This window comes from Juglans regia, chromosome 10 (assembly GCF_001411555.2).
Source record: "Juglans regia cultivar Chandler chromosome 10, Walnut 2.0, whole genome shotgun sequence".
In the NCBI taxonomy this organism is placed as follows: Eukaryota; Viridiplantae; Streptophyta; class Magnoliopsida; order Fagales; family Juglandaceae; genus Juglans; species Juglans regia.
The window spans coordinates 2,264,016-2,324,963 of NC_049910.1; the positions used below are offsets into that span (position 1 = coordinate 2,264,016).

A 60,948-nucleotide genomic window follows, 5' to 3' on the forward strand; every position below is an offset into this window, starting at 1 on the left:
TTCGCCAGCCACCGTCGACCTCCATGGTGTGCCGGTTGTGATGTTTCAAAGGGTGGGGTTGGAGGATGGAGAGATCGCGATTGACGTGGTTCCTCATCCGTGTGAGGTCGATTCCTCGCTGGCTCTTGAAGTGGGGTGGGGGAGTGAACAGATGGTGCCGTGTGTGGAGGTAGTAGCTCCAGTTGCTGTGCAGGTGCAGGTTGTCTCGCTTGTTTTTGGTTGTGCGAGTATGGAGGATCCGGTAGTGGTGGGGAGCTCGGAACACTCACTGTCGCTTGATGTGGGGCTAGGGAGTGTACAGATTGAGCCTTGTGTGGAGGTAGTAGATCAAGATGCTGTGCCGGTGCAGGTTGTTTCGCAAGGTTTTGGGTCTTCGAGTATGGAGGATCCGGTAGAGGCAGGGGAAGACTTTTTCTCTGGAAATGAGGGGGGTTCGGAACTGTCTTTGCTTCCAAAGGACAATGTAGGTGAGGAGGGGGCAGCTACTCCACTTTGTACTCTTCCTCCTAGTAATCATGGGAGTTGCTCGTCTAATTGGATTTTTAAGAAGGTAGAGGAGCTTCAAGATATTTTTGGGGTTTCTTTTGGAGGCTTTGAAGAGCAATTTATGGCGCTGGTTGTGGCTATTGAAGCTAGCCGTTCGAAATCCGCCACAAAACAGGATAGGGAACTCAAACGTTTAACGTGTTCCATCAATTATAACGTGAATGAAGGAAGTAGTGGAAGGGATAGAACGAAAGGGAGGGACAAGTTAAGTTTCTTATGAAGCCCAAGATTTTATCTTGGAACATACGGGGACTTAATGATAGTAATAAACGTCTTCGTATCAAAACTTTGTTGAGAATGTGGAAGGGTGATGTGGTATGCCTACAAGAAACAAAGCTGAGTTTAATAGATAGAAATATTGTGCATAGTTTATGGGGATGTTCGCACGTGGGTTGGTCTTATTTGGCATCACTGGGAGCCTCAGGTGGTGTTCTATTAATGTGGGATAAAATAGTGGTTGAGGCGATTGAGGAGTGTGTTGGCGAGTTCTCTGTTTCGACTTTATTCAAAAATGTGTGCGATGGATGGGAATGGGCTTTTGTAGGGTGTTATGGTCCAAACAGGGACTGTGATAGGCGAAGATTGTGGGAGGAATTGGCGGGTATACACTCATTATGGGATGTGCCGTGGTGTATGGGAGGTGATTTCAACATTACCCGTTTTCCTAGTGAACGTTCAGGGCATTGTCAACATTCCAGGGCCATGGAGGAATTTTCTGAGTTCATTTTTGATCTGGATCTTATGGACCTGCCCTTGGTGGGGGGGAATACACATGGTCTAACGGCTGGGCTTGGTCGAAGTTGGATAGATTCCTTGTCTCTCCGTCATGGGAAGCTCACTATCCAGAAGTAAGTCAAAAAAGATTAGCCCGAGTCAGTTCAGACCATTTTCCCATTATTCTTGATTGTGGGGGCATATATAGGGGTCGACGGTATTTCAAGTTTGAGAACATGTGGCTAACATCGAATGGGTTTGTAGACATGGTGCGTGCTTGGTGGATATCGTATCAGTTTAGTGGCACGCCAAGTTTCATTTTAGCAGCCAAGCTTAAGGCTCTAAAACAAGATCTGAAAAAATGGAATTTGGAAGTTTTTGGGCACACAGACAATCAGAAGTCTTCTTTGTTGGAGGAATTGCAGGAGTTAGAGGGTAGAGAATTATCGGGAGATGCATCGGAGGAGGTATTAGTGAGGAAGGGCATGGTGGTGGCAGAGTTGGAGAGGGTTTTATTGTCAGAAGAGATATCATGGAGTCAAAAATCTAGGGCTCTTTGGTTGAAAGAAGGTGATAGGTGTACAAAGTTCTTTCACAAAGTGGCTAATTCACATCGCCAAAACAATAACATTGAGGCGCTTACTTCTGGTACTCAGGTGTTATCATCTTCCTCAGAATTAGAAAATCATATTGTACAGTATTATGAGAATTTACTTACCGAAACGGCAAATTGGAGGCCGAAGCTCGATGCTTTGCATTTTGAGACTTTTGATCCGCAATATGTGAGTGTTATGGAGAGACCGTTTGATGATGAAGAGATCTTCAAAGTCATCACTGGTATGGCTAAGGATAAAGCACCAGAACCGGATGGTTTCTCAATGGGTTTCTTCCAAACTTGTTGGGATGTTGTGAAAGGGGATGTTATGCAGGTATTCAGTGAATTCCATACTTATCAGAAGTTTGAAAAATCTCTTAATGCGACCTTTATTGCCCTCATTCCTAAGAAACACGGGGCTTCTCTCATTGAGGACTTTCGTCCAATAAGTTTGGTTAGTAGTGTTTACAAGATTATTTCAAAGGTGCTTGCTAATCGGCTTAGTCCAGTGCTGGAAAATATTATATCCAAGCCACAGAATGCTTTTATTCGTGGTAGACATATTCTTGATTCGGTGCTCATAGCAAATGAGAGCCTAGATGCTAGATTGCAAGAGGGAAGTTCAGGTATTCTATGCAAGCTGGATATGGAGAAGGCTTATGATCATGTGAATTGAGATTTTCTCTTATACCTGCTTGAGAGGTGTGGATTTGGAAATAGGTGGATTTCATGGATGAGGTACTGTATTTCAACTGCCCGATTCTCAGTTTTAGTTAATGGCGCTGATGCTGGTTTTTTTGATAGCTCGAGGGGTTTGAGACAGGGAGATCCGTTATCCCCTCTATTATTTGTCATCGTTATGGAGGCGTTGAGTAGGATGGTACAGGCGACTGTTGATGGGGGATTTTTATCTGGTTTTAAGGTGGGAAATGGCTTCGGTGGCCCTTTTATTATCTCACATCTTCTTTTTGCAGATGACACTCTAGTATTTTGTGAAGCGGAAAGAAGTCAAGTTCAAACTCTAAGAGCATTGCTACTTTGCTTCGAAGCAGTGTCAGGGCTTAAGGTGAACCTTAGCAAATCTGAGATGGTACCGGTGGGGGAGGTTCATAATATAAGTAGTCTTGCCAGTCTTTTGGATTGCAAGGTGTCCTCTTTTCCTATGAAATATTTGGGCCTTCCGCTAGGAGCATCGTTTAAGAATAGAGCTATTTGGGATGGGGTGGTGGAAAAGATAGAAAAAAGGCTGGCGGGTTGGAAAATGGTGTATTTATCAAAAGGAGGGCGTCTTACTCTTATTAAGAGCACACTTTCTAACATACCTACATATTTTTTATCTCTTTTTCCTATGCCTGCAGGGGTGGCAAATAAGATTGAGAAAATCTTTAGGGCATTCTTATGGGGAGGATTAGGGGAGGAGAAGAAATTCCACCTAGTTAGTTGGAAGACGGTTTGTGCCCCAATTGTGCATGGTGGTTTGGGTGTTTGCAACTTGCGAACCTTTAATAAAGCACTATTAGGGAAATGGCTTTGGAGATATCATAGGGAGGGGGGAGCATTGTGGAAGGAAACTGTAGACGCAAGATATGGTGTTGCATGGGGTGGGTGGATTTCAAACGAAGTGAGGGGGGGTATGGAAGTATATAAGGAAGGGGTGGAAATGTTTTTAAACAACATATTCGCTTTGAAGTCGGTGAGGGTAACCGAATCCGTTTTTGGCAGGATGTGTGGTGTGGAGATCAGACTTTGGAAATGGTTTTTCCGGCTTTATATCGTATTGCAGCTAATAGGGAGGTTGCAGTGGCTGATGTGCAGTTATTTTCTCATGGTTCACATCAGTGGAACATTATATTTTATAGGGATTTTCATGATTGGGAATTAGACATGGTTACTGAAATTTTCAGCTTATTACATTCCTCGGGAACTTCTAGGGTTCAACATGATAGTATGAAGTGGAGGCCTAAGGATCATAAGTTATGTACTGTTAAGGCGTATTACAACCTTTTGATCACGTATGACCTTACTCCATTCCCTTGGAAGAACATCTGGAGATCTCGTGTGCCTTCCAAAGTTGCTTTCTTTGTTTAGAACGCCGCATTAGGGAAGATCTTGACTATCGACAACTTGAGGAAAAGAGGATGTGTGGTGATGGATTGGTGTTACATGTGCAAAAAGAATGGAGAATCGGTTGATCATCTCTTACTACATTGTGAGGTAACAAGGGTGTTGTGGGATGAGATCTTTCGGAGGGTTGATGTCGCTTGGGTAATGCCTTCGAGGGTGGTTGAATTGATGGGCTGTTGGAGGAATTTGCAGGGTTGTCGTCAAGTGGCAGCAGTATGGAAGATGATTCCGCTGTGTATCATGTGGTGCACTTGGATGGAAAGGAATGCGCGATGTTTTGAAGACAAGGAATGTACAGTGGTGGAGCTGAAGAATTTCTTTTTTAATACTTTATTGCTTTGGTTTTCTGCTATTGTTTTAGTTGGGGACAACATTCATGACTTCTTGTCTTTAGTTCATCGCTCTTAGAATGTATTTTTTAGGAGTTCTGTGGTATACTACCTGTGTACATGGCTTTGGCCTTTTTCATTAATAAAATTTATCTCTTACATATCAAAAAAAAAAAAAAAAATCTTTTTTAAGTGTGATACTATTCAGTCATGTTGTTATTCACCAGGTAGATTGGGGTGAGTCCAGCATGATTGTGGCAGAGCGTATATTACTTAAGCATGCACTTGAGGATCCTTTCAATGATCGCTTTCTGTTTCTCTCAGACAGGTGATGATTGATCACAATATTGGTTTGTAGTATTTACTATTTACTGTGCATATTTTCATATTTGAGTTGCATCGAACAGATTATTAAGATTTTTCATTATGTTTGCATGTTTAATTGGTTAATAGATGTTGGTTCAGTTAATGGACCAAAATCTTTTGTTAGTTATTTTAAAGTAGTAGATGGCTATGGTTGTGCTTTTTCCATCTAACAGCAGCTCAGTTGATCTCATCTCAGCTGCATACCTCTATACAACTTCAGCTACACATATGACTATATCATGTCCACACCAAGTAGTTTTGTAGACAGGTGAGCGGTCTAGTCCTTTAAACAGATATATCTATCTCTATGTTTATCCACATGCATACAGATAATGAATTCCATCTCCTCTTATATTTTGGGTTTGGGCGTGTCATTCGCCAAAGCTTCTATGAAGGGTGATCCAAGCTTCTTACAAATTATGCTTAAATTCATTCTCAAATCTTTGAAAATTCTGCATTGACCATAGTTGCTAATATATTTCTGACAATTAAATGCTGGAAGCAGTTTTGCTGATACAAAAGAGGGCCGCTATAATCCAAAAATGGATCCCGTTATTCCAGTTCTTAACTGGAGGAAAGGATCTCAGGTAAGATCAGTTTATGGAATATTGCTTCTTGAAATTCAATAAAAAGCTAGAAACAGAATCAAATATATTGCTTGAAATTTTCAAGGAGATAAGCTGTCTTGTCTCACTTCTGTCTTTGCTTTGTCCTCTTGCAGTGGGTTGTTCTGACTAGAAAGCATGCAGAGGTTGTTGTGGAGGACAATACTGTGTTTCCCATGTTTCAACAGCATTGCAAGGCAAGTTATCTTCTTACTATCATTTGTAACTACGTAAATGTGAGGAGAGTTGCCTTATAAGCTTAATAAATTGGAGCTTGTGTAAGCTTACACAACTTCATGACTTTATCATAAACTGTCATCTTACTATTGGTATTGTCAAAAGATGGTGACTCTTTATAATCTGAAAAAATGGCATAATGTACATATTTCCTTTTTTAAAATGAGGTTATGTTAAATCAACTACATTGGTATTTGGACATGCTGTTTACTGGGAAGACCTGCCCTCAATGAAAACTATGTGGCTATTGATTTAGTTTCCCTTAGTGTACGAGGTATATGGCTGTGTACTCTTTTTAGCTTTTACTGTTTGAGACACAAAAATATGAAGTTTTTTCCACTATGTTATGAAGTTCTATATTTTTAAGCTTTCCTTTGTCCATCATATTACCAGCCAGATCTGGACAAAGGAAAACTTCAGTATTTCTAGGTATGGATGGCAGGCAGATCTATGTTGTTCATATTATGCAAGTAAACTGAAACTGTTTGAGGGAGAGGGGCGCTATTATGTGGCTCTTCCAGTTCCTTTCCTAGATAGCTTTGGATATTATAAATTTAAAATTTTTATTTATTTTTTTGGTCAGTAAATTTAAACCTTAAAAAAGATTTTTCCTTTATCAACGTTTTGTAGTTTTACATGTTCCTTTTTATTTTTTTTTATCAATAATGCAGAGAAGGTCACTACCTGAGTTTTGGCGGGATCGGCCTCTTGTAAGTTATTTTTATTTTAGCAGTTATCTTTTCCAACATCATTTGGTGATTGACTCATTTTTCCAAGACTGTATAATGGACTTTGCCTGCTTTCCAAAAGAAGCAATTTGGTACCTAAATATTACAATGTATAAAATCTATATATTTTTTTTATAAGTAAGAGATAAACTTTATTGATATGAATGAATAGGCATGTACCAAGTACACAGGAAGTATACAAAAGAACACCTAAATACATTCTAAGAGCGATGAACTAAGGACAAGAAATCATGAATGTCATCCCCGTTTAATACAATAGTGGAAAACCAAAGCAATAAAGTATGTAGAAAAAATTGTTTAAAAAATTATACATTTATACAATGTATAAAATCTATATGCCAGCATGCTGACCAAAAAATTATTTTCAAAATTGATATTGAGGTCAAATATATTTTATCAGTAACTTCTATTAATTGTTTGCAATAGATGAATTTTAGTAGTTCTTTCCATGTGCAGCCTGCTGATGCATCCAAGGAGCATAATTGTATACCAGATGAACATTATGTTCAGACATTACTGGCTGTAAGATAAATTCTGAGCCTAACCTATCTTGATTGCTTTAGACTCATTTAAATTAAGAGGGCTAATGAACTTTCAGATTATAAAATATGACGTTGGCAACCACTTTGGACATATATTTGCTCTCTGTTTCTCTGTTACGTAGACGCAGAAATATGTTCTCGATAAAACTAAAACAGGGAATCAAATGCTGAGCTGATACTTTGTTTCATAAATATTTTTTTTATATGTAACTTTGTTTCATAAATATTTATGTCATGATGATTGGATGTGCAAGTATTTTCAATTGATCAAAATTAAATGTGGCATTTAAAATCAGATAAGACGCTGAAATAGAACCAGTGGTAGTAGGCCCACTTTGTGTCTTATAATGTGGTTCTTATTGTCCGTTTCTTCTGCTGCAATCACTAAAGGTTTTATGAAATATTTTCTGGTTCTTAAACCATCTATCTGCACTCCATTTCTATCAGTGCACGGGAATTCGATTTAAAGAAAATGGAGTATGGAGTTTGGGGGGCTAAAAAGGGATTGTCAACATGATAACACATCTTACAGTTCCTTTATCTATTGAATTTCAGCAAGAAGGCCTTGAAGGAGAAGTCACACGAAGATCACTGACATACAGTTCATGGGATCTCTCATCCTCCAAAGACCATGAACGTCGTGGATGGCATCCAGTGACTTACAAGTTTTCAGATGCTACTCCCATGCTTATCCAATCTATAAAGGTATTCCCTGGCTTTGCAAGCCATCCTTTAATAAGTCTCATATTCTAGTAGATTTCATTCCTTGTACCTATCTCAAGGCTGTGTTTTGTATTAGATAAGCACAGCTTAGGGAAAATCTTAGTCGTTGTGAAAACTTACTTTACCAAGGGCTTTGTGGTCCAATATTAAACTTAATTGATTGAAAATACCATGGTTCTCCAAGATTGAGAAAAATAAGTAAATTCTCTTCAGATGTTTTTTTCACCTTATAGAATGCAAGTATAATTTTTATGTAAATCATCATGTGTCTATACTTCATACTTCTGTGCTAGGGGGACAAGAAAAAGACTGGCCTGTTTACTGTTTTCATCAATGAGAAATTAAGTTTATGTGGAACATTAGATCTCATTATATCTGCTATATTCCCTGTACGAGTCAAATTCAATATTACCTTGAGAGACTATTAAAAAAAACATATAGAAGGGGCATAGTAACAAAGTTGATGACTTATACAGGACACAGATAATATCTATTATGAGACTGAATACCGAAGAGAGTGGTGCAGTAGCAAGGGGAAACCATCCCCATGCTTTCTTTTTGCGAGAAAATTCACTCGGCCTGCTGCACTCCGGCTTCTTAATATGGTAGGTTTCATATCTTCATATGCACTATTAAGATGAATTGTTGGCAAATAAATCAGATTCAGTTGCCTTGATAGTTTTTAACTTCCATTCTTTTTCTTGCAAACGTGGTTGACGTTTTCCCATGAACAGTCTCTGCTGGGAGCTTTCAATGAAGCAACAAGGAAATCTAATCTATGGTGAAGTAGATATCCGTTGTAAGTTTTAATGTAGCTAAAATCAGTAGTCTTAACCCATAATGAATAGAGTTATGTAATCTGCATCGAAAAATAGAGGGATTTGTAAATTGTAGAGGCAAATGATAAATAAAATAAATAAATAAAGGAAAAAAGAAGAGCAAAACCATTTAAATGTGGCGTGTGTAATATGTTTTTAGCTATATAAATCAAACGAAAAGGGAAAGACCATTGTACTTTCTAGTTCAAATCTCTCAACAGCTTCATCAGACAGTCGGATAGGAAAGATCTTGCACAATAACGACCTTATCCCGATCTCTTAGGTGCATCATTTCCTTGCCCAAAGTAAGAAGGCTAAGCGCATGGCTAAACATAGGGATTGCATTTTGAGTTGCGGGGGAGGTCGAAACTGGCAATGGGTTTTGTCGTTGATATGCATTGGGTCAAACCGAAAGTTGTATGAACATTAATATGGGTTTTTTGGCGAACTTTATTCAAATGCTAAAGTTGGGCTATGTCAATCTTGTGAAACCTGTATCACTGCGCCCACCCGAATACGATAATATAAGGATTGGAAATGCTGCGTTTGGGGTGTTGAAATGATTTTAAATGATTTGAATTGATAGGTAAATAGTAGTGTTTTGTAGAACTTATTGAAATGTATTTGAATGTATAAAATAAGTTAAAATATGTGTTTAAATGTATGGAGGAGCACTCTCAATGTATTCTTTATCTTATTCTTTAAAATACATACCAAAACTCATTTTTTCTATTTTATATAATGACTTTTATAATATGTCATATATCAGCTTATCTATTTTTTCTTTATATCATTTAAATATTTTTTTTATTTTTTTTAATATTTCATTTCTGCCAATAAATTTACAATATTCATATATTTTTTTATATTTGCAATTTGTTTTTATATGCAATGTAAAATAATTCAGTCCTATATACTTAAAACAAAAATATATAAGTCAAATAAAATAAATAAAATAAAAATATGAGAAAATTGGCTTAAAAATATTTCTAATATATTTTTTAGAAGAAAATGAAATATATGTGTTTTAAATGATGAACAATAAAAAGAATTTACTTACATGATAAAAATCAAAGTAAAAGAAAATGAGGGAGTAAATGAAATATCAATAATAATAAAAAAAATTTACAAGATGAACAATACTTGTTACATGTAACGAGTTATTAAAGCTAATTATATTTTACAATTCCTTTTACATAATCGAATATAACTCTTTTTTAGAACAATTTTTCAAATAATTTACATTTTTTTATATAATACTAAAGTCATTGAGAGTGCTCTATTGAGATATGTTTAATTTTTTATGAAAAGTTGAAAAACTAAGAGAGTGACTGAGTTTATCACTTATTAATTTGAAATAAATTGAGAAAGGGTTTGACACAACATACTAAAACAAAAAAATGGAAACGAATTCTGCCTGGATTTGATTGTCGTGGTGCTTCTTACTCTGAAAACAAAATAAATTCATTGTTCTTTACTTAAGCTTTATATCTGGTTTTACTATTGAGAATATTTCAAATATTTTCAGAATAATTTACTATTATTTATTATTTTTTTATTTTTTTATTTTTTTTTTACTATTATTCAATTTTTTTTATTACTATTCATAGAGTACATAAAAATACCTTACTACCCAAACGGTCGACCAGCTATTTTAACTTATAAAAAATCTACTCAACCTCCTACTATTCATACAATTTCCACACTCCACATTATTTTTAATTTTTATTATTTTTTTCTTTTATTAAATATTTATTATATAAATAATGAATAAAAAATTTAAAATAATTTAAAAAGAATAAACTCAAAAAAAAATTTAAAAAAAATATTAAAAATTTAAAAAATTTAAAAATGTGTGGAGTGTGGAGTGTGATGGAGGTTGTGTAGCAAATCTCACTTACTTATCTATGGAATGCATGCATCTATTGTAACAACCTGGACCGGGCACGTCCTAACTCCATTACATTTCTGCATAATTTTTTATTATTTAATCTTCTAGCTCCTATTATAAATCGGGAGAGAATCTAACTCGAAAAATTCTATTATTAAGTCTCATATATCACACATCATCATTTTTATAATTTTTTAAAATTTTTTTTATCAAATGTATGTTATATAGATGATGAGTAAAAGAATTCAATTATTTTAAAAAGAATAAAATTATAAAAAAATTATAAAAATAAAAAAATTATAATATATAATATTAAACTTATGAATAGCAATACTCAACTCCTACGTATGATCCAGACTCCAAAGAAAATTAGACATGCCTAACACGACAGCATTACAGGTACGGTACCCGCACAATCGTATTCCAATTTCCTCCTACCTTAAAGTTGGGTTATAATTAATTGAGTGGTGTTACTATGTGGTTCCACTCCTTTTGCTGGATGTGCTATTTAATAATTTTTTAATATATTTAAATATTTTTAAAAAATAAAAAAATATTAACATACTTAAAATCACTTTCTTAATTATTAAATAAAAAAAAAAATTTTGACCAGCGATTGGAGCGGTCAAAAGTGGAGGGCAGAGTAGCTTTATTCTAATTAAAATACTACTTTGGACGCTCTACAACCACAAGCGCGCGTCATTCAACAATCTAGCAATCACACGTCGATTTTTCCCCACACGTGTGGTCGCTTCGTGAACCCCACCTTAAATTACCATCATGTACTAGTTGAGCAAACAAACGGTTGTTTCCTTACACTTTCCATTTTTTCGGTACAACGCCGAGTCTCCACGTGGCAATACTGTACTCACCCACGTACCACCTAATCTTTTTTTAGTGGTGAACACTATGAGGCGATGGATGATGGTCTCATTTGCTTGCAAGGGCGATGGTCGGCACGCCACCGCACAGAGTGGACGAATTCTTTATACAACTTCGGCACAGTGAACCCGACTTGGCGCTGCGTTAGTGGCTGGAGTTGAACTAGAAAGCCCACAACCATATGGCCCATATGAGCCTAAAGAAAAAGGCCCACACACTTTTGAATAAGAACATTGTCCCTATATAAAATAAAAAAAATAAAAAACAAACAAACAAAGCTCCAAATTGCTTTGACATCGGAAACTATTATAGGAAGAATTAGTCTACATACAATTCTTAAATAGAGATTATTTATATAAATTTATACAGTTATATTTTAAAAAAATTTAAAATTATAATAATATTTTTTTAAAAATTATGTTTTTCTATTCATTAATGAAACAGCAAATAGAATTTCCGTTATATGTATTGTGTCAAACTCTTGTTAAACAACGTAGACAGCTCTTCTGGAGTTAAACAATGTAGACAGCTCTTCTAAGCCATTGTGGGTGAACGACACGTGTCAACTTTCGGGTCTTTCTTTCTCAAGAAATTTAGACGTGTCAAATGATCAACTTTTGCTAAAAATAAGTACTATACCAACTGCAACTTCTTTGGACTTGCACCTTTCTTGGGTGTTTTTCTTCCTTGCTCCATCGGGCTACGTGTTCAGTTGGATCAGGCATAATGACTAGCCAATTGATAAATTCGAATCGCATATATTCAAAATTGGATACCTTCTCTTTAGATTTAGATTTGAAAGTAACCTCAATTCATTCTATCTTATTATTATAATTCACTATAAAAAAAAAAATTTATGATCAATTTATTACGACTAAAAGACTTTTTACAACCAATTTTAATTGTAAATAATCATTTCGTTAGAATTAATTGATCGCAAATAAACAATTTTTTATAGTAATATTTTATCAAATTTTCATACAAAATATAATAAACAATTCATCTTTTTAAAATCTCAAAATAATATTAATATTAAAAATAATATTCTAATAATATTTTATTCAACTCATATTTGAATCTAAACGGGACCTAAGTCTTCTTGCAAGCGAGTTCACGTACCAAACAGCGTATCGATGCTAACATGTAAGGCATCCGTTTAATAAAACGGTATGAATTGAGACGAAAGTAATTTTCGTGAGACAGAGAATTACCTTCTTCTTCTCTCAAAATTTTTCTTTTTTTATTTTTCTCTTAACTAAAAAAAATCATGTCAGCGTCGGTATGTAATTTTGATGTACCAAACCGCTTATAGCTAGTAAGACTCAACAAAGTATAAGTTATTCTTTAAGATTCCACTGTAAAACTGTCCCAAGTCGAAAGAGGCAAAAAGAAAACTGAAAAGATATAAGATGATTAATCACTTCCCCCAAACGATTTCATTTTGATTGGTGCGGCCAGGCAAAGTTAGGGAGAAAATTAATCATGGGATTCCATATATATCAACCGAAATGGCATGTGTGTCAAAATAAAAATAAAAATAAAAATCACAACTAGACCAATACTTGTCGTTTTTGCATAATTTTGACAAAATTACAAGCTAAGTTTTAAATTAAGAAGTACTAGGGTCATGTATAAGTTTGAAATGATAGACAAATTAAACATATATATATATAGGCATAACAATATATATTATTCATATATATATGAAGATTCATGGTTTATATCCATGCAATATATAAATATATATATATATATATATATATTTATGAGCATAATACTTTTAAACTCAGTTTCACCATCCAATTCGACACGATTTCCGTTACTGACCCAAAAAACTCTCACAGTACAATATTGTACGTTCAATTAGCTAGTTAGTTGAAAACTTGAAACTGGTTGGTGTCAGGCAATGAATAATGAATTACAAGTTTTAGAACAGAACACAACTTGGCTTATCACTGACCTTCCTCCAGGTAAAGAAGTTGTTGCTTGTAAATATGTGTACAAAATCAAATATAATTATGATGGCACAATTGAGAGGTTAAAAGCCAGGGTTGTAGCAAAGGATTTTACACAGCAGAAAGGGATTGACTACATAGAGACATTTTCTCCAGTTGCAAAGTTTGTAACAGTTTGGGTTTTACTCTCCCTGGCAGCAGTACATGGCTGGCTTCTTCACCAATTTGACGTCAACAACGCTTTCCTACATGGGGATTTATCTGAAGAAATTTACATGCACAAACCACCTGGTTATACAAAAGGAGGTCCTCACCAAGTTTGCAAACTACTCAAGAGTATCTATGGCCTTAAGCAGGCCTCTAGACAATGGTACTCTAAATTCTCTACATCTCTCATTGAATTTGGTTTTGAACAATCAAAAGCCGACTACAGTCTTTTCACCAAACTTGATGGAGATTTTGTTCTTGCTTTACTAGTCTATGTAGATGATATCATCGTAGCTAATAACTCTTAAATTTCCATTGATTCTTTTAAATCTTTTCTGAACCACAAGTTCAAGATTAAAGATCTTGGTTTTTTACGCTACTTTCTTGGCTTGAAAGTTGCTAGATCTTCCCAATGTATTCATTTATGCCAACGAAAGTATGCTTTGGACATTTTAGCTGATTCGGGTACCCTTGGCAGCATGCCTATTAAATTGCCTTTAGAGCAGAATTTCAAAATCAGCAAGGATTTTGGTGCACTTCTTTCAGATCCTAGTATTTATAGTCGACTCATTGGTCGTTTGTTATACCTTACTCTCATAAGACCTGACATTTGCTATGTTGACCAACTTTTAAGCCAATTTATGGATTGACCGACTGACACACACTTAGCCACTGCCCATAAAGTTCTCAGGTATATCAAATATGCCCCTGTACAAGGTCTCCTCCTTTCCTCCATATCACAATTGCAGCTAAAGGTTTATTGTGATTCTGATTGGGCATCTTGTCCCGATACCCGTCGATCTGTTATTGGCTACTGTATTTTCCTTGGCCACTCACTTGTCTCTTGCAAATCTAAGAAACAATCCGTGGTATCTTGTTCCTCAGTTGAAGCTGAGTATCGATCAATGGCAGCCACCTGTTTAGAGCTCACATGGCTGCGATATCTCCTTAATGATCTACAAATCTCACACCCTCAAGCTGCCTTTCTCTATTGTGACAATCAAGCAACCATCTACATCGCTGCTAATCATGTTTTCCATGAGCGCACCAAACATATTGAACTTGATTGTCACTTGATCCGAGACAAAATCCAAGATGGCAGCATTACCACAGCCCATGTTGCCTCTCAGTCACAACTAGCCGACATATTTACAAAAGCTTTGCCCTCTTACCTCCTCTAGTCTCATTTATCCAAGATGTGAATAGTTAACCTCTATTCTCCATCTTGCGGAAGGCTATTACAAAATAAAGATGCAGCCAATTTACAAACTACAAGTCGTATACCACCTGCTGCAACTACAAGTCGCACAACACCACTTCCACATGCAACACGGCATGATGAAAAAGGATGATTTCTTTATTTTGTCTTTATCTGCATTACTCATTATTTTATTCTTTTTGTATTGTTCAATTTATTATCTGGCAGCTATATTTAGTAAGAGAAATCTGTTAGTTTGTTAGAGATGACAGTTTGTTTATAGCAGGGCGCCCTTCCCACTACATTGTACCCACGTCTTCTTAATAAATCTGAGTGTGAAATATTCATCTTCCCCATGCATTGTACTCATTGATTCTCTAGTTATTCTTCCCAGTTTTTATCTTCACTTACAGTCGTACGCACGCATGCGTGTGTTTTTCTCTACTCAGTGGTGTAATTTTTGCTTAGTTGCTGGAGATGGTGTGCGAGAATTACGGTGGAAGAGTGGAGCTAGCAAAAGCATATTACACGGCATTGACGGCTTCGGTGAGGAAGCACTTCAACGGAAATGGTGTACTCGCTAGCATGGAGCACTGCAACGATTTCATGTTCCTCGGAATCGAGGCCATCTCTCTCGGCCGTGTTGGTATGTCACTGCTGCACTAATATTGTTTTTCATTTTTTTTAATAATTTTCTCTTGGAAATTAATTAATTTAGCCTTTTTATTTCATTATTTAACCTTAGTAATTTTCAAAAATGTTCTCGAATAATGTTAATTAACGTGTTACATTTGCTATACAGGGGACGATTTCTGGTGCACTGATCCATCTGGTGATCCAAATGGCACATTTTGGCTGCAGGGGTGTCACATGGTGCACTGTGCCTACAATAGCTTATGGATGGGCAACTTCATCCACCCAGATTGGGATATGTTCCAATGAATCCAATCTACTCAACCCATGTGCTGCTTTCCATGCTGCAGCGCGGGCTATTTCTGGAGGTCCTATTTATATAAGCGACACTGTTGGAAAGCACAACTTTGAGCTGCTCAAGACCCTTGTTCTGCCTGATGGCTCCATTTTGCGCTGCGAACACTATGCACTTCCAAGCCGAGACTGCCTCTTCGAGGACCCTCTGCATGATGGAAAGACCATGCTCAAAATCTGGAACTTGAACAAGGTGGCCGGACATCGAGACGTTGAATATATATATATATATATGCATGTGTTTTGTTTCGTTCCAGGTTGATATCTCCATATTCTTACTCTCTTTGTTTTACTTTTTTTTTTCCCTACAGTACACTGGAGTTCTTGGGGCATTCAACTGCCAAGGAGGTGGATGGTGTCGTGAAACCAGGCGCAACCAATGTGCTTCCCAATATTCCCATGTTGTCACCTCTCTAGCTAACCCAAAAGATATTGAGTGGAAGAGTGGAAAGAAACCAATTTCCATTGAAGGGGTACAAGTTTTTGCCCTGTATTATCACCAGGCCAAGAAGCTAGTCCTCTCCAAGCCATCGGAGAACGTGGAGATATCGTTGGAACCATTCAATTTCGAGCTCATTACTGTTTCTCCAGTGACCTTTTTGGCTGGAACATCTGTTCAATTTGCTCCAATTGGCTTGGTGAACATGCTGAATACTGGTGGAGCCATTCAATCGTTAGCCTTCAATGATCATATTGAGGCTAGCAACTCAGTTCAAATTGGCGTGAAGGGCACGGGAGAAATGAGGGTTTTCTCATCAGAGAATCCAATAGCTTGCAAGATTGATGACAAGGTTGTACCATTTGAGTACAAGGAGTTCATGGTTGTTATTCAAGTACCATGGCCTAGTTCTTCTAACTCATCAATGGTTGAGTACATCTTCTGAACTTAGGGGACCGATTATTGTTACGTTCCCTTGGGATTTCGATGATTCCAAGGCCTTTTTTCTTTTTTTTCTTTTTTTCAAATTTAGAAGTACGATGACTTATTTTTTTCCCCTAAGATGGGGAAAGTAACCAAGTGAATTAAGCAATACGAAAGTTATGTATTATTACAGTTCGTTTTCCAGCAGTGACTATTTTTTAATTTTCTGTGCAAAAGTATTTTGAATTTTGGCAAGTAGGCATCCTATGCATCAGTCAATATTCACTTTCACACTTCATATTTATAATTTTTTCATAGGTGTGAGAGTATTTTTTATAAATTATATAAATATTTTTCATAAAGTGTAGGGTGTGAGTGACAAATAATAATTGATGAGAATAATTTATCCTAACAAAATAATTTTTCTCTTGTGTACGAATCAAACCAAGCCCCACTCCAATATTCAATACAATTAGTACAAGTGTAATGTTGTTGGTTATTTGTGAAAAAATAACTCCTATGAAAAAACGTAACTATTTTTACAATAGTTTTGCACGAATGCCACGAAATATATATATTTAAAATCCGTATAAATAATTTCCTTTTTATCAAATATTTTCAGCCATGATTGAGATGCTTCTTACCTTGATAAGGACTATAAGATTGCGTTTGGGCAGTAATATTTTAAAATATTTTGTAAATAATATTAAAAAAATAATAATAGAATATTAAATAATAGTTAATAATAATAAATAATAATGATATATTTTCAGAATATTTGAAAATTGAAAAGAACTTCAACCCAAAAAATAACGTAGAGTCGAACAAAGGCCCAGCAAAAAAGAAGAAAGGCCCAGCACCAGTAGAAGACTGCGAAGAAAATACATTACTTGGAGAAGAACCTAAACATTTTTGAACCGCTGGATATGATTTGTGTTACACACGCTCGTTTTCTTTCTCCGTCTTGTTTTTCTCGTTAACGCTCGCGACTTCCATATATAAATATAGCACAGAGAGTTCCCGATATCTTTAGGTGGTGAGGTACCGATGAATACGACGCCGTTCATGGACAAGCAGATAATGGATCTGTCGCAGGGATCGGCGGCGACGCATGGCAAAGACTTCATCGACCTAATGAATCATCCGGAAGAGGAGAAAGAAGGGGCTGATCCTCACACCCACCACACACACCAAATCGGCGGAGCTCCTAGTAATGGTATTGATCAGAAGGAGGAGATCTTGCCCAGCTACGATTTCCATCCCATTCGCCCTCTCGGAGCTGCTACATCTCCGTCACCCAATTTCGATGCCACCCCCATTCTCTCCGTTCGGGCATGGAGCTCCGATTCCGATTCCAAGCTCAACACAACCACATCCGCTGACACTCCTAATCCTATTAGAGTAATTCTCTCTCTCTCTCTCTCTCTCTCTCGTGGCTGACTTGGTAATTTAGGTTTTCTATGTGTTTTTTTGGTAGGCTCTAATGCTCCAATGGTGATCGTAGTGTGTATTTGATTGATTGATCTGTTTACTTAGTTAACGTGACTATTCATCGTGGCGTAGGGATAATGATTTGTCTAAGAAAGGTGTTGCGCTGGTGATCATGGGTCAGGCATTGGTTGACGTCGGACTCAATTGGAATGTTGATTTACTATGATTTTCGATTGATATATTGGTCGTGGATGCACTATTTTTTTAAGCCAAATGATTTTGCTGTTGATGGATTATTGTGGATTGATGTGTCGGGAAGAACTAGTCGCTTTTGTAAATTTGGGCACCGGTGAATATTATTCGAATGCATTGGTTCAAGTGAAAAACAAATATACAAGCAAACCTTAAATTTTTTTCCTGTGTCTAATAGTGCAGTTTAACAAATATGCTCATGGAGAAAAGTTCCCCCTGACCACCGTACCTAGATTTGAGGACTTATGATTTATGGAATACAGATTTTGATAAGGCTAACGATGGTAAAGAATCTGAACGGTTGACCCTGAGCACAATTGACATATGTGAGGATTTTCTCGGGGTTTTAATCAGGAAAGGCTAGTTTGAAAAAGAAAATAAAAATTTAGGGCAATCATATTTGTTCTTACCGCTTTGAACATCTTCCTACCACCCAATCCTCACATACTAAGAAGAAAAAAAATATATTGATTGGTGCTCATTAGTACGTCTAGAGTCCAGCATTTTTATTCAATATATATAAAAAAAACTACTAATTGGGCCCTAGCCCTTGTTCTGAGGATTAAGTTGCTGGCACTAGAAGTTTTTTTAGTTTTCTGGTTCATCTTTTACTTGTTTACTCTGACTAGGCTAAAAAATTAGGTCGTGAGACAATTCAAATGGATTTTGTTGTTATTTTTCTTTTTCCCCTCTCCTTTTTCATTTTGACTTATTCGTTTGTATGTATGTTGTTTTATCATTTCCTTTGGATTAACAATATTAGCGGCCTTTGTTGGAATACTCCTTCTTTCTTGTGTTTGAAACTTGAAGTGAGTGCTAATGTGCTGTTGCGCTATTGATGATAGACTGTCTTATCTATTTCTAAGTATTCCCTTCGTGTACATTTAATTGGTGTCCCTATGTTTATACAGAATTACGGTTCTTTGGACTCCATTGAACCTGCAAAAGTCGTTATAGAGAAGGATCAAAGTGTCTTTGATTCTGCAGTTGTGTCTGAGATTGATCGAACAATGAAGAAACATGCAGATAATTTGCTACATGTTTTGGAAGGTGTTAGTGCACGATTAACGCAGCTGGAAAGCAGAACCCGTAACCTTGAGAATTCTGTAGATGATTTGAAGGTGTCTGTTGGAAACAATCATGGAAGCACCGATGGAAGAATGAGGCAGCTGGAGAATATTCTTAGAGAGGTATCCCTTCATTATTGACATATCCTTTATTGCAACAGAAACTCTGAAGTGCATCTGGTATTTGGGTGAAATTTCATTGAATTTGGTGGATGTGGTGAACTCATGTGCTCACAGCTTAAGTTGATTGCCTATAATTTATCATTATTGAAAGCATTTTTTGATGTGGTGAGTGGATGGAAAGCCATCTAGTTAGGTGGATTTTTTGTGAAAAAAAGATGAATAGTTTGCTCATCACACTCTACAAGGTAACAAATAAGTGAATTGAACTTGATATTTGTTAAAATTTGGAAATCTGCTAATAAGCATGTGCCACCAAGAAGTGGCATAGTCCATGCAGGATGTATATATCCATGTTTGCTGCATAAGTATTTACATGCATGCATATTCATGTTGATTCATTCCTGTTCAGTGTAATGCGGCCACCCATTCCTTCCAAATGTTGGTGATCTTTAAGAATATTTATGAAGTGCTAGAATTTTCCTTCAGATACCATTGATCTTCATAATAATTTAGTTAGGGTTTGAAACTACTTGCTCATTTTTTCGGGAAGCCAAAACTTACTGCAGGAATTGGGAAAAGAAAACTTTTGAAAGCAAAGTTGGGCTTCCCACTGATATATATGCAATCAATTTTATTAGAGTGTTCACTTACTTGTTTGCTTTGGGGCTAGCAAAAGCCCAGATATATGTCCCAAACCAAGAGTCAGGGGCAGCAGTGATCTCTAAATCAATTGGATCTGAAATTATGGTATATTATGCATTCTAGCTATGTTTGCACTGGTTTATTTATCATTACATTCTTCCCACTCGATATTTGTTCATTGACATGCAGGTGCAATCAGGGGTACAGGTATTGAAGGATAAGCAATTAATACTTGATGCTCAGCTTGAGCATGCAAAGCTAAAAGTGTCCAAGGTAGACCAACAACCAGAAACCCAGAATACTGTGCAAGTGGATTCTTTGCAGCAGGCTGCATCTGCTCCTCAGCAGTCCCACCAGTATCTTTCGCCTGTTAATAACCCACAAGCACTCCCTGCACTTCCTCCCCCTAATGCTCCACCTCAACCTTCTCCACATCCGAATCTTTCACCACCAGTTCAACTCCCTCCCCAGTTGCTTCAGAACCAGATCCCTTCTATTCCTCAGCGTGACCCTTACTTCCAACCAACTGGACAAACTCCAGAAGCCCCAAATCAGCAATATCAATCACCTCTAAGTCAGCAGTCTCATCCTCCTCCTGTAGCACCACCACATCAACAGTTTCAACCGGCCACTCAACAACAGTTCTCCCAGCCACCACCCCAAATGCCTCAGCAGCATCCATCTCTTGTACCCGCTAATCCCACGCAACTTCAACCTGCATTAAGCCACCATGCTGAAGAGTTACCTTATGCTCCACAGAACTACCCACCAAGCCTTCGTCAGCCATCATCTCAGACACCCAGTGGACCCCCTCCCCCACAACAGTTTTATGGGGCACCCTCTCACATGTATGAGCCACCATCAAGCAGATCCAGTTCAGGTTTTTCTTCCGGATATGGTCCACCATCTGGGCCTACCGAACCGTACCATTATGGTGTATCTCCTCAATATGTTAGTACTCCTGCGGTGAAACCAACACTCACTTCTCCTTCTGTAATTCAGAGTGGTGGAAGTGGCTACCCACAGCTCCCGACTGCTCGAGTACTACCGCAAGCCTTGCCCACCGCATCTGGGGTTAGTAGTGGTTCAGGTTCTACGGGAACAGGGAACAGGGTTCCCATTGATGATGTGATCGACAAAGTGACAACTATGGGATTTCCAAGAGACCATGTGAGGGCAACAGTTCAAAAGCTAACAGAAAATGGCCAGTCGGTGGACCTGAATATAGTGCTGGATAAGCTGATGAATGAAGGGGACGTACAGCCCCCAAGAGGTTGGTTTGGTCGATAGTATAGGTGCTTTGCTTTCTTCCCCCAAAATTATCTTGTTTGCGCTGGAGTGTGTGAGGAGCTCGTCTTGAATTTTATTTGTGTATACAGACGATAAACGGAAGTGGATTGACTGAGTTTTTAAAATTTCTAGTCCCTTGCAATCTATATTTATCAAATTAATGTCTCATAAACTCTATTTCGTTGGTGTAATGTATCGTGAATATTACGGTGAAAATGATGAAAAATAATCATATTCGTTGGTGTAAATTCAAACACACAACAATTGTCTTTCTTCTTCTCACAATAAACATGAGGATGACAGTGTCATTTTATTCCAGTGTTTAATATCTCTCTGGATCTTGTGTTTTAATATTTGGTCGGCCATCCCAATGGTTCGTATGATGTAACTTAGGATACACAATTTGTTAATTACTCTTAACCAATGGTCTTCGTGGTGGATAGATCTCGAAAGAGAGCCACCAATATGCATTGGTGGGAAGTTGGCATACATGAATGGTCATGAGACTAGAGAAAAAATGGTAATAAAGAAGAGAAGAAGAGAGGTTGACGAGCTTTTACTCTGAAGTGGGGTTGTGTTTAGGCCTGCACATTGGCCCGCCCAAGAACCATTTTGGCCCGACCCGACTTTGGCCCGCAACCATGGTCAGTGAAATATATATATTTATATATATATATATATATATATTTTTAACCTTCATTTCTCATTTCTCACTGTCCTCTTTTTATCATTTTGAAAGGTTTTGTGCAGAAATTACTTTTTTCTTTTTGTTGTATAAAAGAGTACAATAAACATCATAATTTTAAGGAGTACAACCATAACATAAGAAATTCATTCATTATCGTTAGATTTTTTTTTTTTAATTCTGCCTGCCTGCCGCATGCCACAGTGGGGAAGATAATTGCCATTGTCTTCTTTTCAACATAATAAAGGTTAAATCTGTTTAAAAAGTAATAAAAAAAAAAACGTACAAAAACCATCTATTATAAAAATTATTTAAATTACAAAATATGAATATCAACTGATAGAGGACTAAGAAGCATCCAACGATCAAATTATAACGTCTTCCCATCTCTTTCTCCATATCTACCAATATGCAAAAATAACACTAAATAAATAATAGCACATCAAATAATTTAAGTCAACACCAAATCAATGTTGGTTTTAATTACTCCAGCTTCAGGGAGAATATTCTGGGTGGTGTTTGAATTATACTACTCTGTTGAGTTTGTAATGTGTTAGAGATTCCTCATAATAAAAGTAGTTTACAAGACAGACATCTTCCATGGCTCGCAGGATATTCTATTTGTTGCGGTTAAAAACCAATAATAGATTCAAGTGTCTAGGAGAATAAAAATCTGGTTAGAAGAAAACAATTTTTTGTCCAGCACATTGACACAACTCAATTATGAAAAGGGTTTTTGCAGCATTAAAAACCCAGTTCATGATGACAAAGTTATGCTCAAGTCTAAGAATTGTTGGACAAGGAAGGTTATGATCTGTAACATATTACTTGGTGCTTTGAAACATCATTCCATATAAAAGCAAGAGCTCAGCACAAAAGATGTATAAAAAAAAGGGTAAAAACACCACCTAGAAGGAAAAAAATGGATTATTTTCAGGAAAAAATCTTCTTCACACTCTACTGTGTGAAGAAGCCCCAGCACACCTAACGTGCTAGGGTGAAAAAAAAAAAAAAAACTATGTGAGGTGTGTGGAGAGTATAATGTACAGTAGAGTGTGATATAACATTCCTCTATTTCCAAATATCAGTATATTAGAACAGTAAAGTACCAGTATTACTAATAACATTTAGAACACATTGAATCTTTACATGACGCTAAGAAAGATAAGTAGTGCATTGTGAGCCCAATAATACATTTTCAAAATATATATCTATATAAAGTTTACACAGAACTAATTAAGGCATACATAATAAACAATTCCAAATCTTACAAACCTTCTAACGATTGCATCAACAATGAGTGAGAGAATATTAACTTAAAAACCAGAAACTCTTTTTTCGATAGGTAATCAGAAGTTTTATTTATAATTATAGACATAGCCAAGCACACAAGCCGTATACATGAATAATAATACCTAACAAGGAGACTCAAAAATCAGAAATAATCTATTGTAGAATCAGGAGCACCCCTAACTGATACAAGCATACACATTTCAATGGCCAAGACTGTCTTGATAAGTAACAAAAAAAAAAAAAAAAACTTATAAACCATCCCTTTAGAAATTATTTTCAGATTGTGTTGTTCCAGTCGAATTATTGCTCCATCAGTTGACCACAGAAAAACTCCAGGGCCATAAATAATTCAAAACGTGCTTTGAGGTTGTCGTAATTGCCATATTGAGAGTGATTCCAAGTCACATATCTTCCCACTTAAGATTTTGGGGTTGTCGGATACAACTTGTGTTGCATGTCATGGAAAAGCCACCTCGTTCTTCATCCATCTAATGTTTGTATATAGCACCATGCTATGCTGCCCTCCAAACTTGTTCCTGAATTTGCCCCTCTGACATGACACATGACCTTACCATGAAAGGAGGCAAATACAAGGGCACATTTGAGGAGACAAGCCAGCATTTTCCATATATATGTACAAAAAAAGATGGTCGCACATGAAAAGACACCCATTTTCATCAATAATGGTTAGCGATACTTGTTGAAGAAGTATAGTCAAAATGATAGCAAGTTTTGTTTTTCTCGATCTTATAAACTCATCATCGTAAGCTACAATAGGCGTGGAGAGAAGATGTAACTCACACTAGGTTTGAAAAATTATTAACTCGTGTGTTTGTATTCACAGTCAATCTCAATTCATCTTAACTCATCTCACTACTATTCACTACTATTAAATAATTCTAACTTACAAATCTTACTACTATTTACAACTCATCTCACTACTGTTCATAACTCATCTCAACTTATCTTCGAATCCAAACGACACCTAGACCACGATGATGTTTATCCGTGTCTTTCATGAACAATGTTGACGATCGGATTCCCTCCCATACATAAAGATCTAGCTTGGATATTGAAAAATACTTCACTACTATTTATTATATTTTTACTTAATTTTTACTATCATTTAATATTATTTAATATTTTATCATTATTTTATTATTATTATTCACAAAATATTTCACTACTCAATCACAACCTAACTTCTTCTATAAAAAGAATAGACAAAGATACTTTTGTAATTTAGGAAACTTCATGGGACACAAACATAAATTTTCAATTGTTTTTTTTGTCCATACGTGATTTTATTATTATTTGGTATTTCATGATTCATCGTCCCTCTTCCTCTCTTCGTCTCTCTCTCTCTGTGTCTCTAAAATCCTGTTCGGTATTCACAGCTCCAAACCCCAACCGGCTCCAAACTTCACGGTCGTTAAACCTCTCTCTCTCTCTCTCCCTCCCTCCCTCTCTCGCATATTTTGCCGTCCTTCAAATCTCCCACGCACCGAACTTCTCATAAACCCCCTTCCTCGATCATCTCGTTATTACGATCCTGCCCCCTCTCCTCTGCAATTACTTTCATCTTTCAGAAATGCCTTCCCTTGGGCGCCTTATGACCTTCTCATGCTATATTCGATTCCTCGGTATCGATCTCTAATCGGGAGAAGCTGGATGAGGCACTAGCCTCTCATTTCTTCTAGAGTATTCCGTAAGTTTTCTATGCTTATTCATAAAAAAAAAAGGTTTTCTAGGCTTGTGTTTTTATTCTTCTTATTAATTTTTTTAAACATGAGTATCATTGTGTATTCTAATCATTACGGTCTCTGATACCTCAAAAATTTCTAGTTCCATATGTCTACACAACATGCTTATTATGTATCTGCGAAAACCTAGTGGTTTAGGTCCTGCAGGAGCTTAATTTGATAGTGTTTATTCACAAATATAGTTCCAGTTAGTGTTTTTCTGTTAAAATTCGGTTCTGCTTGTTTAGTTTTGTTGTCTTGTAGATTTTCACGGCGTTATTTATTTTGCGATGAGGTTTTGATAGTATAGGTTGTAAGCCTGGGAGATTTTCATGAATTCCTTCATATATTCATTGACGAGGTATGGTGTATTTATACACATACAAGAGAGAATCAAATCTGTTACAAAAGGCAGGGGTATTGCTGACAATAAACAAAACCTAACTCTAGAGTATTCTGAGCCTATTTACAGTAAATGAATAAATGATTAAGTGACAAAATGTTATATGCTAATATGCCCCCTCAAGTCTAGTGGGGTGTCAACTACATTGAGACTCGAACGAAAAGAAAAGAATTTATCAGAGACTAATGGCTTAGTAAACACATCAACCAGTTGCTCCTTGGAGCTGCAAAAAGAAACTTTCAGAGTTTGTGCAGCAACTCTATCAGGGACAAAGTGAAAGTCGATGTCCATGTGTTTGGTCCGTGAATGGTAAACTGGATTGGCGGTAAGGTACGTAGCTCCTAAGTTGTCGCACCAAAGTGTAGGAGTTGTAGACAAGGAGATCCCCAACTCTTTCAGCGTGGATTGTAGCCATATAAGCTCCGCTGCAGTGGATGAAAGTGACTTGTATTCCGTTTCCGTGCTGGATCTTGTTACAGTCTTTTGTTTCTTGGAGCTCCAAGAGATGAGATGAGTGCCCAGAAAAATAGCAAAGCCTCCTGTGGAGTGTTTGTCATCAAGGCACCCTGCCCAATCTACATCCGTGTAGGGCTTGAAGAGAGACACAAGATTGAGATTTAAAAAATAAACCATAATTAAGAGTGGCCTTAAGGTACCGAAGAATTCTCTTGACAGCAGTCCAGTGAGGGACTTTGGGACAGTGCATAAACTGACAAACCTTGTTGACTGCAAAGGCTATGTCAGGTCGTGTGAGAGATAAATACTGTAAGCCTCCTACAATACTATGAAACAATGTACTGTCCTCAAACTCTAGTGAGTCATTGAGACAGTTTAATTGAGGATGCCATCGGTGAGGTCACAGATTTTGGGTGAAGCATATTGCTTCGTAGCAATAGATCCTTGATATATTTCCTTTGAGATAAAAATAGTCCAAAACTAGAATAATCAACTTCAAGCCCAAGAAAGCAGGATAAACAACCAAGATCTTTAACAGGGAAAGCTTGAGACAGAGCACTAATCAGAGAGTCAATGGCACTTGGTTTTGATGAGGTAACCACAATATCGTCAACATAGATGAGCATAAACATTTTCAAGTCACCATGATTTAGTATCAATAGAGAAGGATCAGTTTGAGATGCTGAAAACCATAACTAAGCAGCCAGGTACTAAGATGTGCAAACCCGGCTCGTGGAGCCTGTTTGAGGCCATAGATGGCCTTGTGCAGTTTGCATACAAAATTAGGATTTTTCGAATCAATGAACCCTTGGGGTTGTTGCATGTAAACTGTGTCATGTAAATCACCATGTAAAAAAACATTTTGAATATCTAGCTGGCGTAGAGGCCAGCCATTCGTAATAGCAAGTGAAATTATCAAACGAATAGTTGTGGATTTCACAACAAGACTGAAGATATCATGAAAATCCAGGCCAGACTGTTGATGGTAGCCTTTGGCTACCAATCGGGCTTTTCTTCTTTCGAATGAGCCCTCTGAGTGACACTTAGTTTTAAACACTCATCTACACCCTAGAATATTAAAAGAGGGATCAAGGGGTACCAAACTCCATGTATTGTTATTGACGAGGGCATGATGCTCATGGGCCATGGCGGCTTGCATTCTGGGAACTTGCTCGCGATCGAGAAACTGGAGGGATCGTCCGGTACATCTGCAACAGTAAGAAAACAATTTCGCTGCTGTGGGTAAGGGATCGTTCCATCTCGATAGATGTGAGGGTGAGAAGAATTAGTTTGACTCTGAGTTATTACAGGGGGACGGAGAATCGTCGATGTAGTGGAAAGAAGAGTAGAAGGGAGATAAGGAGAAGACAAGGATCTTTCTGGAGATGGAAGGATCGATGGATTTGGGAGCGGCAGAGGTTGATTGTGAAAATTAGGGTTAGGTGAAAGTGATGAAGTATCGGGAGACATGGGTGAAATGGGGGCCGAACTTGGGCCTGGGCCTAAAATGGATGGAGACAATAAAGGAAGGGCCCTGTGTGTGGAAGTATTGGGTAATGTAGGTGGGCTTGAGAAATTGGGCTCCTGGTGAGAGTAAGGAAAGGATGTCTCATGGAATGTAACGTCTCGTGAGATGTAAATTCGGTGAGAGCTTGGGTTAAAACATTTATAGCTTTTGTGAGAGGTGCTGTAGCCCAAGAAAACACATGGTGTTGACCGAAACATTAATTTGTTTTTGTTACAAGGCCTCAAGTTGGGCCAACATGCACAATCAAAAAGTTTTAAAAAAGTGTAATCAGGGTCTTTTTGGTGAACCAAAAAATAAGGGGATTTATTTTTAAGGACTTTTGAAGGGAGCATGTTAATTAAATAAACTGCGGTTTCAAAGGCTTTGAACCAAAAATGTTTTGGAAGAGAAGAATGGGCAAGGAGTGCAAGACCAGTTTCGACAATATGTTGATGCTTGCTTTCGACAATATGTTGATGCTTGCTTTCAACAAGCCCATTTTGTTGATAAGCATGTGGGCATGAAAAACAATGTGTAATTTCAAGTATTTTACAAAATGATGTGAGTGGTGTAAATTCACCATCACCATCAATTTGTAATACAAGCAATTTTGAATTAAAAAGACGTTCGATGTAAGGTAAAAATTGCATGAAGACTTGAATAACATCAGATTTTAATTTTAATGGAAAAATCCATGTGAAATGGGTAAAGTGGTCCACAAAGGATATATAATATTTGAACCCATTGTTGGAGATTACAGGAGATGGGCCCCAAAGGTCCGCACTAACAATTTCTAAAGGCCTTTTATATTGGGCCGAGCTCAAGGTATACGGAAGCCTATGGGCCTTTGCAAGGGGGCACGCTAAACATTGAAATGTATCATCTTCTCTGCGGGATGAGGGCAAGCACTTAGTGTGCAGAATTTTAGACACGAGATCAAGGGAAGCATGCCCGAGTTGTCTGTGCCACTATGAGATGGAGGTTTTCTCTCCCAAATGAGCTGAAGTAGAGGTCGTTTTTATTGAAAGAAAAGCATAAAGGCAGTTACGCGTTTTTATTGAGGGACCTCCTTGTCCGAGTGTCCTTCACACAAAAATGGTTTGCATGAAATTCAAAGAAACAAAGATTATCTTTGTAGAATTGAAGCACAAAAACAAGGTTCTTGGAGATATGAGGAACATGAAGCAATTTATGTAAAAGAAAAGAGGAAGAGTTAGAGAGAAAAGTAGAGTCACCGATGTGTTCAATCGGGAGACACGATCCATCACCCACGTGAATGCCTTCAATACCATTGTAGTGCTCACTAGACAGATTGAGGTTAGAGAGGTCATTGGTGATATGGTGGGTCACGGTAGAATCAAGATACCAAGTGGTATCCGAGTTGTAGTTTTGGTGGTTGGAGGGGGAAGTTTGGGTGGGAGAACTGGATGTATAGTTGGCTGAGAAGTAAGGGGGAGCTTGCATTTGGTATGAGTGGATGAACCTTTGCCGACATTGAAGAGCAACATGCCCTGGTTTTTGACAAACTTGGCAAGTGGGGCGGGCACCACTAGGTGTTTGATGAGTGTTCCCAAAGAAGTTGGGTGTGTAATGACCACCACGGCTCGAGTAGTTTCCTTGACCTCTACCCTGTCTACCTCTAGAGGAAGATCTACCTCTCTGGTATTGGCCACCAGGAGAACCATGAGAACTAAAGTTGGCCGAGGGCTCTATAGTTTGTTTAGAGGTGTGAGCAAGTCTACTCTCATGGATGAGAAGCATCTGGTATAGTTCATGGGAGGAGATGGGGCCAAAACGGGTGGTCATAGATTTGACAAAGGATTCATAGAGATGACCTAACCCAGTGAGTAGGTACGTGACTAGCTCTTTGTCTGGTAGAGGATTACATGTGGAGGCAAGGCTATCGGCTATGGACCTGACCTTACCGAAATACCCAGTGATCTCATCCAAGTGTTATAATCTGGACTGATTTTAGGTATTTCATTGTTAGCAGCAGGAAGAAATTTTGCTGGACAGGGTAAGGTGCCATCCACATAGTAGTAGAGATCTTGACCTCTAAGGTAAGCTGATATTTGCACCTTCCATAATAAATAATTCCCAGTAGTAAGTTTAAGGGTGACTACATGTGAGAAAGAAGAGATGAGGGAAGCAGAAGGAGAAGGAAGTGAGGCCATGGATCACGAGACTGCTAGTCAAGCAGCTCTAATACCATGTAAGCCTGGGAGATTTTCATGAATTCCTTCATATATTCATTGGTGAGGTATGGTGTATTTATACACATACAAGAGAGAATCAAATCTGTTACAAAAGGCAGGGGTATTGCCGACAATAAACAAAACCAAACTCTAGAGTATTCTGAGCCTATTTACAGTAAATGAATAAATGATTAAGTGACAAAATGTTATATGCTAATATAGGTTTTCTTATATTAATGTGTTTTTTTTAGTTCGTCTGCGATTATTATTGAGTTTTTAATGTTGGAGAGGATAAAGTGTAAAATTATCAATAACTACAGAGGGAATTGTTTGTGGCGTAATTTTTGCTGGTATCTGCTAGAGAATTAATCTTGGTTGGCATTATCTCATTCCTAAATGTGATTGGAAAGTTCTTCAAGTTCTTTACTTCTAGCCGTCGACCCTAGCACAATGCATGTAGCCTATGGGTTTGAGTCAACAATGTAACCAAGCAAGGATTTTGGGATATTGCACGTGAACAGCTTACCTGTCTAAATCCTATCTCTGTGTGTGTACACATATATGTATATTTATATGTGGATCTAGGTAAATAGGTTCATAACCCCTAGTTTGTATTTTCCTAGTGTACATATTTCTAGCCATAAAGTCAATTTACTCTTGTTTTCTAGCTTAAATCTTTCTCCATGTTTGTAGGTTCTCTATAGTTGCTGGAACTTGTCTGGGCAATTGAAGTCACGAGATTGCTGCATCTAGTGCTGGATGCTATAAAATACTATTCTGGATATTTCAGAGGTTCCTATGGAGCTGAAAGTCTCATCTCCAAAGCCAGCAAGTCTTTCTCCGTCTGATTGTGTTGGTGATCCTGAGGAGAAGGAAGTCAGTGATGATGATGATGATGATCGAAACCACAAGCATCGAAGGCGGGAGACCCGCTCTCAATCTTTGGAAAGAGATGCTCTGGAACATGTGATAACAAGGCCATATAGAAAATACAACAAACATTTCGAATATGGGCATCCTTTCAGGGAAAATGAATCTCCACAAAATCAGAAAGATCTATCTTCAAAGTTTGAAAGAAGACGCCCAGGCTTAATGGCACGCACATCTTTGGATTCAAATCATAGATTTCGGGGAAACCAAATGTTTTCTGGAGCTGGTCCTGGTAGGGGACGAGGCAGGGACTCTGGCTCTTGGAACCAACGTGATTCGAGGTTCAGTTCGGTTGATATTGCTTCTCAATTGGTTCACCAAGGGCCCATTCCTCCAAGCCTGTATAATGGAATGGGGTTGGCAAATGTTTCAAATGCACAGAGTGCATCCTGGAATGCATTTGGATTAATTACAGGACTACCAACTGGTGGTCTGGAAACACTCCATTCCATTGGTTTGCAAGGAACTCTCAGACCACCCATCAATTCTTCAATGAATATTGGCATTCCTCACCAACGCTGCAGGGACTTTGAGGAGCGTGGATTTTGTCTGAGAGGGGACATGTGCCCCATGGAGCATGGTGTTAATAGGATTGTCATTGAAGATGTTCAGGTATGCATATTTGTGACATGCCCTGTTACTGAGCCGTAAGAGATCAATACCTTATTTAGCAATGTACTATGCTCTACATAACGGGGAAATTAAAGTCCAAGTGTGGTAGGCACTAATCAGGCCTCATGACCAACCACTTTATGGGTACAAAATCTTCTATTTCTGCTCAAATTAGACTATATTACAAAGATAAAAAAAAAAATTTCCAAATGACACTTTGATTTTTTAAGTTTATCCTCCTCAATGACCTTCTAATCGGTTATTTAGACCAACTTTGAAGTCTGCTTCATGGATGTCACTTTCATTACTCTTTTCTTTTAATTGCCAATATCTGATTCTATTCTAGCTTTTTCTGCCAATGCCAATGTCAATTCCTATTTGAATTGATATTGGCTCATTGGTCCTACCTTGTCTAAAAACTAGCCAGAGAAGACACAGAAACCCATAAACAGGCCTCTTGCTGTTTCTGGTTGCTGTAATCTCAGTATTTCATGATTGTTAGTACATGGATACCTTTTTTTTTTTTGGCTGAATTAGTATGTGGATACCTATCCTGCTGGAAATTCCCTTGATGGTGGGCCACACTGGCAGATCACTGATTTCCATATCCTTATGGATCACTTTTGTTACTTGAAGATCCTTGAGATGAACTAAAGGAAGAGAGATCTTTCTAACTTCCTGGCCATTTGTTGGGCGATTGGAAGCCATCGGTGAAATGTTTCAAGGGGAATTATTTTGTAATTAGGATTATCGTATTCATTTGAGTCATCTGCCATCTGTCATCTGTCAACAGTAACTCGGTAAATAAATTATGCACTGCATATGTTGACTTGTGCAGTCAGTTGCCATGCTCAGTCTTTTCCTGGGCAACAATCCTTTTTTACATTTTAGACCATGTATTTATTTGCAGGGTCTTTCACAGTTTAACCTTCCTGTTTCACTTCCAAGTGTGCACCTACTGGGAACACCTGCTGGAACTGGACCTTTACCATCAGTAAGTGCTTCTTCAACCACTTTGATGAACAGCAAAGGATTCCATAGCAAAAGTAGCAAGCCTGGATTGGTCGAGGATGGTTTGGGGTTTAATGGTGCATTTTCTGGTTCTGGTTGTGCGGGTGGAGCTGATTTGTATGATCCTGATCAACCCCTGTGGAATAACAATTGCACCGAAACATCAAATGGGCTGCATACTCTACAATCACCAAAGAATAATGAAACTGACTCTGTGTTGAATGATGATCCCTCCGATAGGCGCAATGGCAGGTCATGTGACAGTGCTGATAATGAGTGTCTTCATAAAAGCCCTGGAACTGCTGTTGCCTCACAGGGTACCGGTTTGTCTGTTTGGGGTAGAATCGGTAGTTCAAAGAACAGATTAGATGTAAAGGCAAAAATTGACTCTATGATGAGTTCCTCTGATTATTTTGAGAATGAAGCTAATGAAGATAAAGGGGCCTTGGCCAGTGTTCAAAACACTTCCCGCCAAGGAAAACAGATCATTGCGGAGGTTATGGGCTCAAAAGCTATGGCATTATCTCCAAAGACACCGAGTGATAGTACACGTAACATGCGGAAGCCTTCTCAAAAGGCACTGCGTACTCTATTTGTCAATGGCATTCCCCAGAAAAACAATAAAAGGGAAGCTCTTCTTTCGCATTTTCAAAAATTTGGAGAAATTGTTGATATTTATATTCCAGCAAATAGTGAAAGAGCTTTTGTCCAATTCTCAAGTAGAGAAGCGGCAGAAGCTGCTCTTCAGGCACCTGATGCTGTAATGGGTAACCGCTTTATCAAGCTGTGGTGGGCTAATCGTGATAGCATTCCTGATTATGGCTTAAGCAGCGGCAGTAGTGTATCTGTAACTCCACGTGGTGCAACAGCTGCTTCAGTTCCATCTTATCTTTCCCTTGCTAGCAAAGGGAAAGATATTAATCAATCTGCTGTTTCAAAGAGTAGTGTTCTCCATAGTTCTGACGCCTCTATACCTGTCTCTGACCATCCTAAGCCTGTCGTCTCAGATGGTCCTAAGGTTCCACCTTTGCAAAAGAAGCTAGTGAGTTTAGAGCAGTTAAAAGAGGAGCTTCGCAAGAAACAAGAATTGCTGGACCAGAAGCGGAATGACTTTCGACGCCAGTTACAAAAACTTGAGAAACAAGTAAAGTCATATGTCCTAACCTTTTTGAATTTCATGTCCAGTTATACATTTCATTTATGTCACATGTTCAATGCGGAGCCTGTTACCCTGTGGCTTTCATGAGCCAATATCTGGTAATCTAAGTTCGGTATCTTTCAGGTGCAGGTGCTGCCCTGCATATAACAAGCCAAGTGTGCATAGAACTTTTTCTATTTTTTGTTACACTAAGGAACCCATTACAGTACTTTTTCTGCTTAGACAGTCTTCAAATGGTTTCATGAGCTGTATCTTTCCCATGATAACACTAAAATGGTGGAGAGAGAGATGTAGATTAGGTCACATTAATAAGTTATCTGTTCTTTCACACCCTACATTGAGATTGAAAAGTTATTAATAACAGGCTCTTTTATAATGTTCATTCTTAGTCTCGACTATTCTCAAAATTTGATCTCTTGCAGACTACAGGACTTAAGGGCGAGGTAGATTCCGAACAAGCTGCCAAGAGACCTAAAGTGGAAATAGTGGCTGATATTGCTAAAACTGCTACTCCAAGGTCCACAGCTGATCCTGGTTCTGTGTTGGCATCTCCACGTGCTGAGATGGTGGGGGATCGGAACAAACCAGCTGATAATGTTGTGCCCAATAGTCCCAAAACAAGTCCAATCCCGGTACTGCAGGAACCTATGAGTTTAAAGCAGCCAATTCGTCCAGTTGGACCAGTAGGGACTCCTTTTCTAACAAACAGATATAAATTGGACAACCGTCCTACTGCATTTAGAATTCTTCCACCTTTGCCAGCCGGGCTTGCGAGTGTAAGTCTCTCTCTCTTCTTCTGTGCATGTGGCTGATTAATAAGATTTATTGAGGAAAGGTAGATGGGGCAGTCCCAATTTACAATGAATTATATGGTATTTTTAATATTCTTATACAGGAAGAGAACTGGTCTAGGGTAGTTGGGTACATTCTTGCACAATGCTTCATGAATAAGGTTTTACTTACTAGTTTATGCAACTCATGAGCTTTCTAGATTTTGTTTTATAAAGAATACGAATTTCATTAAAAAGCCCATTAGGTGCATTCCTTTTATAAGCTTTCTAGATGTTAAATAATGAAACCATTGGAAGTGGCCAGGAAGGGCCTTTTTAATCAATGTTTTAGAAGGTAAATGCGCGAGACGAGGCCTTCAGACCGCATTTTTAAATCACGTATGAAGCTGCATATTCCCTCCCATTGCAAAACAAATATATGCTATAACAGCTGGAGAAAAATGCTTTAATCAAACGTATGTCATTACTGAAAGGAAGATCATCAAATGCCGGCCTCACAAAGTGGGTAAACTAAAACGCCCCACCCACAAGAGTTTAACCTAAAATAAGGGGAGTTTGGCTCGGGTGGCAATGTACCCCATTTGAAACATACCTTCTGCTAAAATGATTGTCATGTAATTAATTTCTTTATAATTTTTATTTTTTGAAATTGCCTTTAGCACGCATGTAGGGACTGAAATTTTGCACTTACTACAGCATGATATACTATCTATTTGCATGCCCTTCTTGCTTTTGCTTTTGGTGTCTTCCCCTTTAGTAACTCATTATTAAATGTTGTGGGGTCAGTTTTTCATGGTAATTGTCAGTGTACTCGATGAAAGATTTGCTGATGTCCTTACCTTCTCTTCTAGGATGCTGTTTTGAAGGAACACTTCTCATCATATGGCGATATTTCTAATTTGGAGCTAGAAGATCAGCAAGCTGGTGAGTCTGAGGCATCGAAAAATTGCTCGGGTCGTATAACTTTCACCACACGCCGATCAGCGGAGAGAGCATTTGGTGAAGGTAAATGCTGGCAAGGCCACACTTTAGAATTCATGTGGCTGACGTCTAGTAATTCTGCTGGGGGCAGAGAAAATTCTCCCTCCATTCATAAGGGGCATTCAGATGGTCAAACTCCGGAAAAAATAGAAGGTATCACTCCTGAGGAAGTTTCTGCATCAGAAAATGGAGAACCTGAAAATTCAGTTAGAGAAAGCGGTGTTGAGCCAGGGGAACTGGGTGACGATGATTCCCAGCCTAGTGCAAGCACAAAGTCCAGTGAGAAAGCGTCACCTGAAGGCGATGTCCGTTGAGGATGGATTAATCGGATTTGTACAGTGAGGTAAGATGTTGTTCCATCATTAATCTGTAATTTTCAGGAATGTTGCTGAAACTTAATTTTTCCAATGTTTTCTATTTCATGCATGGGATATGTAGAAAAGGAAATTCTTGATTTTTGACTCCCACCTGAAATATTTGTTGGGATGGTTGAAAGGCGAAACTTGTAGTCTTTCAGCTTTTAGAGATATGTCTAGTGGTAGTAACAAAGGATTAATGTTTACAATTCTACTGAAAATTAATCAAACCTTTTACATAACAGGGATTTGGGATCTGATTCTCTATATTGTACTGGAGACTGGAGTTGATGCACTGTAGTCTTGTTCCATTTGCACAGATTTTACCATGTTTCATGACATTGTCCATCTTCAGTGATATCACATGCAAAATTTCCCAATTTTTCTTCGACTTTGCATATGCCTTAAACAGCGCTTGAGCGAGAGCGACTGAGTAATTGAAAGCTCGTCAGGGATTTCAAATAACATAATTTAATTTTTCTGCCAATGCAAACATACATAGAAAAACATTAATTTCAAGCGTTCCCCAGCCCAATGCCAAACTCATCTATCCTAAACACGCTTACAGTTGCATGAACAAACACGTGCACCCAAAAACCCGACATCAACGTTTTGGAAGAAAACGCTTCGACGGTACATTAAATACTTCCACCTCTCAAGCCCTCTTCTTCACTTTTTTTATTTTTTTATTTTTATTTTTATTTGATTTTCGTCGGAGGGATAGGCCTTCAAAGTTGAAACCTCTAGCCTGCCTTTCACGTCCTCCTTCCCTCTTAAGCCTTACTCTGGATGTCTTGGCCCGTTTCCTTAGTCTTCTGGCCCACATAAGCTGTCATGTCTTGCTTGCGCCTCTTTGCCTGGTCCATCTCCTGCGGGAGGGATCGACAGGCCTGTCGGAGGTAATTGAAGACCCGGTATAGCTAAAACCCAGCGATAGCGAGGCCCATAACAATGGCGGCCGGAACAAGCACAGGGCTGCAGATGATAAAAAGTGGGGTGGTGATAGCAAGCCCAATGACACTGCCGATGAGCGTCAAACCAGCAAGTGCAAGCAAAGTGCCGCCCACGGGGAGGCCACCAAGGACTGCTATGACTTTTGCCGCCGATGGGCCTCTTTGGGACTTTGGACCACCGTTATAGTGGCGTTGCGGGAATTGGAGCTGTTGTGGACGGTCAGCCATTCACGATGATTGGATCTTCCACAGAGGTTTAAAAATATAAAAAGAACAAGATACAATATTTATATAAGAGGAGAAAGTTGGCGGGTGGTATTATATAAAGGGGTGGAGGCTGTAAGGCATCGACACGTACATGTGAGATGGTGAGCACTGAGGCGCAAGGGCTTTGCATGAGAAACAAGTTTCAGGGTGGCCCTTGATCAAAAGGGGCTTCAAAAATAAGGGAGGTGGCCTCTTTGTCCAGAACGTACGTGTTGCCACCATTTTTGTTTGTGTTTTGCAAGCTGATGGATGTGCTGTACTACTACTACCTAAGGTTGCGATTGGGCAGTTATTGCGATTCCCCCACATGATAAGGATAAGAGTAGATGGTGAATGAGATCTCATATTGCTTAGAAAGAATAAAAATTATTGCTCTTTATAAAATTTCATTGAGGCTTCAATTGTATCACTAACTAGTCTAAGTCATGTGGTTTGGGCCACTTCTATTGGGGGGTTACAAGTGATATCATAACATATCTCAACCAGAAATGTGAGACTTGAGTCATACCACCTACAACGGACAAGTCCGACAAGAACGTCTAGAATTTAAGGTAGAAGATTGTGATACCACATATGATAAGGATATAGATAGGTGGTGAATAAGATTCTACATTGATCGTGAAGAAAATTTTTTTACTCTTTATAAGGTTCTAATGGGGTTCCAGTTATATTATTGATTAGTCCTTTTTGAATATAGGTCATGTGGTTTGGATCTTCTATTTAAGAGTTACGATCTCAGATATTCTGTAAATAGTAATAAAAAAATAATGATAAAATATTAAATAAAAAAAAATAAGTAAAAAATAATAAAAAAATAATAAATAATGATAGAGTATTCTATATCCAAACTAACCCTAAAAGTAACGTAGGGGGAGATAAGAGTATAAACAAAATTAACATGAGGCAGAAATACTTGGTCAGTTTTGTGCCAGTTGTTAAGTGGGTTTGGACCATCACAGCTACAGTTTTAGAGTGTATAATATTTTCGTATTTTATTTAAAAAAAATTGATAAATTTATCATTTATAATAAAAAATTATTATTTTTAATAATATTCTCTATTTTTTTTCGTATGTGAAGACTATACAGTACAAGACTGTATATAGCATTTTACAAAAGCATATAAATATCTGAAAGCTAACTAATTACGTACAATATGTTAGAACACGACTTAAAACTTGCAATACCATGCGGACTTGATCCAACCCCAATAAGCCATTTTTTGGAGGCTAGCTAGCTCTATTATATTTTTCAACCATAGGCTTTCTCAACGAAAGCTTTATCGATCGTACGGAACTCTTGCCGCGGGATATTTTTTTATATAATTTGAATTCTGCTATACCCAATTATTTTTTCTTTTTTTTTTTACGTATTTTATTGATATGATTAGTCCAATAAATTATTTTAAGTTAAAAAAAATCAATCACGTATAAAAAATATACAAAAATTACTATACATATAATTTTTATATATAATATAATAAATTATTACCTAATAGAAAAATTATTATTATTATTATTATTATACACACATGCTTGCATTATATAGGCTACTTAACAACTGATCATATATAGTACTTCGCGTTATCATAGTATCATGTTTAGTATAATGCTTACTTTTATATAGGGTTGTATAGGAACCGTCGAAATCAGTCGTGAACCGATCAGACTGACTGTCGGAGTACAAAACTAGTCGGAATCGGCAAAGAACTGGTCAGCAGTCGAGAAAAATTGAAGGAAAATTGATATCAATGGTTCGGCGTCGGTTTGAACTGTTGAAAAATTGCTGAACCGGCTTATCCGATCTTTTTTTTTTTTTTAATATATGTATATAAAACGGTATCATTTCACTTATAATGAGTGAAACGGCGTCATTTTAGAGTTTGAAAGTTAAAAAACAAAAAATTATAATAGAACGGCATCGTTTGGTTTTTAACAGTACCGTTTTAAGATGAATTAATAACCCTCCATGCCCCTCTTCTTCTTCGCCACGTCGTCTTCTTCCTCTCTAACCTTTGCAACTCTCTTCTTCTTCCATGGTAGCGATGGCGAGACACTTTTTCACTCTTCTTCATTTCCTCATTCTTTATAGAAGACGTCGATAGTGGACCGAAGACTGCGCCGATGCATATCAAGACAGATATGATCGGTTTCCTCATCCCAAATCCTTGGTTTCGGCCGATTCAACAAACCTATGATAGATGTTGATGGTGTCTTTATTTTGCACCAAAATCGACGCCGAACCCATCGATGCACAGCCCTACTTTTACGAGCCTTTCGCTGAATGTTTTGTGGAATGATATGGCACTGCCATGTTATCTCGCTTCACGATCAATTAATGTTGGTTGTGCCAACTACCACATTAATGTAGTAGTGACACGTGTCACCAACATTTATTCAAAATGACATTGCACAGCACGTGTTATTGTCATGTTATGTTTTTTTTTTCCTCCAAATAACAGAGGACGCGCGGCACCTCTTTTATTGAATAAAGTCTCACCAAAGGTAGAGGAAAACATATCTGCAAGACCCACACTGAAAGCCAAAACAAAAGGACTCCAAAAACATTAACAACTAAGAGAAGTACTACCGAATATATAAATAGGGAAGGTTTAGCTTATCCGTTCGAATGAGATCTCGAAGTTTCCTAAGTACCTGCGTGATCTTGTTCCTGAGCACTAAGTTTCGCCAAATAGTCAGCTGAGACATTTCCTTCAGGGAAGACATGCTGTATGAAATGGTCTCCATCTCTAAAAAATTTCAAGATCTCCTTAATTCCAATATTCTTAAAGGTACCACACTCCACACTCAGCACCACTAACCCACCGAAATGAGTCGGTTTCAACATCCACCCCTTGAAACCACCTTAGTGTCATGTTATTATGCAAAACCTATAACGTCCGATCAAATGTGGTAGTGACACGTGTCATTAGTGTAAGCATGATCATCAACCTAGCTAATTAATTTATTCTTGATGACATTGCACTGCACGTGTTACTGTAACGTCATTATGTAAAATACTATTCGATAAAAAGTTGGTGCATATTGCACGACTCTATATTTAAGTGCCTTTATATAGATATTCTATATGCGAGACAAAGCTCATGTGTGAGCCCTTTAAGTCCGGCCGTTGTCGACCACAATGGAGGACCATGCGATCCTTTTCCATGCAGGTAAACAGTCATCCCTCAGTTGGCTATGATATCTTGATCAAGTTGTGTGGGAAAGAAAGAAGAAAGAATTCTATCCTGAGACCCTGATCAAGACCCCCCGATCGCGTCGATCGGCATTTCCAAAATCTTAAACAGTTTGGCCACGTCCAATCAATCAATCAACCAAGATTGTAACTTTTGCAATGAATTAGATCGTGCAAAGTCTTGTTCTTCATGTATATCTTTTTGGTCATGATCATCGAGTTTGATCCTTTTGGGCGGTCGTGTGTGGTCCATGCATGCATGTATTATATAGATTTGATGGGTTAATGTACTAGATCGTGATATAATTAGACATGACCGACGACCACGCCCGGCCATGTCTTAATTAGATCGATTAAGACATTCTGAATGCACAGTTCTGTTACGCCTAGGCGTATGCAGTGCGCGTACTCCTTTCTGCATGAGAAAGCGGGACATGATCAACAAGTATCTTTCTTTGTCATTATTTCATATATATTCTCTCTCTCCATCTCCACGTACGTATATATTTATATTCTCACGGTTACATGAATTATTGCATGGGAAATAGGCTTTGATCTTTGGCCTCTAATTCTGAGTCTAGATTTTGTAAAGAACAATACTATATATCAATTACTATTCATTTTTACACTCTATATTTATAATTTTTTCATAAGGTGTAAGGATATTTTTTATAGATTGTGATGAAATTGTTTTTTATAGGATATGGGGTGTAGGACAGTGGTGAATAATGACTGATAAAAAAAATTTTCTTTTTCAAATATAAGTTGAAATCTTAGACATCATTCTCTTCAAATGATCTATATATGCAATTAATTAGATATTACAATTAATTGAAAGTCGACCATTAATATTTCTCAATATATAACTGATCAAGGCAATTAAAGAGGTTAGAACTTAGAGATCATGTCAAGTAATTAAAGATACAAGCTAGAAGACAAAGGTACTTCAACATCATACTTAATTTCAAGGAATCTTTTATTATTATTGTTTTTTATTTTTATTCTTTTGTTTTTTGGCTGGTTCATGAGTATTTGCCCTTAGCACATGGGAGAACAATCCCTTGGTAGGGGTCTACTTATATTATAGGCATCTCATGTGTAACTTACTGCTTTAGATAATGACAATTTTACGATGGAGGCTAGGAATTTGAATTATTCATGAAGCAAAGATTTATTATCATGTAAAATCATGCAGTTCTGAAAAAAGGACTAACAGCTAGAAAAGTCAACAAATTTGCAGTCACTTTTCTTTGCCATTGAATTTCACATTCAAGCAAAGATTTATTATGTAAATCATCATGCAGTTCTGAAAAAAAGGACTAACAGAAAAGTCAACAAATTTGCAGTCACTTTTCTTTGCCATTGAATTTCATATGCAGATCGATAGAAGCAGAGCAAGCTGTAAGTAATTAAGCAGCTTGATATATGTATGCATGGTTGATGCCGGCAGTTGGACAAAAGCTCCAAGAATGTCATAACTAGATCCATGTGTTTTCCCACTTAGGCCTATGACATTCGTGCCGCGATCGAACAAAAAGGTGAAACCCATGCAGTAGCTAGCTAGCTAGCTAGCTGGAGTATGAGATCAATATGATGTGTTTCCTTTTTCGGCTTTTTACTGTGATTTGAAATAATTTACTTTGCTGATCACCAAGTTATAAATGTAATTACCAGAACCTGCATGCACACGGCCTCCTGCCTGCCACTAGCGTACTACTCTTTGTAATTTAATTATAAGCGCGCAGAGCAGCGAGCTAGCTAGCCTCGATCTTCAAAATTATTGCGAGAAAAAAGCTCTATATCTTGATTCACGTGTACGTACGAAGTCTATGCTATTCAAGATCAGGCGACCGGGCCACCTAATTGTTGTACGTATGTACGTACCCCCATTATGATGTCATTGGCATCATCATCAATTAAGAAGTAGTATTTCGTGCTATTTATAAGATAATAAGGGTCATGATCATTTAACCAATTAATTACAAGATCAATATTCTAGACACCAAATTAATTACATGAGGCAGACCACTAGCTAGGCGGATCGATTCTGCCCTTACGACAAGTGTTACTGCTCATGATGCATGCCTTGGGCCGCCATTGATTGTTCTGCTTTAAATATAACTATATATACTGGCAATTAATTAGGTTGGGTGGCCAAACTGATGATCAAGGGGAACCTCGATCTTTATAATCATAAGCTAGCTAGCTATTGGACAGTACTTGGTTTTGGTTTTTTATACTGATTTATAGTCATGCATGCATGTAACCCAGAGGATATATTAATATTATATATATATATATATATATGCGGGAACTAGAAATTAGAGATCAATTTCATTAATGTACAAGCTGCATGCATGCTGATCCAAATATTTATAATACTCAAGTACTACTCACATTATATAATATATATATATATATATATATTTATATATGATCATGATCATCAGCGGCCTACAAGACCAGAATATTCTTGATTGTGCATATTTAATTAATTGGCTAGGTTGATTATTTCTGATCAACTAAGGGAAATGCCATTAATACTCCAGTCAGCTCGATCGTCTTCGATCATGACAACATAGCATACCATATTATACAGTGTCATATATATATATATATATATATATAAGACCCTGGCCTATTCCCTACTGATCCCTAGTCTCCAATTCATTTCTCAACAGTCATGGACAAAAGAATGGAATACTTAACCTTGCATATTATTCCCTTCTCCTCCTCTCTCTTGGCTATCCTCACATGAGGGTTGATTATTATTCCATGGAGAAGAATAATACAAACCAGAACTTTGACCATAAGAACCAGCTCCATGACCCATCCTTCTTCCAAACTGGGATGTTGGTGCAGGCATATTCTCGTTGCAGGCATACCGCATCAAGTCTGCATTTGTGGCCTCCAACTCCTTCTGGAGCCGAAGGACATGCCTTTGGAGGACTGAGATGGCTCCAACACAGCCATAGACCGGGTCTTTTATCCTTGCCTCGGCTTCATAGGCCAGAGAGTTGACTGCATCCTCTCTCTGATGGGGAAGGACTTCGTTGAGGAGCTTACTCACATTGCTTGCGCCAAATATCTTGTGAACATTTGCAAATTTTTGTGGCTCTTCAGGCGGAAAATATGGTGCAAAAATGCAATCTGGCATGCATTTTCTCCTTAAAAACTTGCAGGCAGCACACGGAGAGTTGGAGTAGCTAGAGGAGGCCATATTAAAATATCTTCACTGCCTGGCAAAAAAAAAAAAAAACAGAAAAGATCTAAAAATCACCCATCTCATTCATTAACTAGCAGTTTATATATATAGAGAGAGATCTGCAGAATGGACTGGGCAATTAAGAATTAATGCTGCTGCCTTCGTTGAACTGGGCAAAACTTTTCTTTTTCAATTAAACTTGGTAATTTCAGGGACAGTGGAACTAGGGTTAGTACCAAAAGCAGTCTTTCTTGAATATGAGTGTTACTTTCTGTGAATAATGTTGCATCTTTTCAATCTCTTCCCCACGGAAGAAATAATAAAAAGAAGGAATATGACACAGGAAGATAGGGATGATTTACTGTGTTAAGATTCTCCTGGATTTGGTCAACAGTTCCTAAATTCAACTGATATACTTGTCCTTTGAAAAACTCTCTCTGCCCCCTTCTCCCCAGCCAACCTCCACAAATTCAGCTTCCTGAACTTCATTGAAATTACTTACACTGACCACCTAACATGTTGATATATCCTTGTCTCTCTAGATCTCTTTTCTTTTCTCTCTTTTACTAGTCATTAGATCAGTATGGGATCTCACTAATGTAATTTTAACCTCTTTCCTGTGACTCTATGAAGGTAAATCACTGGAATTCTACCCTGGGTTGATCATCAACTGGAATAAACTTATAAAAATTTAAGAAACATATATTTCATTCAAAAAGAAAGGAAAGTTATTAGGTATAAGAAAAGAAATTCTATATCAAAAAGGCTGCACCCAGTACTTACCCTTTTATCTATGACGAGTTTTCTCGAATCGGAAATAATCTCATTACCTTTCACCCCCGGCGCCGTAGGCTCCTTCAAGATCTATTCTGATAAGAGTCCCAAGGAAAAAGAAGCTGCAGCCATATAGACATGAGTTGGAGAACTCCTTGAGTTTTCTATTGAGTGTGAGTTGAGAAAAGACAAATGAAACCTTAGTTGCAGGTCAGATAAAGAGAGTGACTCGCAAATACAGTGATAAAATGAAGACGGAGATCAGAAAGGGAGGCAAAGAGCATTTTCAGTAAGAAGGAACGAGAGGCAAAAGACAAGGGAAATAAATGGGGGGCACAACCCTAGTATAAGAAAAGAAGGATGACTATGTCACTGCCTTTATAATAATGTCAAACACTGTTCAATCGACAGCATATGTTCAAACTTGCCCCCGTCGCAAGTTTTTACTCCTGTTCTCACATATTTCAAAGATCATGGATCAAATGCAATATATTTTGACATGTTTATGGGACCCTACAATATCGAAGAAAAAACATTATCTTTTCACTCCATGAGGCTGCTAGCAATATCTATATGGGAGATTTTTGTTTGATGAGACGCCTAAGAGAATCTCTTGTGTGATCATCAAAACGCCTGTAACATGATCATATATATCCTTATTAATTTCTTCACCAAATTGGACATAAATGTTCAAATATGTGGCATAAGCTTGGCCACTAAGTGTAGTTGTGGTTGGGAAGCTGTAGAGTCTGATTTACATGTTTTTAATGATTGTGATCTTGTTATATCTGTATGCAGCATGGCATCACTTCTCACAGATTTTTAACGTCTTAGATCTTTTAACTTGGGGGTAGAGAGATAAATTATTACTAACTTAAGGGTTGGTTTTCCATGGGACAAATCAGATTTATATAATTGCTCAATTAGTTCCCTGTTTAATACTTTGAAAATTGTGGGTAGTAAGAAACTCAGCCAAATATGAAGGTATAATCAAGCTTACTTCTTGTATTATTTGAAAATTGTGAAATGGTTGCATGAATTAAATCTGATGATTAAATCATCAAGGGGCATAAAAAGATTAGATGATGTTTCTATTTTAAATTTCTTGAGAATTCCATTATTGAAGACTAAACTGAAAAAGTTTAGTTTAATTCGATGGTTGAATTTTCCTACTGGTAGAATGGAACTTAATATTGTCTCAAAAGGCAATCCTGGGCTTGTTTGCTGTTGTGGTATTATTTGAGATCAATGTGGAAAATTTATACATGGATTCTTCATTCATTTGGGAGTTGGTACAAATGTTTTTGCAGTTAAAATTGATCTTTCTTTGTGTTACCCGCTTAGTTTTTATGATGTAATTGTTGAGTCAAATGCATTACTGGTAGTTAATTGGTACAAAAATAAGAAAAAGCCTCATGCAGGTATGTGAATATTTTGGAAGATATACTTGAATTTAACAAGTGTATAAGTTTTGATGTGCAACATATATATAGAGAAGGTAATGATGTGACAGATGGATTAGCTAATCTTAGAGTTTAAGGTATTATTTTGTTTTTCTCTTCTATGTTACAATTACCTAGCTAGAAATTTGTATGGAATTTTTTTATTGATAAATCTGGTTTACCATATTTTAGATGGGTCAAATAGTTCATTTAGATACTTGCTTTATTTCTATTATAGATGCTTTGGAACGGTTAATGTAGGTAGTAGTTTTATTTTCTTGTAAAGAAAGGTTTTACAAGAGTTTTGGTCTTGAGATTTATGTAACCTCCAAAGGTCTTACATTAATTGTAAAAATTATTTTTCTACCATAAGATATAGCTATTAATAAATTTTGGAGTATCGTCCATCTTCTTAAAAAAATAGATATAATTAAACAATCAAGTACTTAACCCAAAGAGAAGAATCATGCATAATTTTAGATCATATTCGAACTTTGCCAATATATATATATATATATATATATATATGTGCATATACATGACTTTGGGTTGTCTCTCCGAGGCACATTAATTTAAGGGTTCATTCGTTTAAAGACATGGTAGCTAGGAAGCTGCAACGTCGTCCCAGCCTCTGAAATTTTGTACCGTTGAATTCAATTATTGAGTTTGAGTAGGTAGCAGCACGAAACTCCGAAAGCTTTACTGTTAGCTTCCATTATTGAAAACATGCAGTAATCAGCAGCATGCATACAGTTCGATCTCAGTTACTGAAAAACTTGGCTGAAATTTAATGGGCCGGGATGCATACCAATTAGAATCGTTTGAATAATGAATTAAGATAAAAATAAATTAGATAAAAGTTAAAAATTAAATAAAATATTATTTTTTAATATTATTATTATTTTAAAATTTAAAAAATTTATTATATTTTATATAAAAATTTAAAAAAATTATAACATTACACTCGGGAGTTGATCATCACCTATCTCTTTACTGTTTAGTTTGTGATCGATTGTACCTAGTACTACGTACTCCTGACAAAGTCAAACGTAAATATTACTGTAATAATGCAGCCAAATCCCCCCGATCGATCATCATGAGATATTCCAACTTGCAAGAAAATTGAACAAATCTTCACAAAATGGAAACAAAAATGCAGATGCACCAACAATGTATACTTGTATATATGTACGTAAAAGGCATGCGTGCAATGAATGAAGCCGGTTTTGTGTAAAGTAATGCTAGGATAAATATATAAATTTTCTATAAGTCTTTTGTAAAATTATGGGTCTCATCAATAAAAAGTGAGTTTTTTATACTTTTTCATGGTGGGTCATCTTTTTTATGAAGTTTTTGTGCGAGACTTGTATGTGTCATTTATTTATATATATATATATATATATATATATATATATATACTCTATTATAATAAGTTGCTACCTAACTGTGAATAGTAATTTTTGTTATTTTTTCGTTAATTTTTGTTATTTTTCTATTAAGTTCGTTAAGTCCTATTTTACTAAAAGACTCTTAAATCTATTGATCATTTGATATGTAGCTCCCTTGTAAAATTTAATGAATGATCCAGTTTTACCAAAATGTCTTTAAGATCCTTGACCATTTGACATGTAGTTCTCTTGTAGAATTTAATGAAAGATTATGTTTTACCAAATATCCCTTAATTGCCCCGCGGTGCACATGAATTGACGTCTCTTTTTATGTCATTTTTGTTCTGACAGTGTACTCATTTTTCTTTCTTTTTATTTCAATTTTTTTAAAATAAAAAATTAAAATGACTTTACTCTTTAGAACATAAATGCTTTAGAACATAAATGCTTTAGAGCATTCTTATTGTAAAATTGAACTTTAAGTAAATTTAACTAATAAAATATTTAAAACACTCAATATATAATATATATTATTAGTTTGATTAGAATATAATTATTTTTGAAATTTTAATTAGTAGAACTATAAAATGTGATAAAAAATAAAAATTTAAAAATTATTAAATTAATAATATTTTTTTATTATATAGAGAGTAAATAGATAATCTAATATAAATGTAGACCAATGCTCATATTTCACTGAAGTTTACATTTTTTTTTAATATTAATTTTTTGTCTTTCTTTAACGTTATATATTTCTTTTAGATAAATAAACTACTAATTTTTTTATTTTTTTTAATTAAAATTATTATGTCGAGTGCACCACGAGACTAACGCATTCAAGGTCATTCCTAAATATGTGTATATACTTGTTTGATCTTTCATAGGCCAAAAAGGCAGCTGGTTACTTTAATTTTAAAGGTTGGGTGGTGGATGCCCTTTTTTTTCTTCTGTTTTTTGCATAACGTACGGGTTCTCTAGAGCTAGTTACGTAGCTAGAAAATGAAGGTCACATTTGATTGTTAGGACTATATTGAGATGAACTTAGTTTAATTTAATTTTAAGTTAATTTTTACATTCAAACATTAAATTCTCAAATTATTAAATCTATCTCAACTTAAAATCTCTTTACACATGGGACTCACAAATTTTTTAAATTCAACATCTTTTTATATACGGAACTCACAACTTTTTTCAAATTTTTATAAATATATTTAAACTCATTTTAACATTTAAACACATCTTAAGTGGGCCTCACAAAATTTACTCTAACATCTAAACTCATTAATATTCATAAAGAACTCAACTGATCTCAACTTAACTCAACATTTAAACGCAGTCTAATATTACTTTCCAACTTTTTGGTATCCCAATTACAAATCATAATTTCTATCAAAACTTGATTTGTTACGCACAATTTACTCCATCGATATACATCATATATACACACATACACATATACGTTTAAGACTATTAATTAATTTTACGAATATACATTAATTGTCTTATTACATGATGTAGATTATAATTAAACTTTTATTGATCTATATACACAAACATGTATAACGTATATGATAAAATAATTGATTGGACCTTCCCTTCTTTCAAATTCTAATAATTTGGGTTATCATAGGCTCATAGCCTTTGCATGGGTATCAAAAAAGCAAGTGGAGAGAGACGATGGGCACTTCAATGAACCATGAGAAAACCTATTCATAATAGATCATTGCTTATATATATATATATATATATATACACACACTAAGAAATCACACGTCAATATTGAACTATGAAATTAAATATGAGTAACGTACGGTTGCTTCAATATTTCTTATTCTCTGTTGGTATATGTTGTGCCAGGATCTGCTTATGTATCTATTTCTTTCTCGTTTAATCAGTTATCTAATTATGATAAGAATTTAATTAAAATGATATTGATCCGTTAATAAGATATAATTGGATCCCAACAAAGGTTTTAAACAAGTTGAATATAGAACTTATCAAAGTCGATCTTTTTGTGAATATACATAAAGAGAGAGAGAGAGAGAGAGAGGTATCTTGTAATTTTGGTAGAAAAATTCTACTCATCATTCTCACACTACACGTAATTTTTTATTTTTATTTTCTTATCAAATATGTAATGTATGAATGATAAGTAGAACAACTTAATTAGTTTAGGAATAATAAAATAAAATAAATATAATGTGTATAATGATGAATAGCAAAACTCAATCTTACTATCTTGAAAAGTCTTATCTCTATGGGATAGATTGATGATAACAATCATACAGTAGCATTTTCAAGATAAACGTGAAAGGTCATGAAGGGTGCACTAGTCTTATCGCGTGGTATGAAGATTCACACTTTGGATTTAATATCAAAATCCAATGATGTGAAGATAAATATAAAGTTGCATTAGAACAAGTTTGACCACGCAAATAAGGGCACTTTCTGTTAAATAAATAAACAGATTATATTTTCGCTTTCAAAATGGAATAGTACATCGTATTGCGACCCGACCCAGATTGACTTGGAGTGCCGCAGAGAACCTGGCGACGACAAAAACCATCCGGATTTGATTCGGACACCATGCACCGTCGCACGTTAGAACGCATAGAATTCAATTTGTTACCTACGGGCTACGAGGATAGTAGTTGATCAAAATTTATTCACAATCTATTTATTTTTTACAAAATGTATTTTTATATCCCATGTTATAATTTTATTTATAAATTTTAACAAATACATTTTGAGCTTTTATAAATGATATATAGTGCATACACACACTAGTTATATAGTTTAATACTTAATCATAATCATATATTCATAAATGGCTCATTTAATAATTAAGCTTTCTCATATGGTTTTTCTACTAAACAAATTTAAATTTATAATCTAATTTTAGATTTATTAATTATAGTGCTTTCAATTTTGATTATATCAATCGTTTCGTTAGTATATCATTAACAACTCATTCAAATGACAGGTAAACACTAATGATCGGATGCCACTAATTATGTAAAAATATAGATTGAAAAATCCAAAAATTAATGTTTAAGTCATAAAAGTTTAAACTATAAAATAGGTACAAGAATTATATACAAATATTATCCAATTGTAAAAAATAATTTATTAATATCGTTTTCTTAACGAGTAATATTGTTAGATACAATATTAAAATGTGTAAGTTTCGTGAACTTCCTTTGAGAAATAGTAGGATTTGTTAAAAAAAATTATTTTTTTATGTGAGTCCCAAATTTACCCACTAGTTAAAAAAAATGCATTCCACACTTTAAAATTATAAATATCATTTCTCTTTATTTAAAGGATTGTCATAATTGGACGTGGCTATTTTAACTATAATTTAAGAAAAAATCTACTCATTATCTTTATACCACACACAATACATGATTTTTTTATTTTTATTTTTTTCCTTGCCAAATGTGTAGTATATGGATGATGAGCAGAATAATTTATTTAATTTAACAATAATAATAATAATAATAATAATAATAAATCAAGTGAGATGATGAGTAGAATGACTATAATTTTAGAAAAATTTCACTTATTATCCTTACATCACACACTACGTACGATTTTTTATCTTTTTATTTTTTTTCTTTAGCAAAAATGTTATATATGAACAATGAGTAGAATAATTCAATTAGTTTAGCAAAAATAAAACTAAAAAAAGTAAAATACAAAATAAAAATAAAAAATAAAAATGAGTGTGATGTGTGAGATAATGAGTAACATAACCCATATATTTTAAACCCGCAATACTTAACCGAAGAGAAATTCTATTTATCATCCTTACAACACACACTAATATATGAATTATTATTTTTGTTATTTTATTTAAATATATATTTACATATCAATATACATGTTTAAATAAAAGAATAAAAATAACAAATATATGTTGATTGTGTAGGATATGATAAGCATAATTTTTGCCAAACCGAATACAAGCTGCACAACTTCTGCTTAGAGCATTCTCAGTGGTTTATTCATCCTATCATTTAAAATATATCACCAAAATCTGTTTTTTCTATTTTATATATTGACTTTTACAATATAATATACATCAGCTTATCTATTTTTTCTTTATATAATTTAAATATTATACTTTTTAATATTTTTTATTTATTTCAAATATTTTATCTAACTATCAATGATTTCCTCATATCTTCTCGTATATTTTGATATTTACAATATCTCTCCATATACATTGTCATATAATTATGTTCTATTTTAAATAAATCCAAATTTATAAGCTAAATCAAAATATAAATTGATTCAATTTTTTTTTTTTAAAAAAGAAGATTATATTTATGAAAATATTCTCAAAATATATTATGAAAACAAGAAAGACAATATACAAAACAACCCTTTTATTGTATACCCACCCTCTCATCTGAATAAGAAAAAAACTCTAGTCATAGAATGTACATTTGAAGGTGCATGATTTTATTTTTATTTATTTTTAGTGATGCCATAAAATGTTAAATATTACGCCATAAAATGTGAGAGAATGACTAAAATAAAAATACGATAACTTTCAAGTAGTGGAAAAGGAAATTTAGAGGAGAGAGAAAGTAATTTAAAATATTTTAGAGTGTTAAACAATATCCTCTACATTTAGAAAGATTACTGTAGCAAAATGTATAATAAATATGAAATACAAAATCCATCGGAGACTTTTGAGCAATTTTTTTTAGAGTCTAGCCACTCATAAGCTTTATATTTTGTATACTCACTTTAAAATTATGTTATTTTATATTTTTATCCTAATTTATTCATAAATATATATTGAATCATTTTCATTATGTGAGTAAAAAAATAAAATGATATATTTTTAAGTAAGTGTAAAAGATGTGAGATTTATGTCTTGAATTTTTCTTTTCTTTATATTTTACAAAAAGTTATATTTTACAAAAATCATTGCCAATACTCTTACTTCTTAAACCCTAATTTATACGTCTCTGTTCACACTTCACACACCGTTCCTCTTTCCTCAAGCCTCCATTCACCTCTCTCAAAGGTTCAGCTGGCTTGTAACAATGGCAAAACACTACAGGCCTCCCGTAAGTTCTAACTCTCCACCGCGTTGCTTTTGGTAACCTATGATCAATATGGGAATGGAAATTTCAATTTTAGTACTATTTTTTATTTTCTCTCCTTTTTTCCAGGGAAAGAAAAAGGAAGGAAACGCTGCTAGGTACATCACTAGGTCGCAGGCAGTTAAACATCTTCAAGTCACTCTTCCCCTTTTCAGGTCCCTCTCTCGCTCATAAAGATGTGTGTATGTGTGTTTAGCTAAAGCATTGAGGTTTATGTATTTAGCCTTTAGGTTTGTATACTAGGAAAATGATTATGAATACATACCTTTATTTGTGTGTAAATTTGAGTTGGATTTCATTCGATTTGGCTGATTTGAAATCATCAAGTAACATATTCTCCAATTATTTTAGTAGAGTTTAGCTGTGTACTATTTCTGCAAGCAAAATAGCATCCTTTTTGGATATGGGCTCTGGCTTTGGATAATTTGAGTAATTCTTATTAAGAAATTAGCAGGTGGATGATGCCAAACAAAATGCATGCATTATGTTAATGAGCACTAATGCAACTTTTCTCTGAGTTTTTAGCTTGTGTTTTAGGCTTATAGTATCAGGGCAATTCATATTAGGCCAAAAGCTGAATGTAACTTCTATCCCCAGTCTGTGCTGTTCTGTATGTTTGTTTGAGCCGTTAAACAAAGTTAGATTCTTGTCACGTTTTGTTGGAAAGGGGCATTTGACTGGGAATATAAACTCACCAATCGCTTGAAAATTGTAGGAGACTATGCATTCTCAAGGGTGTATTCCCTCGGGAGCCAAAGAAGAAGGTGAAAGGAAATCATCACACTTATTATCATGTGAAGGATGTTGCATTCCTGCAGCATGAGCCCTTACTCGAGATATTTAGAGATAAGAGGGCTTATGAGAAGAAGATCAAGAAAGCCGAATCAAAGAAGAACCCAGATCTTGCCAATCGTCTGCGAACCCGCATACCTACTTATACCCTAGATAGAATTATTCGGGAGAGGTTTGTTAAACCATCCATTGGCTTGGAAAGATATGATGCCAGTCGCTTGCTGCCGCCGATGAAAAACCACTCATATTTGCTGTCATAATGCTTGGATTGCAGGTACCCAAAGTTTGTTGACGCACTGAGAGATTTGGATGACTGTCTCACGATGGTGCATCTTTTTGCAGCATTACCTGCATTGGAGAGGGAGAAATTGGAAGTGGACCGTATTCATAATTGTCGAAGGTAGATGCTTCATTTTTATAGAAAGAGGTGAAATGGTGTCAGATATATGCTAGTTTTCCATCAACAAAAAAGTACGAGTGGTTAGATGACTTTAAATACAGGCTTATAATCTCGTGAGCACTTATCTGTGGTAAATCACGGTTTATTTTCCAGATTGAGTCATGAATGGCTAGCATACATCTCTCGTGTTCATAAATTACGAAAAGTATTCATATCTGTGAAAGGCATATACTATCAGGTACCGCAACCATTTATTATTTACTATAAATTTTTACTGGGCTGGCATATGGAAATTATTTTTATTTATATTCTCGACATCTTTGTCCTGTTTTTCCTCGAAGGCCGAGGTTGAAGGTCAAAAGGTCACATGGTTGACCCCTCATGCGCTGCAGCAAGTTTTGCCTGAGGATGATGTTGACTTCAATGTCATGCTAACTTTTCTGGAAGTTTATGAGGTTAGTTTATGGTGGTTCTTTTTTTATTTGTTGTTCACGCCATTATTTTGAACTTACAAGGGAAGCAAGTTTTCATAATATCAAATATACTTATTTTTTGTGGGTGCAGACTCTTCTCACCTTTGCTAATTATCACCTTTATCATTCAATAAATGTGAAGTATCCACCCATTCTTGATCCTCGACTGGAAGCCTTAGCATCAGGTATGGTTTTCGCTATTCTGGATGGAGATTTCCAAGTTCTCATCCAGGGATTTTGGCTTCTTCTTTTTTGTATTTACAAAAAAAATATTTTGGCATCTTGAAGCTGTGTGCTGAACTTCTATATTTGTAGTTTTGGTGGGTGGTTGTTCTTTAGGCTGTTTATTAATTAAACATGTAATTTAATACTTTCTTACCTATGCAGATCTCTATGCGTTGTCAAGATACATTGATGCGAACTCTAGGACTTCTGTGGTGGATCCTCAAGCTCCTACCATGTCAGGATCTGAGCAAGTTGAGACCCAACAGAAGGGGACAGAACCTGATGAGTCTGATCTAAGACTAGCTCAACTTCAATATCAACTTCCTTTGAATGAACCTGGTGTGCTGATGCGCCTTGCTGAAGATGTTGCTGGTGAGGATGAAGAAGATGAAGACACAAGGGAGTGTAAAAAACTCTTCAAGAGTCTGAAATTCTTCTTGAGTCGTGAGGTGAGATCAATTTCTTGTTATTGACCTTATGAGATATTCGATTTTTGTCCAAGATAAGATCTGTTAGAGTGACCTTTAGGTATAAAAGGCACTTAATGGCTGCTGCCACAAAGACATAAAAGGGACCTCAGTGGCAGAATCTTCTTGCTCACACCTTTTTTCAGTTTTCTGACTTTAGTGATTTTTACTCCTAAGGGGTGGGTGTTTGTGTAAAAACCCTCTGAAGCGGTGACAAAGATTAGAGATGCAATCAGTCGTTTATCCTCTCTTTTTATAAATTAAATTTGTTACGTTCAGGTTCCCAGAGAGTCATTGCTTTTTGTCATTCCTGCTTTTGGTGGTGTCGTTTCCTGGGAGGGAGAGGGGGCTCCATTTAAGGAAGCTGATCAGAGCATTACTCATCAGGTTTGCCATTAAACTCGTTATTTTTTTTGAAAAATTGTTAGATCATTTCTGAGTGATCGCTGTTTTATACAGATTGTTGACCGGCCAAGTCAAGGTCATAAATTCCTCTCCAGAGAATATGTGCAGCCACAATGGGTGTATGATTGTGTAAATGCTCGCATAATTTTGCCAACTGAGAATTATTTGGTGGGAAGGTAATTTTTCAAGTCCCTAATGTATGTGATTGGTCAGATATATTGTGCGCACAAACATATTTATTGAGAAATGTTTTTTGTGGACTTCCATGTCTGCTATAGTCAACAGCAAGAAATGACATTTATGTCATTCAAGATCGATATGGTTCCTTATAACTTCTAAGGTGAAAGTTGATGCACATCTATCACCATAGTATTAATGTTTTGACTTATTGATACATGTCTATAGGGTTCCTCCACCGCACTTATCACCTTTTGTTGACAATGAGGCGGAAGGTTATGTTCCTGAGTATGCAGAGACCATAAAACGATTGCAGGCTGCTGCTAGAAACGAAGTCCTTCCATTACCGGGTGTGGGAAAAGAAGATTTGGAAGATCCTCAGAAGTTATTGGTTGAAGGTGTAATTGATCGGGCAGCAGCCAATGAAGCTGCTGAGAGAAAGCGCAAGGTAGAAAACTGCATACAGGACTGCATATTATATAAAGTTTGATGGTATTTTATATCTTCATTTTCATGGCATGTTCATAACTCCATCAATGTTGTCGTTAACAAATTTTGAATGGATGCAGATGACTCTTGAGCAGAATCGTTATCTTGATGAATTGAAAGTGGAAGTTGATGGTCTCCAGTCTTCTTCAACTGGTCTGGACAATAAGCAGACTTCTAAAGAGATGGAGGCTAGGGAAGAATCCGAGCCTGATATACATAGGATTGTCCAGGATCATGCAAACATGTCAAAGGTTGTGATGTCACGTAATAAGAGGAAGCTTTATGAAGCCATGGAGGTAAATTTATCAATTATGCTGTTTTTATTGTTTTCCTTTTTTTTTTTTTTTTTTTTTGTGGGGGGGGGGGGAAGAGTGCATGTATCTGAGAGCTTAGATAGTGATTGTCTTAGATAATTTATGTAATAAGCTAACAACAGTCTGGATTACTGCATTTGTCTTGCATCTGGCCTAATTCACACTGTGCGGAGCTTTCGATCTTTGATTTCTTGAGAAGTTCCGATATTTTGTTAAGATGTCCATGGTTAACATCAGTTCCTGTCATTTCGTAGCCAAGCATCTACATGCTGTTCACTCATTCTTAGTATATGTTTTGTCGTGGATAGAATATCTTGCTGTTTAGTTTACTCAAAGAGTGTTTCTGGATTTTAAAAGCTGGGGGGATGTTCATGCAAGCAGGTGGATACCGAACTTGTTTCTCCATTGTTTTCCTTCACAGGCTAGAATCATTACTTGTCGATTAAATATGGTATAATTAAGTTGTAAGCTCATAAAAATACTGAAAACTATTGTAATCCTGCTGTAAATTTTTACAGAACTTTTTTGTTAAGATTGTTTCATAGATATATTTACTGTGGTCTTTCAAGTGTCAGTGTAATATAGTCGTAGCTCTCCTAAAGATAGTTTTTTATGCCAAGTGATATACAATCCTTGGGTTATTTGCTTATTAGATATATATATTTACTGTGGTCATTTAGTTATTGATATGGTCTTAGTCGATGAGTCAGAGCCTACATATTCTTTTAATTTTCTAGGTGATGGTTTTTATTCTTTTAGCCTGATGTTTCGTCATTACCTCTAATTTTCGTATGCAATCATAAGTAACCATCATTCAAGTTTGATAATATTCTCTTCTGGGGTGTGACTATTACTAATCTCTCTCTCTCGCTGACTCTCCAGATTGGCAAAAAACGAAAGCAGGCTCATGTTAATCTTCTCAAGGAACGGAAGAAAAAAATTGAAACCGGTCAGAAATTTGAGAGTTGAAGTGCCGCTGAGATTTGCACGGCTCTAATTTATTGCTGATTTGTTTTCTGTGTCATAACTGGTTAGAGGACAAAAGAATTTTTTATTCGTTTCAAAGTGAAAATGAAAATATTTATCTATTTAAAAGATAGGATGATTTGATTATTTCACTTGTCAACAAAAATTGTGAAAATGATCAAAGTACTCCATGTTTTTTACTGGATAGATACCATCAATTTCAAAAGAAGGCTTGGAAGTGTATTGAGTTCAACATTGCCAATCTATAGGTTATGATTGGCGAAAATTTTGGTAAATATGTAAGAATATTTATATATATATATATTTGTTGTTGGATGTTTAATACGAAGAATATTTAATTAAATAAAATAAAATATAGAGTCTGACTTGTATTAAATATCTCACAGATTAAAGTTGTTAAATAAATCCCAATTAGATGCAATTGAGCTTCTGGCAATGGCATGTGTCTGCTGATGTACGAAAACTGTGACTGGTCCCATCCTAATAACAAGTTTCCGTATAATACGTACCCAATCTGAGCGTCGTGGAGGGCTGGCTGTGATTCCCTTTAACAGTCTCTGTAAGGGTTGAAAATCTATGATGGATCATTTTCATCACCATGCTTCTGTGCTGTGCAAGTGGCATTATTTTTTTGTGTGGGGTCCACTTATCAAGACCCTTGTGAATTGACTACCACGCGATCCAATAATTCTAGGGTGGCAGCCTAATTATCTACGTGTCACCATGTAAACTGCGGGGCCCATATATATTAAGGTGAGTTTTTTGTCATCTTGTATTTATTTGAAGAAAAATACTTTAATTATAAATAAATTATATAAAAATAAATTTATAAATTAATATAAATTGATATAGTATATTAAATTATAAAATTATTTTTATATTATAAAATAAATTTAATAAATTTATATTAATTTATTTTATATAATTATTTTTTATATATAGCAGTTCTCTTAATCAAATAAGTTATTTTTCTGAGACATTTATGGATAGGGTACAAGGATTACTCTTGGACAGTAGCTGCTTGTTTCAGCGTACATCTTTGCTTATTTTAGTGAAATGATTGATATTTGTACGTAAAGTGTCTTATATTTTGTAATATATAGAAAAAGATGCATACGATTAATATTAGATATAGTGATGAGTTTTGTAAATGACGTGCATTTGTTTTAAAAGGAAGTAGAGTTTATTATTAAATTTTTTTTATGCATATTATATATATATTTATTTATTTATTTTAAAAAAATACGTAATACTTGCAGACTTTATAAATAAATATCATTTCTCTAATTGTATTTAGCATTGTCGGCTTTTTTTGTAGACTGCAACGTCCGAGAAACACAAGTAGAAGCCCATTCAAATGGATACATCTCATACATCCAAAACAATCGCCCGAGCTCCTGCCTGCCAAAACGACGTCGCTTTTTCATCTGTATCTGACTGATTGCATTCGGCAGCACCATTCCCTAAGAAAAAAAAATCATTGTGAAACGAACAAAGAACGTAGGAAAAAAAAAAAAAAAAAAGGCGGGAAAAAGAGCCGTTGCCACTGCCAACCAAATTTCTCGAGGTTTTGGCGCCAAAACCAAGTGCAATCGGTTTCAACTGCCCGTAAAACTCCGGGCAACTCTTTCTCCCTTTTTCCCTTGCTACAGAAATTTATCTTTTATTTTTTTATTTTTTATTTATTTATTCATATGGAGAGACTAGCTTGTTTCAAAGATATAAATGTTCTCTAAAAAAAAAAAGATATAAATGTAATTGAATTGAGAAGCTCGTTAACATATTTGGTTCGGTTCGAATAAGTTTTCTTGGTCTTAATTAATTTAATTAATGTATCGAAATTAAATATTAAATCATGGTTATAAAACAAGTTAAATTTGCAAAGGTTTATATTGACTTAATTTAAGCTCATTAACATGACTCCTCTTAACATGCTAAGCTTGTTTAAATGAGTTATTTCTCTAATTATTTATGCTAATTTGTTATTTATACCGAGTATAATTATATATCTAAACATACATTAAAGTATATTAATACAAAATTTAATTTTGTGAACCAAAATAAGGATCGTCATTATTTCGTATTATTTGGTGCTTTAGATTGTAAAACTAATATATATAGTTGCTATTGATGTTTTTGTTTGAATAATATATTTTTTTAGTTTGTAATTGTATCATGAAAGTTGTTATCGAATGGTTGTAAAATAAAGAAAAATAAAATTTATAATTTTAAGATATGTAAATTAAGTGAATTTTATTTGAAGGATGTGACTAATTTTTATTATTTATTAATTTTTCTCTTGTCAAGTTTTCAAATTTGAAAGTATTTATGAAAGGAAATCGAGTTAAATAGGGTGGTCTGAGTTCGGCTGACAAATATTTAAAATTGTATAATAATTTTAAACCCAACCGGACTTCAAATACAGCTCTACTCACGGGTTTGCAATTGCCTCTGCCTCTCCTTCACATACCCAATCAAAATATTATAAAACTTTGTTTTGCTCCATCACAAACTCTTTCTAGTGTTTCCCTTTCCCCACAAAATCTCTCTGTTGCGCGCGCGTCTTCAAAGAATAGCCTTGCAAAGACTCTTTTCCCTTATTCCCACTCTATAACTTTTTCAATCTGATTCTCTAGACTAAGTTTTCCCCTCCTTTCTATAACTTGTTTTCTTGATTTGCTCTGTTTCTCAGATACAGATTCATATTTCTTTTTCTTCACTCTGTTCTAATCCAATTCTCCAAGCAAACCGTTCTCTTCTTTTGTTTGCTCTTATTCACTCTGTGCTTGCTTCGTTTTGGGTGGTTTTGATCAAAGTAAAAGGTTTCCTTTCTGGGGTTTGCTTCGATTTCAGTTCAAAGGCTTGATTTTTTATTTTGTTTGGATCAAAGGGATGGGGGTCTCGAAGAAGCCGCAAGCAGTGGATGGAGGCCTAGTAAGAGCTTCGCTGAAGCCGATAAGCACGAAACCCGGAGGAAAAGCGAGCCAAGATGATGAAGAGGATGCTTGTTCCACAACCCCAACGGCAAAAGAAGCAAGAATACCAGAAAAGTTGTCATGCCCACCAGCCCCAAGGAAGCGCAGGCCTTCCTCAAGATGTCATTTTGACAGTGTCAGGGTGTTCTTCACTCCTCCTGATTTGGAGACAGTTTTCAAACTCCACGTCGAGAAAGCAAACTGAGAGTTAAGATTAGTCAAATCCCAGAAAAGAAAAAAAATGGCAAGAGTCGAGGGTAGATGGAAATTAGAGTACTTAAGGCAAGGCAGATATTTTACTATCTTTTTTCTTTCATTCTTTTTGTACTTTTTTTTTTTTTTTCTACTTTATATAACTCTCTCTTCTATGTTGTGGGTGGTGGCTGGTGGGTGGAAGCTGATGTACAAACAAGACGTGATATATTTAGAGAAGGGCTATTCTAGTTTGGTTTATGTTTTTTGCTAATTCATTTTCAAGCATCTTGCTTTAACTGTTTATTGTTTGGTGCTTCTGTCGGGATGAGGATAAGTCGAACTGTTTAATAGTTTCTATATCACTGTTCTTCACGTAGTGGCGGTTAAGGTAAATCTGACTGACAGAAATGACCCAAAATCTCAAGTCTTTTAAGTTTTTACATCCTCTGATATCCCTCTTTCACTCTCAGTTCTAGTATAAAAATCTAGGTTTCGAAAGTTTAGGAAAGCTGAACGAGGGTTTTGGCAGTGTACCCTACTGTCCTGCCTGCATTTCTGCTCCAGTTTTTCATGATTCCTCAAACGACTATTTACTCCTGCACTCAGCCTCATACCCTACTAATAATTATTATCGGAGACATTTTTTAAGATAAATCGGTCTGAGTTCTGACTGCATCCTTTGCTGCTGCCTTCATTGCTCTGATCACCACTACCTCCTCCTCTTCTTTCATACTGCGTTTTCTGCTCTCCCTCCATACGCGCGCGCGCACACACTCGTGTGGAGTGCAAACTGCATATACGGGTCGATACCTAGCTTGGTTGCCAAAAGTTTCCCCAACGCGTGTAAAAGTAGATCTTTTCGATGGTTGAAATGCTGCACGGATACGTTGCACTGGATTGACTGACAAAAAATACAGATACTTCCAGAGTCGTCATCATCTTAAGACTCAAAGCCCATACAACTTTATTTATTTATTATAATTATAAAAAAAAATAGTAAGAATATTAAAATTTTTTATTATTATGTAATTATGACTTACTTTTAGCACTCGATTTAGATATACGATTTAGATGAAATGATATAAGATATTTTATATAGTGATAAATTTTTTTAATTAAAATGAGATGAAATAATTTGTAAAAAAATATATGTTTAAATAGAGAGATGAGATGAGATGATTTTGATTTTTTAAGATTTAAAAAATGTGTGAATCCTACGCTATTTATAGAGTACTTGAATTCTTGATATTTTGTATTGTTTACATCATGTTGTATTGTTCATTTAAGTGAATGTTTTCAAAATTTAGAAATAAAATATAATATTTGAAGAAAAAAGATATTTGCAACCATCGCGTAATTGTTTTGAAAAATAAAATAAAATATGAGATTCACATGAAAAAAATTAATTCTTTTGATAATATATCTTTTTTTAAAAAAAAAAACGATTCCG

General features: G+C 35.9%; 7 protein-coding genes and 1 pseudogene across 9 annotated transcripts in view; 6 read left to right on the forward strand and 2 right to left on the reverse strand.

The window, feature by feature from the left end:
* LOC109021653 (glycosyltransferase BC10) overlaps positions 1-8,910 on the forward strand; it is a 12,652-nt gene extending 3,742 nt beyond the window's left edge. Inside the window, exons 3-12 of one of the 2 annotated variants that reach the window (XM_019004337.2) lie at positions 4,536-4,636; positions 4,871-4,942; positions 5,180-5,261; positions 5,396-5,476; positions 6,188-6,226; positions 6,722-6,787; positions 7,363-7,512; positions 8,007-8,135; positions 8,265-8,329; positions 8,632-8,910. In XM_019004337.2, coding sequence (XP_018859882.1) covers positions 4,536-4,636; positions 4,871-4,942; positions 5,180-5,261; positions 5,396-5,476; positions 6,188-6,226; positions 6,722-6,787; positions 7,363-7,512; positions 8,007-8,135; positions 8,265-8,315 — 771 coding nt within the window. In that variant the 3' untranslated portion in view covers positions 8,316-8,329; positions 8,632-8,910. The other variant, XM_019004336.2, reaches the window with a different exon arrangement.
* A 4,117-nt stretch (positions 8,911-13,027) lies between these two features.
* On the forward strand, positions 13,028-16,352 carry LOC109021654 (probable galactinol--sucrose galactosyltransferase 5). The gene is given in 5 exon segments (XM_019004338.2): positions 13,028-13,573; positions 14,950-15,127; positions 15,284-15,435; positions 15,437-15,661; positions 15,780-16,352. Coding segments are annotated over 5 exon segments (1,674 nt in total).
* Positions 16,353-17,231: 879 nt separating this feature from the next.
* On the forward strand, positions 17,232-21,281 carry LOC109021651 (transcriptional regulator DEF1-like). The gene is made up of 3 exons (XM_019004333.2): positions 17,232-17,731; positions 18,925-19,203; positions 20,035-21,281. The coding sequence occupies exons 1-3, from the start codon at positions 17,378-17,380 to the stop codon at positions 21,133-21,135; spliced, it is 1,734 nt and encodes a 577-aa protein (XP_018859878.1). The 5' UTR covers positions 17,232-17,377; the 3' UTR covers positions 21,136-21,281.
* A 3,166-nt stretch (positions 21,282-24,447) lies between these two features.
* On the forward strand, positions 24,448-35,516 carry LOC109021649 (zinc finger CCCH domain-containing protein 41-like). Its single transcript, XM_019004332.2, has 5 exons — positions 24,448-24,821; positions 30,110-30,958; positions 31,869-33,113; positions 33,551-33,904; positions 34,771-35,516. The coding sequence occupies exons 2-5, from the start codon at positions 30,215-30,217 to the stop codon at positions 35,212-35,214; spliced, it is 2,787 nt and encodes a 928-aa protein (XP_018859877.1). The 5' UTR covers positions 24,448-24,821; positions 30,110-30,214; the 3' UTR covers positions 35,215-35,516.
* Positions 35,517-35,936: 420 nt separating this feature from the next.
* Positions 35,937-36,467, reverse strand: LOC109021650 (annotated as a pseudogene).
* Positions 36,468-42,153: 5,686 nt separating this feature from the next.
* On the reverse strand, positions 42,154-44,013 carry LOC109021641 (LOB domain-containing protein 25-like). Of its 2 annotated transcripts, none has more exons than XM_019004320.2 (2): positions 43,706-44,013; positions 42,154-42,909 (listed from the first exon to the last, which is right to left on the reverse strand). In XM_019004320.2, the coding sequence occupies exon 2, from the start codon at positions 42,888-42,890 to the stop codon at positions 42,375-42,377; it is 516 nt and encodes a 171-aa protein (XP_018859865.1). In that variant the 5' UTR covers positions 42,891-42,909; positions 43,706-44,013; the 3' UTR covers positions 42,154-42,374. The 2 variants fall into 2 exon arrangements, with proteins under 2 accessions (XP_018859865.1, XP_018859864.1); XM_019004319.2 differs by having other exon boundaries at positions 43,659-44,012.
* A 7,442-nt stretch (positions 44,014-51,455) lies between these two features.
* Positions 51,456-56,560, forward strand: LOC109021655 (pescadillo homolog). Its single transcript, XM_019004339.2, has 13 exons — positions 51,456-51,563; positions 51,669-51,754; positions 52,315-52,563; positions 52,666-52,791; positions 52,945-53,029; positions 53,133-53,246; positions 53,356-53,449; positions 53,652-53,938; positions 54,236-54,343; positions 54,416-54,537; positions 54,767-54,986; positions 55,108-55,323; positions 56,224-56,560. Exons 1-13 carry the CDS (start codon positions 51,540-51,542, stop codon positions 56,308-56,310), a joined length of 1,818 nt encoding a protein of 605 aa, XP_018859884.1. The 5' UTR covers positions 51,456-51,539; the 3' UTR covers positions 56,311-56,560.
* A 2,660-nt stretch (positions 56,561-59,220) lies between these two features.
* LOC118349580 (cyclin-dependent protein kinase inhibitor SMR6-like) lies at positions 59,221-59,508 on the forward strand. Its single transcript, XM_035694780.1, has one exon. The coding sequence runs from the start codon at positions 59,221-59,223 to the stop codon at positions 59,506-59,508; it is 288 nt and encodes a 95-aa protein (XP_035550673.1).
* Positions 59,509-60,948: the final 1,440 nt, after the last annotated feature.

What these genes read in the sequence shown, in the direction of transcription:
- LOC109021655 (XM_019004339.2), top strand. Translation starts at nt 51,540, where the DNA reads ATGGCAAAACACTACAGGCCTCCC. An exon ending in GTCACTCTTCCCCTTTTCAG is followed by an intron (nt 51,755 to 52,314) that starts GTCCCTCTCTCG and finishes TGAAAATTGTAG; the next exon opens with GAGACTATGCATTCTCAAGG. An exon ending in CTGCTGAGAGAAAGCGCAAG is followed by an intron (nt 54,987 to 55,107) that starts GTAGAAAACTGC and finishes GAATGGATGCAG; the next exon opens with ATGACTCTTGAGCAGAATCG.
- LOC109021649 (XM_019004332.2), top strand. Translation starts at nt 30,215, where the DNA reads ATGGAGCTGAAAGTCTCATCTCCAAAGCCAGCAAGTCTTTCTCCGTCT. An exon ending in TACAAAAACTTGAGAAACAA is followed by an intron (nt 33,114 to 33,550) that starts GTAAAGTCATAT and finishes GATCTCTTGCAG; the next exon opens with ACTACAGGACTTAAGGGCGA. An exon ending in TGCCAGCCGGGCTTGCGAGT is followed by an intron (nt 33,905 to 34,770) that starts GTAAGTCTCTCT and finishes CTTCTCTTCTAG; the next exon opens with GATGCTGTTTTGAAGGAACA.
- LOC118349580 (XM_035694780.1), top strand. Translation starts at nt 59,221, where the DNA reads ATGGGGGTCTCGAAGAAGCCGCAAGCAGTGGATGGAGGCCTAGTAAGA.
- LOC109021651 (XM_019004333.2), top strand. Translation starts at nt 17,378, where the DNA reads ATGAATACGACGCCGTTCATGGACAAGCAGATAATGGATCTGTCGCAG. An exon ending in ACACTCCTAATCCTATTAGA is followed by an intron (nt 17,732 to 18,924) that starts GTAATTCTCTCT and finishes ATGTTTATACAG; the next exon opens with AATTACGGTTCTTTGGACTC. An exon ending in TGGAGAATATTCTTAGAGAG is followed by an intron (nt 19,204 to 20,034) that starts GTATCCCTTCAT and finishes ATTGACATGCAG; the next exon opens with GTGCAATCAGGGGTACAGGT.
- LOC109021641 (XM_019004320.2), bottom strand. Translation starts at nt 42,890, where the DNA reads ATGGCCTCCTCTAGCTACTCCAACTCTCCGTGTGCTGCCTGCAAGTTT.